Here is a 72,089-nt window from a genome sequence, read left to right as displayed (position 1 = left end):
GGTTGACTGATACAATGAGAACTGGTATCAATTTGTACGTTATTATAACAGGTACATTGTACTATTGTATGTGAGGGAGAGGGGGGAGGGGGTTGACTGATACAATGAGAACTGGTATAAATTTGTACGTTATTATAACAGGTACATTGTACTATTGTATGTGAGGGAGAGGGGGGAGGGGGTTGACTGATACAATGAGAACTAATATCAATTTGTACGTTATTATAACAGGTACATTGTACTATTGTATGTGAGGGAGAGGGGGGAGGGGGTTGACTTATACAATGAGAACTGGTATCAATTTGTACGTTATTATAACAGGGTACATTGTACTATTGTATGTGAGGGAGAGGAGGGAGGGGGTTGACTGATACAATGAGAACTGGTATCAATTTGTACGTTATTATAACAGGTACATTGTACTATTGTATGTGAGGGAGAGGGGGGAGGGGGTTGACTGATACAATGAGAACTGGTATAAATTTGTACGTACTTATAACAGGTACATAGTACTATTGTATGTGAGGGGGAGGGGGTTAACTGATACAATGAGAACTAATATCAATTTGAACGTTATTATAACAGGTACATTGTACGATGATGTGATGGAGGGGTGGTTGACCATTTGAAAAGGTACATTGAAATCAGGTTGTTGAACTTCAAATATTAATGTTATTAGCATAAATACTAAGTAATAACCATGCGCGGTTCAGTTATGTGAGGTAATATTTGAACAATTCAAAAACAAAGATGACGTTATGATCCACGAAATCGTGATGTCATAGTAGCTGTCATAATTGATTACTTGACTCTGATTCAACTACATAACAATGACGTCATCTTTTTAACCTGAGAGTTTAGGCGGAAATGAAAAGTACAACAATGACATCAGTTTCATTTATAGCTTTGAGAAAGCTTCTGCACATTTGCCGATACTTACCAAATCGCATTTTTGCATTTACACCAACATGCAGCAAGCACACATTCATACAGGCCTGTGCCAATAAATAAGATCTAATAAAATCTATTTTCTGTTATACAAACCATTCTGATCCAGATTAGAGTTGAACTTAGATATATATATATACTGTAAGCTGAAAAGTCCATTCTTGATTTGGGTAAGGGCTGCAAAAATGGACCCACGAAGTGTGCCGTCCAAGTGGGAGTCGTTACGAAATGACTTTGCAAATGCAGCCAGAAATGGCTGGGGTGTACTTAAGTTACAGGCTCTCATGAGAGGCACCTTTATACGTGAAAACATCGTACCAACGACACTTGTAACATGAGATAAAATCTCCTCCGCAAATGATGGAGTATCAAAACACAGGAATCAAGCAAAACACCTTTTCCCTGTGAACGTTGTCGGAGACGGTAACTGTTTTTATAGTTAGTTTGGGTCTTTGGTACAGAGAACAATTACGTTGAGTGTCGGGTACGATGTATGCATGAGCTGGTTACAAACTTTTCAAAATACACCAGCCATGAAACATTCACCGCAATGTCAAGTAAGCCGACATATTTTAAATACAATTTTGAAAGCTCAATCTCTGAGCAGGCCAATGTCCCCAATAATATCCTCCAGTCTTTGAAGTATGAGATCATGAAGTCATCATCCAAGAAGGGCAATTTCTCGGCTATTCTAAATTTACTAGCTAGTCATGACAAAGAGCTGGCAAATCATCTAGAAAATGGACAGAAAAATACAATCTATACCAGCAAGACCGTACAGAACGAAGTCATAAACATCATTAGGTCGTACATCAGAAATCAAATATTAAAAGGCCTGAAGGGGAGAGGGCTTTACTCTATCATAGCTGATGAAGTGACGGGTACGTTTTCAAACCAAGAGGTTCTGCCTTTGTGTGTGCGATTTCTAGACGAAAGTCAAACTGAGCTTTGTATTCGAGAAGAATTCTTTGATTTTCTCCATATGAAACGTACTACTGGGAAAACAACTGCAATTAAAATAGTAGAGGTTTTAACAGAGAACAATATTCCAGTTGACAAAAAGAGGGGCCAGGCGTACGACGAGGCAGTAGCTATATCGTCAGAAAAAGTAGGTTGCCGAGATCGAATAAACTCTATCAATCAACATGCCCTTTACACACACTGCATCAGTCACGTTCTGAACTTGAACATAGATTACCTCTTGTGAGAAATATAAAAGATGGGGTAAATGCCACATTCGTTTTCTGCGATGTCTCGCCCAAAAGGCAACGCTTCTTTAAACATGACCTTCAACATCATGGCCCTGAATCAAAGCGTAAAAAATTGTTGGGTTTGTGTAAAACAAGATGGGTAGAACGTCATACCTACTATGATATATTCTATAGCATGTATACTGCCATCGTTGAATGTCTCCGGTCCATCGTAAACGCAGAGCTTGAGGAAAACACTCAAGATGAGTGGTCGTGGGATGCTCAAACTAAAATTACAACACAGGGATTGCTGGCTACTCCGATGTCGTACCAGTTTTTGGTTACGTTCTTCTGCATCAGGGTTGTTCTGCAGACAGTCAAACCCCTTACATCAAAACTTCAGAAACGTGATTTGGACGTGTATGAAGCCCGTACACTGATTACTGATCGTATTGAGAGGGTGAAAGAGATGAGAGAAGGAGTGGATGTTGAGTATGAAACGTGGTATGAAGATTGCAAACGAATCGCAAACGAGCTTGACATAGAAGAGAAGATCTCGAGAACATGTGGTAGACAAACACATAGAACAAATAATGGTAGTTCCTGTCCACGGCAATATTACAAAGCCACGGTAGCTGTTCCATTTCTGGATCATTTATCAACTGAGCTCAATAACAGATTTCACAAAGATGACAGTGTTGCATATGCATTTGGTTGTTTGGTTCCTAAGTAAATGTTGACCCTGTCAGATTCTGAAATACAAAAACTTTCCTCTGAATTTTTCTTTTGTGACTCAGGTTTGCCATGTTCTACAAGGGTATTTGTTGGAGTGGAAGAGGGCTTGTGGGAAACTCGATGAAAAGGGCATCACAGCGGGCAATCTTTTAGGTACCTACAAAATTGCAGACGGGGACATCTTTCCAGACATCAAAACACTTCTTCACATTGGTTGCACCTTACCTGTCACCTCTTGTGAGGCCGAACGCTCATTTTCTGGGCTTCGCCGCATTAAAGGCTATATGCGCAGTACAATGAATGAGGATAGATTGTCATCGCTAGCCCGCATGCACTTACTTCATGCACGAACCATCAATGCAAGTGCAATCTGCCAAAGATTTGTGATGCAAGACAAAAGACGAATGTTCAAGTCAAGCATCTTGTACAATTACATCTGAAAGGGCAGTTTGTAAGATTTTCACTTCTGTTCAAACATTGAAAAAAATTAAAAAGAAAATAAAAAATGATAGAACAGGAAACGCTGATATTGAATTAACGGCTAACATCCACATTTCCATCTAGTAAGGTTGTTGCTTTTATATTGCATGAATATTGCATATTGCATTGTAGGCTCGGTCGGACCCCCTCATGGGAAAAATTTGACAGATATAATTATGAAAGTTCTAAAAGTGGTGTTATAGAAATTAAATGAATATTTAACTTTTGATCGGTATTTTTCCGAAATGCCAATATTTTTTACTTAATATTTCTTGCATCAAAATCGTATAAAGATTTTTATAAACTTTTTTGTCCATATAAAGTACACTACCAATACCCTCCCATTTGGTTGATACAATCGTTACTGAGCTTTCGGAATTATGTTGTAGCTAAACGTTTTGCTTTTTAGGTGATTTGTTTTTCAATTTTATAGCCATTTTTAGACACGAAAATGTGTTGTTTATTTTTTCATCAAAACTCATTTCACATTATTTACAAAAACTCAAAAGTTTCAAGCTTTTAAAAGACTTCTAGTCTCATGGCATGATAAAATAATAATAGAAGAATGGAAATGTCTAGACTTTTTCTGGCTTTAAATCGTACAGAAGTCATATTTCATTTGTCTGACCATGAACTTCCAAGAATGATATATTCTCGTGCATATGCCGCATGACATTTTTGGGATACAGTATTAACCTTAAAAGTGTGCAATATCCATGTGTATTTTTATCACATTTCACAGGAAATAACATAGTTACACTACTCCACAGTTCTAAGTGAAATAAGAGACAGAACAATTCCACTAAGTAATAATGAAGGTTATGAATTCAGCCACATACTTAAACTGGGTGACTGGTCACGTTGTACACACTTTGACTGACCATAACAATTGTTTAGAAGGTTGACATTTTAATATGATCCGTTTTTTTGTTTTTTTTTTCTATGGCCTTAACTGATAGTGAAATATCATATATTTATTGAGTTGGTTTGAGGTAGGTTAACATAACATTTGTTGCTAAATGGCGGAAATTGTCGGATAATGACCGGGAAGTACCGAACAGTAATAAACTGTGACATAAGCATCTAATATCGAGATGTTGACATTTGAGAATTTATTGAGTATAAAAAATATAGAGAACAAATAGTAAAGATACAACAGCCGATTTTAAACACTATAAGTCATTCTTTAAAGAAACTTGAGCTTAAACTGTCTTAAGAGGTTGGAAAACCCCCATCGAAGGATCGTGATTCGGCTATATTCAATTATACATGCATGTACATCTATGAATACATGTGTAGGTAAGAAAAGGGTTGTTACTGTTATGAAATACATTTTTTGGTATAATTAAGCAGGTATAGAATAGTTTGTATGACTTCAGCTTGTCAGTTTTAGAGATTTAAAGAAAGAATTGTTAATACATTTGTTTTATAATTCTGAAATTAATTCTGAGGTAGTGCGAACTGGCTATTTTGTATATTTTGTGATTATAACAGGTTAATACATCATCTCTCTCTCTCTCTCTCTCTCTCCTCCTCTCTCTCTCTCTCTCTCTCTCTCTCTCTCTCTCTCTCTCTCTCTCTCTCTCTCTCTCTCTCTCTCTCTCTCTCTCTCTCTCTCTCCACATATGACATCATTTATCAATAAATTACGTAAATTGCCCCTATCGATTTATTGCTTGTATTGATGATTGTTTAAAGCAAAGTATTGTGGTAGTTGAGAAAACTTTTGTCCGATTTATTTTGTAAATATTTATATGCATTGACATTTGTTTAAATCAAAACTGGCTCTATACTGACTTTCTTCCACTGTCCAAGAAATCTACATCTGTTAGACGAAAACAAATACCTGTCATGATCGCCAATTTTTCCAGGTTATATAAATATGTCTATATAAACTTATCTGAATGACATAACCCAGACATTCCTATTAGGGGCCCTATATCATACAGAATATCCACAGTATGCAATTTGCAGCAGTTAATTAAATTTTAATAAACGTATTAAAAGACGGACACTGTTGGAATAGCTCATCTCACATAGTTTAACTTCTTACTCAGAAAATAACGGAAATTTATTGATAAATACCATAAAATAACGACACGGTCAACATGTGTCTACATCGATCCCCAAGAGTGTATACAAACTCAGCAGACTGTGACAGACATACCAGTGCCTTTTAGAAACGTCTCTTAGGAGAACTATTTTCGGGCGCTCTCTCTCTCTCTCCTCTTGCCAGGAAAATCACACTTGACTTCTGTTTGAAGACGTGTTATGATTTCGCTTTTATATTCTATATATACGACAGGAAAACTCTTAACCGCGGTGTTTAAAATCTATTCACTTCAAAATACACTTATTTACGAATACCAACGAACATCAGACATTGAAGTAATGTCGGGCATTACATTTTGTAAATTGTGAAAATAAACTTTCGGTCTTCACCTCCGTTTAACTGATTTTATTTCATTATTTTTACATGCTATCATTATGTATCACGGTATAGGCAACGTTTATCGAACGTATGTAAAACAGATCCGCTACACCAGAACACAATAGTTTTAAAATCTCACCATATTTAAGCCTTTTTCGTGAAAGTATTGCTGCGTAGTTGGTAAATTGTAAACATGAATACCTCTCTATAGGTTGGTTTTATTCGTTGCATTGGATTGTAAGAGAAACAGCACCTTGTATGCAAATGAGTGTACACCCACACAGACGACTTCATGAAACACGTATAAGAAATACGTCAAAGGGAGGATGGTGGGCGTTTCCTTGCTTCAAAAGCAAGACTTCAACAGTTGAAAACATCTAAATATAATGTGATTTTCTCGATATTTTCGGTCTAAACTTGATCAGGAACAACAGGTTATAAAAGTAATACACTATGACTACAAAGGTTAGTTTTTAGTTACCAGCTGATTGGAACATACATGTATTTCAATATCCATGAATACATTTACACGGGTGTAACATGTCTGGTTTTACCAACAGTTGTTGATAGTTAACCTTCAAAACAGTGACTTTTTTTGTTTATTTATTTTTTTTACCTTCCAAATTATATATGTATGTCGATTTGTAGCCTTTACCAAGAAGGTTTCTGTGAATATTATACAAAAGGCACAAAAGTGAAAACACCCATAATAAAAATTAAGAGTTAGATACAGTAGAGTCAAATAACGAATTAAACTGTATCATACAGCTGTTCCGTCATTATAGCACTCGTCAGTGATATCAAGGGACTAATATTTCAAAGCCTAGGAGGTGACTTATGCAAATTCAAAGTGATCGCAGACACTAGACGACTGTCTCTTGTGTTAAATTTCAGGTGTAAATTCTATTAACTTAAATACTAAGTGTAGACAAATATACAAGGTTCGGTTTACTTTTCTGGAAGAAACATCGACAATTCAAACTCTACACTTAGTGTATATGGAACCACTAATGTAGCAACAGCACAGTGGTAAGACCCCTGCTCTTTGCTCCAACAGTTCTTGGATCGAATGCTCCTGTCGAGATGTGGTATTTTTCTTTTTTAATAGAAGGGAGATCACATGGTATTTTTCTATTTTGTTTCGAACGAAACAGTTAAAATAAGAAACAATTAAATCGTTGATTGTTTCCGATGTGAAATGAAATGTTAACATAAATATGTCAATTTTAACATGGTTTCCAGAAAAAAATCTTCATTGTATCTCCTTCGAATGTGGAACTGTTTTACCCCATCAACGACAAAATGTGGAATGACATAGGTATTTGTATAAGGGACTCTTCTACTCTCAATTTATTTACATCAAATATCAGTGAAACAAATATAATACATAACAATGCTTTCATGTACTTTCCTAAAAACATATGAACCTCATTAAGAAAATTAACCACGTGTGTTCCCTGGGTAATTATAATGAGAAACAGTGCCATGTCTATTGATTACGACCTCTTAGGAGAAATTTAAGTAACACTATTTATAAGACAATTACAACCGTTCTGTGATAATTTAACTTTAGATCTACTCATAAGTGGTTATCAGTTATTAAGTAAAGATGATAATATTTTATTTGTATACACCATTTCAAAATTATATAAACCAAAGCCAGTGGTTTGACTGACCGCGACTCTCTCTCCACCCCGTCGAAAGACGGACGTATTATGGTATGGCGCTGTCCGTCCGTCCGGCGTCCGTCGTAAACTTTTATTTGTCCGGAGATCTCCTCCTACATTTTTTAGCCGATCTTTATGAATCTTGGTAGGCTTAATCACCATGATATGAAGCTGTGTTTTCCTGAACGGGGTTTTGATTTGGTGATTTGATCAAGAGTTATGGCCCTTTGTTTATTTCGCTATAGAAATCTTGCCCGGAGATCTCCTCCAACATTTTCCAGCCGATCTTTATGAAACATGGTAGGCTTAATCACCATGCTATGAAATTGTATTTTCCTGAATGGGGTTTTGATTAGACGATTTGAATAAGAGTTATGCCCCTTTGTTTATTTCACTATAGAAATCTTGTCCGGAGATCTCCTCCTACATTTTTCAGCCGATATTTATAAAAGTTTGTATGCTTAGTCACCATGATATGAAATATGAAAATCTTGTTTGAATATTTCCTCTAACCGATGTTTATGAACTTTTGTAGGTTTAATCTCTATAACATGATTTTATTTTTCTGAATGGAGGTTAATTAGATGATATATACAGAACCATTCCAAAAGTATTCAATCATTCAATATTTTTACGATAAATTTGAGTGAATATTTGATCATGTGATGAAAAGGATCTAATATTCGTTTCCATTTGATGTGAGATTTATGAAACTCGCGTCAAATTTTTCATTTTACCTCGTCAAAGGTTCTGTACTTTTTTATTTTGGTGGTGGACACAAAGATCAATTCATAGTTCTCTATTGCCAAATTTTGACCAACATTTTGCTAATCACATGTACACTTACAATGAGACTCATTTAAATGGGCCTCTAATTAGTCCCCCACCAGTAACTAGAAGGGGGCTATAGCTTTGTGTCGATTCTGTCTGTCCTTCCGTTCGCCCCGCACTCTTGTCTGTACTGACTCCCATACAATTTCATACTGGAACTTAACTTGGCATGTGAATGCACCATGGCGAGACAGCGTGTCCCATGCAAAACGTAGGTCACTGTGACCTTGACATTGACCTCTATCAAAGAAAACCCTTGTCCTACACCATTTGATACTGAATCGTGGGTGCACCATGGTGAGACGGTGTGTCGTGTACGAAAAATAGGTCACTGTGACCTTGCCTTCGACCAAAGTACACCAGGTAGAGGACTGTAATTCTTGAATTATCTTTTTTTGTTTTGGATATTCTTGTTTCTGATAATACGGTGATGGAAAGAGTGCATTTAAAGTTTTGTAAACTGCTTATTTATCTTAAATCCTCTACTACTGATTATATGGTATTTGAAGAGCTCGGTAGTCTTTCACTCGATATTGAAATTAAAACCAGAATGAAAGTTTTTGGACAAATTCAATAGAACCTAACGATACAATCAGTATTTTTTTATACAAAGTATCAGCTGGTGTAGAAGAATAAAATGGTGGTTCTATTGCATGGAACGAATATTCAAGACATATTGAATAATTCTGGACTTTCCAAAGTATTGTTAAATTTACTACTAATCGGAAATGGCTTCTTTCAAAAATAAAACTTACATTAACAAATTAATTTTAAAAAATCTGGTCGAAAACATGTCCACACTTCTCCAAAATCTACCATTTGTATGGTTTTAGAGGACGAAATTGATATGAAAAATACTTAGATGTTCTCTCTAAAAAGGATGCTTTAACCCTTTGTAAATTTAGATTAAGAAATATTTAATTTCCCTGTCGAAATTGACAGTTGGAGAAATATACCAAGAGAAGAACGCATCTGTCAGAGACACAATAAAAGAGACATTGGTGATGAGTATCAATATATATTTGAATGTTCGGCTTTAGAAAATGAAAGAAGTTGCTTATCATCGAAATTAATTATTAAACATAGTGCGTAATCGTTACAAAATAGCATGTTATCTACAAAAAGTATCTTTCCTAAAAACTTATAAACCTCATTAAGAAAATTAACCACGTGTGTTCCCCTGGGTAATTATAAGTTTAACAAAGTACATTACATCTATGATACATTCTTCCCTCTGTATAGTCACGCATGCGCACTGTATTTCTTATACTGTATATATATTGTACATCTCTGTATACCATTTGTAAAGGTGTTAATATATAAATAAATGGAATTATATCAACCAGTCTGAATGACATAACCCTGACATTCATGATAAGGGGCCCTGGATCATACAGTATATCGACCGTGTGCAATTTATGGCAGTTAGTTAGAAATTAAATAAACGTATTAAAACACCGACCTTTTTGGAATTGCACATTTCCTATAGTTTACTTCATGCACAAACAATAATAGAAATTCATTTATAAATAGTGTAAAATAACGAGACGGTCAACATGTGTTCACAAGGTTCTGCAAGACCGTAACAAAATTACCTTGGCTTTTCATAAACGCGACTAGGACAGGGGATTAGGAGAACACTATTTTCGGGCGCTTTGTTCACGTGACAACCCAGACTTGCCAGGAAAATCACACTTGACTTCTGTTTGAAGACGTGTTCTAAACTTGCTTTTGTATTCTATATATACAACAGGGAAAATCTTAAACGCGGTACTTAAAATCTATTCACTTCAAAATACACTAATTTACGAATACCAACGAACATCAGACATTGAAGTAATGTCGGGCATTACATTTTGTAAATTGTGAAAATAAACTTTCAGTCTTCTCCTCCGTTTAACTGATTTTATTTCATTATTTTTACATGATAACATTATGTATCACGGTATAGGCAACGTATATCGAGCGTATGTAAAACAGATCCGCTACACCAGAACACAATAGTTTTAAAATCTCACCATATTTCAGCTTTTTCGTGAAAATATTGCTATGTAGTTGTTAGTTATTAACCATGAATACCTCTCTATAGGTTGGTTTTATTAGTTGCATTGGATTTTAAGTGAAACAGCACTTTGTATGCAAATGAGTGTTCACCTACACAGACGACTTCTTGAGACACGTATAAGAAACACACCAAAGGGAGGATGGTGGGCGTGTCTCTACCTGTAAAGGAGGACTTCAAACATATGTCCTAATTTGACAAGTCTAAATAAGAAACCTGGAATTCTGTCGATATTTCCGGTCTAAGCTTCATCACGAACCATGGACTAGAAACTTTAGTTTCCGTCTGAGTGGAACATCGAGAAATACAGATTTTCACTTTTCATTATTGCAACACAGTGGAATGTTAAAATGAACTTGTTTGTTTTTCATTAAATGATATTTGACTACACAGTAATTATTATTTGATATCAGGATGAGCTGTTGTGACGATTTTACATAATTGATAAAATTTTTTATAACGCATACTAAAGGTGTCACCCTACACTGTGATACAGATTATCTGTTTTATGATATTTTACATACATTTACAGAATATAATTGTTGAAGATTTAATTCTTTCTTTCTTCAATAAAAGATCAGACTCATGTAATGTATAGGAAGTGGGGTACAGGGTTTCATCATATAGAGATATCTGAAGTTTTGCGATGCTGCATAATTATTCAATAATGTAATCTGAAAATCCCCCTTAAAATACTGGCCACATAATTGTCATGTGTGGTTTCCTTTGTATAGGTTTTGCAAGGCATATTTGGAGGGAATTACTTATGTGATCAGATTTTTAAAACATCACTTCATTGTGTGTATCGTAACGGTAGCTCAGTGGTAAGCTCTTCGTTCTCGGCTTCAAAGGTCCTTAGATCGAATGCCACACTGCATCCTTTTGTTTTGTTTGTCCCCCCCCCCCCTCTCTCTCTCTCTCTCTCTCTCTCTCTCTCTCTCTCTCTCTCTCTCTCTCTCTCTCTCTCTCTCTATCTGTCTCTCTCTCTTCTCCCCCCCTCTCTCTCTAAAAGGGAATAAGATTACGTGTGTTTTTGAATCTTTCTCGATTCCATCGTAATTATTCGTTATTCGTGAACGAACCGTCTTTGAATATGTCTCATGTCATCTAGTTTTGTTTTGATTAAGTTTGTATTCTTATACATGAACGCGTTTTGTGTTTCAAGAATTAACCAACAAAACCAGCCAATGACCCTCTGACTGTTCAGAAGTGTAATAAGTGACAGATTTTCCTATGAAGAAAATTTGCAGGTATCTGACATTATGTAATTGTACTGTTTAAACGTTTTACATTATCCGTTAATAGATTTTCAAAACGGCGACGTTTTTTTCACCTAACAAATAACAAACGTATGTCAAATGTAGCCTTTACCAAAAAGGTTTCTATGAAGGTTATACAAAGGTCACACACGTGAAAAACACGCATACAAATTAAGAGTTGGATACAGTAGAGCCAAATAACGAATTAAACTGTATCATACAGCTGTTCCGTCATTATAGCACTCGTCAGTGATATCAAGGGACTAATATTTTAAAGCCTAGGAGGTGACTAATGCAAATTCAAAGTGATCGCAGACACTAGACGACTGTCTGTTGTGTTAAATTTCAGGTGTAAATTCTATTAACTTAAATACTAAGTGTAGAGTGATATACATGGTTTGGTTTTCTTTCCTGGAAGAAACATTGAAATATTGGCTAATACAGCTAGGATTGCTGACAATTTGAAATAGTTGTATGCAATTTTTTTTAATTTGACATTCTCTGACTTCGAAAAGACTCCACTTACAGCAGTGACGGATTCGTTTGGCGCAGCAGTAACAAGAGATGTCATAAATAGTATCATTTCGTAAAGGTAGTTGGTTCGAGAACAATGACTGATTAGTACAATTACGCCATGGACGTTTTTTTTATGTTTGTTGGTGGATGGGTTGGGGGTGGGGGGGGGGGGGGTGGTAGTGGAGGGACTCAGTACTGGGACTGGGCGTATTAATATCAGGTTGATTTCGTTTCTGTCGAGCAGGTGTAACTTCAGTTGCTCCAGAGGAGGTGGACATATTAGGGTGTAGATCACCTGTGGACGAATTGTCTTAGTCCCAAAGTCATACATAAACAAAGGATTTCAAACTCACAGATCTAGAAATCCCAGAACATATAGTTTTAAGTTTTATATTGCAAATAATGCTACAATAATGTTATGTCGAGATTGGGTTATTTTGACACTATAGTACCATTGTGAGACAGAATTCAAACCCCTGTCGACGAGGCGATCGCATACCAGTCGTTCTCTACGCCACCATCTTGATCTTGTGAAGTTTTAGAGATGTGAGACCATAAAAAATAAAAGCTCTATGTTAACATTAGATTTTACAAACAAATAATGATTATAATTGTTTCATATTTTTACAGTTCTTGCATGAAATTGATGCTTTTATTTTGTGTATATATATCATACAAACGCATATTTCAACAAGTCTTCAAGTGGAAGCCAGGTTGCTTTCCTAGTAAGTCTGGGTTGTCGCGTGAAGAAAGCTTCCGAAAATAATGCCCGCTTTATTCCTAATCGTTATTCATGCGTACGTGCTAAGTCCGTTACGGTCTGCTGAGTTTCGATATACTCTTGCGGTTTCTTGTTTAAACATGTTAACCGTGTCTTTATTCTATGGTATTATCACTTTATTTCTGTTATTTTCTGAGCATGATGTTAATCTATATGCGTGATTCATACAGGGTCTTTTAATCCGTTTGTTGAACTTTTAGTTTATTGGCGTAGATTTTCAGAATGTATTAATTAACTACCCCGCAAAAAAAAAAAAAAAAAAACACTACGGGGTTTCGATCCGGGGAACTCTGAAGTCGAAAGGGGATAACTTACCTACATATTAACAGCATGCAAGACTCACTGGTTAGATAAATGCACAATAAACGAATGAATACATCCTGTTGGAATAACACATTACGTAAGTTTAACTTTATGCTCTGAAAGTAATGGGGATTAAGTTAATACAGATGTTAGAATCAAACAGCTTGTCTCTCCCTTTCAACATTCTGATAGTATGAATTAGTTCGTCTGTAATGACGGAATTTAAATGTTCTTTACTTTCTCTGTGTGAATTAGACACTATTTTTGCTGCTTCCTATCGAACATCTTAATCTCGTCTGCAAACAATTTCAGTATTGCATGTTTGTAAGGAATGGTACTGGTCCCAGTAATACTTCAAATTTGATTATAAGTTTCTGACGTCGGACCATATCAGATGTCAGCTGGTTCCCCACTGTCAGCTGGTTCTCCACTGTCTAGTAGTTTTGCAATACCATCAAGTAAATCCAAAACGCAGTACATTAAGTATGTCCATGTAATTATCTTCCCGAGGTCCGTGTCAGATATCATCTAAAGGGGAAACTAAAGAGTAAACTAAAGAAATGTAGACAGTTTTAACCCGTTACGACGTCTAAATTAAATATCATATTTAAATTAGATACAATCAGACTTCGATATTTCGAAGTCGATGGGACCGTTGGAAAACTTCGAGTTATCCTAGTATTTGATTTAGCTGAAATTGATTGTTTGATGTAAAGTTTGACTGGGACAGATGAAATACTTCGAATTAAACGAGTCCTTCGAGGTATACGAGTTCGCGATAACGAGGTTAGACTGTAATTAGATATGTAAATTGGATTTCCGCTCGTATAGAAAATATGTATAGTATTTGCAGAATCTGACTAGACCAGTTAGTGGTACATTACAATTACTTTTGACAAATGGGTCCTGGATCCATCTCATTTGTTCTAACAATGTGAAACCAAAGTCAATGAAACGTAGAGATGACCTTGGGTGGATTCAGTCCAGCATTCACAATACCAGCAAACAGAGGAAAAGGAAATTATTTATTACGAAATTAAATGAACTTAAATTATTTGTCCAACGTCCATTGAAATGAGAGATCTGATCAGCACAGAGAAATAAATCTTGGAAGAGTTATTTCCCTTGTTACGTTCGCGGATTCACTCATCTGGCTTCGTCCGTCTTTTAGGTATAGACTTAAGTGTTTTATGAAGGTTTGTTATTTCTGGTGATATATCTAGTTTTTTTATACATAAACATGGTGATGAGTCCAGTTTTCATTTTCTCTTCGGTGTTTACGATGTGCCATCACGTACAACAAAAATAGCTTAGAAGCGTTATGATGCATCAATAGTGTATTGTCTATTTCTCAATCACGTCAGGCTCTGCATTATGAATAAGATACAGTTATAAAGGATTTCACGGGCAGCTAAAAAAAACCACAACACAGATGGACATTACACCGAGAACGAGGTTTTATTACATCACGCGATATCACGTTAATGGCAAATTCATAGGAAAGTCGTCAGTACACGTGTCTTAGGAAAGTCGTCAGTACACGTGTCTTAGGAAAGTGGTCAGTACACGTGTCATAGGAAAGTCGTCAGTACACGTGTCATAGGAAAGTCGTCAGTACACGTGTCATAGGAAAGTAGTCAGTACACGTGTCTTAGGAAAGTCGCCCGTACACGTGTCATAGGAAAGTCGTCAGTACACGTGTCATAGGAAAGTCGTCAGTACACGTGTCATAGGAAAGTCGCCCGTACACGCCCGTTCACGTGTCATAGGAAAGTCGCCCGTACACGTGTCATAGGAAACTCGTCAGTACACGTGTCATAGGAAAGTAGTCAGTACACGTGTCATAGGAAAGTCGTCAGTACACGTGTCATAGGAAAGTCGTCAGTACACGTGTCCTAGGAAAGTCGTCGGTACACGTGTCATAGGAAAGTCGTCAGTACACGTGTCATAGGAAAGTAGTCAGTACACGTGTCATAGGAAAGTAGTCAGTGTCATAGGAAAGTCGCCCGTACACGTGTCATAGGAAGGTCGTCAGTACACGTGTCATAGGGAAGTCGGCCGTTCACGTGTCATAGGAAAGTCGTCAGTACACGTGTCATAGGAAAGTCGCCCGTACACGTGTCATAGGAAAGTCGTCAGTACACGTGTCATAGGAAAGTCGTCAGTACACGTGTCATAGGAAAGTCGTCAGTACACGTGTCATAGGAAAGTCGCCCGTACACGTGTCATAGGAAAGTCGTCAGTACACGTGTCCTAGGAAAGTCGTCAGTACACGTGTCATAGGAAAGTCGTCAGTTCATGTGTCATAGGAAAGTCGCCCGTACACGTGTCATAGGAAAGTCGTCAGTACACGTGTCATAGGAAAGTCGTGTCATAGGAAAGTGTCACGTGTCATAGGAAAGTCGTGTCATAGGAAAGTCGTCCGTACACGTGTCATAGGAAACTCGTCAGTCGTCAGTACACGTGTCCTAGGAAAATAGCTCATACACGTGTCATAGGAAAGTGGTCAGTACACGTGTCATAGGAAAGTCGCCCGTACACGGAAAGTCGTCAGTACACGTGTCATAGGAAAGTAGTCAGTACACGTGTCATAGGAAAGTCGCCCGTACACTTGTCATAGGAAAGTCGTCAGTACACGTGTCATAGGGAAGTGGTCAGTACACATGTCATAGGAAAGTCGCCTGTTCATGTGTCATAGGAAAGTCGCCCGTACACGTGTCATAGGAAGGTCGTCAATACACGTGTCATAGGATTGCCCGTTCACGTGTCCAAGGAAAGTCGTCAGTACACGTGTCATAGGAAAGTCGTCAGTACACGTGTCCTAGGAAAGTCGTCAGTACACGTGTCCTAGGAAAGTGGTCAGTACACGTCGTCAGTACACGTGTCATAGGAAAGTCGCCCGTACACGTGTCATAGGAAACTCGTCAGTACACGTGTCATAGGAAAGTAGCCCGTACACGTGTCATAGGAAAGTCGTCAGTACACGTGTCATAGGAAAGACGTCTGTACACGTGTCCTAGGAAAGTCGTCAGTACACGTGTCATAGGAAAGTCGTCTGTACACGTGTCCTAGGAAAGTCGTCAGTACACGTGTCCTAGGAAAGTCGTCAGTACACGTGTCATAGGAAAGTCGTCAGTACACGTGTCATAGGAAAGTCGTCAGTACACGTGTCATAGGGAAGTGATCAGTACACATGTCATAGGAAAGTCGCCTGTTCATGTGTCATAGGAAAGTCGCCCGTACACGTGTCATAGGAAGGTCGTCAGTACACGTGTCATAGGAAAGTCGTCAGTACACGTGTCATAGGAAAGTCGTCAGTACACGTGTCATAGGAAAGTGGTCAGTACACGTGTCATAGGAAAGTCGTCAGTACACGTACACGTGTCATAGGAAAGTCGTCAGTACACGTGTCATAGGAAAGTCGGCCGTACACGTGTCATAGGAAAGTCGTCTGTACACGTGTCCTAGGAAAGTCGTCAGTACACGTGTCCTAGGAAAGTCGTCAGTACACGTGTCATAGGAAAGTCGTCAGTACACGTGTCATAGGAAAGTAGTCAGTACACGTGTCTTAGGAAAGTGGTCAGTACACGTGTCATAGGAAAGTCGCCCGTTCACGTGTCATAGGAAGGTCGTCAGTACACGTGTCATAGGAAAGTCGCCCGTTCATGTGTCATAGGAAAGTCTTCAGTACACGTGTCATAGGAAAGTCGTAAGTACACGTGTCATAGGGAAATCGCCCGTACACGTGTCCTAGGAAAGTCGTCAGTACACGTGTCATAGGAAAGTCGTCAGTACACGTGTCATAGGAAAGTAGTCAGTACACGTGTCATAGGAAAGTAGTCAGTACACGTGTCCTAGGAAAGTCGTAAGTACACGTGTCATAGGAAAATCGCCCGTTCACGTGTCATAGGAAAGTCGCCCGTACACGTGTCATAGGAAACTCGTCAGTACACGTGTCATAGGAAAGTAGTCAGTACACGTGTCATAGGAAAGTCGTCAGTACACGTGTCATAGGAAAGTCGCCCGTTCATGTGTCATAGGAAAGTCGTCAGTACACGTGTCATAGGAAAGTCGTCCGTACACGTGTCATAGGAAACTCGTCAGTACACGTGTCATAGGAAAGTAGTCAGTACACGTGTCATAGGAAAGTCGCCCGTACATGTGTCATAGGAAAGTCGTCAGTACACGTGTCATAGGAAAGTAGCCCGTACACGTGTCATAGGAAAGTAGTCAGTACACGTGTCATAGGAAAGTCGCCCGTACACGTGTCATAGGAAAGTCGTCAGTACACGTGTCATAGGAAAGTCGCCCGTTCATGTGTCATAGGAAAGTCTTCAGTACACGTGTCATAGGAAAGTAGCCCGTACACGTGTCATAGGAAAGTAGTCAGTACACGTGTCTTAGGAAAGTCGCCCGTACATGTGTCATAGGAAAGTCGTCAGTACACGTGTCATAGGAAAGTAGCCCGTACATGTGTCATAGGAAAGTCGTCAGTACACGTGTCATAGGAAAGTCGGTCAGTCATAGGAAAGTCGTCCCGTACACGTGTCATAGGAAAGTCGTCAGTACACGTGTCATAGGAAAGTCAGCCGTGTCATAGTACACGTGTCATAGGAAAGTCGTCAGTACACGTGTCATAGGAAAGTCGTAAGTACACGTGTCATAGGGAAGTCGCCCGTACACGTGTCCTTGGAAAGTCGCCCGTTCACGTGTCATAGGAAAGTCGTCAGTACACGTGTCATAGGAAGGTCGTCAGTACACGTGTCATAGGAAAGTAGTCAGTACACCAGTCTTAGGAAAGTCGTAAGTACACGTGTCATAGGGAAGTTCCCGCATCAGCCCGTTTTCCGACACGTGTCATAGGAAAGTCGTCAACTACACGTGTCCTAGGAAAGTCTCCATGTCCCCCATCAGACGTAACTGGCCGATTTCCGTGCCATCTCCAACATTTCCCACATCAGACGTAACTGCCCGTTTTCCGAACCTTTTCCAACATTTCCCGCATCAGATATAACTGGCCGATTTCCCGAATAGTAGTCTTGTTATTCTCCTTGTTCTTCTTTATCTTCTTGAAATACATAAATAAAGATGTTAATCAATGATAATTAAACAATCAGTACACGTGTCATAGGAATATACTCTCGTATCTACGATATGTGTGTTTTGCGTCATATACAGTAACGCAGAACACACATCACCTGTAAATAAAATGTCTTCTCGCGTGAATACGCCAATGTAGAAAATGTTTACAGCCTAAGCCACAAAACGAAAGATGGACAAATTGAATACCCAGATTTCCGATAGGGAAGCAACATGGCAGGTGTGAATTCTTTAAGCAAGAAATCAAAAAAAATGCTGCGGCAGTCAGGACGGTATGTGTGTTCTACTGGATCGGTAATGTTGTTTACATTCAAAACACTAGAATATGCCTGATGTTTTATTATATAAACTATTTCTTTTAAGTGCTGCCAGATCTTAAAGCGATTTCAGAGGTGTTTCAGTGCTGTCGCGGACATTTGCAGCCACAATCATCTGTTAGTGTATATAAATAAACTGCCTCGTTTTCAAAACTGTCGCATGATGTCATTATCACTATATTTGAGAGGGGTTTCTCGAATCAATTTATGGTGACTGGATACTGTATATAGATGTCACTGTCATTGTCCTAGGTTTATGATAACGGGACACTGTATATAGATGTCACTGTCCTAGGTGTATGATAACTGGACACTGTATAGATGTCACTGTCATTGTCCTAGGTGTATGGTAGCTGGACACTGTATATAGATGTCACTGTCATTGTCCTAGGTGTATGGTAACTGGACACTGTATAGATGTCACTGTCATTGTCCTAGGTGTATGGTAACTGGACACTGTATAAAGATGTCACTGTCCTAGGTGTATGGTAACTGGACACTGTATATAGATGTCACTGTCATTGTCCTAGGTGTATGGTGACTGGACACTGTGTATATATGTCACTGTCATTGTCCTAGGTGTATGGTGACTGGACACTGTGTATATATGTCACTGTCATTGTCCTAGGTGTATGGTGACTGGACACTGTATATAGATGTCACTGTCCTAGGTGTATGATAACTGGACACTGTATAGATGTCACTGTCATTGTCCTAGGTGTATGGTAGCTGGACACTGTATATAGATGTCACTGTCATTGTCCTAGGTGTATGGTAACTGGACACTGTATAGATGTCACTGTCATTGTCCTAGGTGTATGGTAACTGGACACTGTATATAGATGTCACTGTCCTAGGTGTATGGTAACTGGACACTGTATATAGATGTCACTGTCCTAGGTGTATGATAACTGGACACTGTATATAGATGTCACTGTCATTGTCCTAGGTGTATGGTAACTGGACACTGTATAGATGTCATTGTCATTGTCCTAGGTGTATGGTAACTGGACACAGTATATAGATGTCACTGTCCTAGGTGTATGGTAACTGGACACTGTATATAGATGTCACTGTCCTAGGTGTATGATAACTGGACACTGTATATAGATGTCACTGTCACTGTCCTAGGTGTATGGTAACTGGACACTGTATATAGATGTCACTGTCCTAGGTGTATGGTAACTGGACACTGTATGTAGATGTCACTGTCCTAGGTGTATGATAACTGGACACTGTATATAGATGTCACTGTCCTAGGTGTATGATAACTGGACACTGTATATAGATGTCACTGTCATTGTCCTAGGTGTATGGTAACTGGACACTGTATATAGATGTCACTGTCCTAGGTGTATGGTAACTGGACACTGTATATAGATGTCACTGTCCTAGGTGTATGATAACTGGACACTGTATATAGATGTCACTGTCATTGTCCTAGGTGTATGGTAACTGGACACTGTATAGATGTCATTGTCATTGTCCTAGGTGTATGGTAACTGGACACTGTATAGATGTCACTGTCATTGTCCTAGGTGTATGGTAGCTGGACACTGTATATAGATGTCACTGTCATTGTCCTAGGTGTATGGTAACTGGACACTGTATAGATGTCACTGTCATTGTCCTAGGTGTATGGTAACTGGACACTGTATATAGATGTCACTGTCCTAGGTGTATGGTAACTGGACACTGTATATAGATGTCACTGTCCTAGGTGTATGATAACTGGACACTGTATATAGATGTCACTGTCATTGTCCTAGGTGTATGGTAACTGGACACTGTATAGATGTCACTGTCATTGTCCTAGGTGTATGGTAGCTGGACACTGTATATAGATGTCACTGTCATTGTCCTAGGTGTATGGTAACTGGACACTGTATAGATGTCACTGTCATTGTCCTAGGTGTATGGTAACTGGACACTGTATATAGATGTCACTGTCCTAGGTGTATGGTAACTGGACACTGTATATAGATGTCACTGTCATTGTCCTAGGTGTATGGTGACTGGACACTGTGTATATATGTCACTGTCATTGTCCTAGGTGTATGGTGACTGGACACTGTGTATATATGTCACTGTCATTGTCCTAGGTGTATGGTGACTGGACACTGTATATAGATGTCACTGTCCTAGGTGTATGATAACTGGACACTGTATAGATGTCACTGTCATTGTCCTAGGTGTATGGTAGCTGGACACTGTATATAGATGTCACTGTCATTGTCCTAGGTGTATGGTAACTGGACACTGTATAGATGTCACTGTCATTGTCCTAGGTGTATGGTAACTGGACACTGTATATAGATGTCACTGTCCTAGGTGTATGGTAACTGGACACTGTATATAGATGTCACTGTCCTAGGTGTATGATAACTGGACACTGTATATAGATGTCACTGTCATTGTCCTAGGTGTATGGTAACTGGACACTGTATAGATGTCATTGTCATTGTCCTAGGTGTATGGTAACTGGACACAGTATATAGATGTCACTGTCCTAGGTGTATGGTAACTGGACACTGTATATAGATGTCACTGTCCTAGGTGTATGATAACTGGACACTGTATATAGATGTCACTGTCACTGTCCTAGGTGTATGGTAACTGGACACTGTATATAGATGTCACTGTCCTAGGTGTATGGTAACTGGACACTGTATGTAGATGTCACTGTCCTAGGTGTATGATAACTGGACACTGTATATAGATGTCACTGTCCTAGGTGTATGATAACTGGACACTGTATATAGATGTCACTGTCATTGTCCTAGGTGTATGGTAACTGGACACTGTATATAGATGTCACTGTCCTAGGTGTATGGTAACTGGACACTGTATATAGATGTCACTGTCCTAGGTGTATGATAACTGGACACTGTATATAGATGTCACTGTCATTGTCCTAGGTGTATGGTAACTGGACACTGTATAGATGTCATTGTCATTGTCCTAGGTGTATGGTAACTGGACACAGTATATAGATGTCACTGTCCTAGGTGTATGATAACTGGACACTGTATATAGATGTCACTGTCCTAGGTGTATGATAACTGGACACTGTATATAGATGTCACTGTCACTGTCCTAGGTGTATGGTAACTGGACACTGTATATAGATGTCACTGTCCTAGGTGTATGGTAACTGGACACTGTATGTAGATGTCACTGTCCTAGGTGTATGATAACTGGACACTGTATATAGATGTCACTGTCCTAGGTGTATGATAACTGGACACTGTATATAGATGTCACTGTCATTGTCCTAGGTGTATGGTAACTGGACACTGTATATAGATGTCACTGTCATTGTCCTAGGTGTATGGTAACTGGACACTGTATATAGATGTCACTGTCCTAGGTGTATGATAACTGGACACTGTGTATAGATGTCACTGTCCTAGGTGTATGATAACTGGACACTGTATATAGATGTCACTGTCATTGTCCTAGGTGTATGGTAACTGGACACTGTATATAGATGTCACTGTCCTAGGTGTATGATAACTGGACACTGTGTATAGATGTCACTGTCCTAGGTGTATGGTAACTGGACACTGTATATAGATGTCACTGTCATTGTCCTAGGTGTATGGTAACTGGACACTGTATATAGATGTCACTGTCCTAGGTGTATTATAACTGGACACTGTGTATAGATGTCACTGTCCTAGGTGTATGGTAACTGGACACTGTATATAGATGTCACTGTCCTAGGTGTATGGTAACTGGACACTGTATATAGATGTCACTGTCCTAGGTGTATGGTGACTGGACACTGTATATAGATGTCACTGTCATTGTCCTAGGTGTATGATAACTGGACACTGTATATAGATGTCACTGTCCTAGGTGTATGGTGACTGGACACTGTATATAGATGTCACTGTCATTGTCCTAGGTGTATGATAACTGGACACTGTATATAGATGTCACTGTCCTAGGTGTATGGTGACTGGACACTGTATATAGATGTCACTGTCATTGTCCTAGGTGTATGATAACTGGACACTGTATATAGATGTCACTGTCCTAGGTGTATGGTGACTGGACACTGTATATAGATGTCACTGTCATTGTCCTAGGTGTATGATAACTGGACACTGTATATAGATGTCACTGTCCTAGGTGTATGGTGACTGGACACTGTATATAGATGTCACTGTCATTGTCCTAGGTGTATGATAACTGGACACTGTATATAGATGTCACTGTCCTAGGTGTATGGTGACTGGACACTGTATATAGATGTCACTGTCATTGTCCTAGGTGTATGATAACTGGACACTGTGTATATATGTCACTGTCATTGTTCTAGGTGTATGGTAACTGGACACTGTATATAGATGTCACTGTCCTAGGTGTATGGTAACTGGACACTGTATATAGATGTCACTGTCCTAGGTGTATGGTAACTGGACACTGTATATAGATGTCACTGTCATTGTCCTAGGTGTATGGTGACTGGACACTGTGTATATATGTCACTGTCATTGTCCTAGGTGTATGGTGACTGGACACTGTGTATATATGTCACTGTCATTGTCCTAGGTGTATGGTGACTGGACACTGTGTATATATGTCACTGTCATTGTCCTAGGTGTATGATAACTGGACACTGTGTATAGATGTCACTGTCCTTGGTGTATGTAATTTTTTCCTATATTTTCCAGTCGTGCTCTTTCCATGTCTTGCTGTATGTCTCCATAAAAATCTTGACGTTAAATCAGTGCCATTTATTTTCTAATGTATGGCGTACTTCCAAGCGCACTGAAACTTTTGGGAAGGGAAATGAAAAGAACATACAGAATCTTTTAGATAATATTTTAGCTAACAACAGATTCTGTGCCTGAACATCAAAACGGGACGTATGCCAACAGATCTAAAAAATTTTCTTTAGCATCGACGACAACACATCGCCACCATAGTTTTCGTCTTCGTGAAGTCATATCGGGAGATGCAGTCATTCAGTGGTAGTTCTTATAAACGGAACTGATTATGTCAAGTGCATCATCTTTTTAAAATTAGTTTTGTTTTTGTTTTCTTTTTGTCTTCATTTATATCCTATTCATCTTCTGGCACTTATGACACTGTAGTAATATCTGTTCTTCTTTTCATGGACAACAAACACGTGATCTGTGACAAGGATGTGTTGTTTTATTTAGTTTTGTACAAACATGATAAATCATTGACCTTTTTACTGTGTGACCTTTAACCTTAGAGGTTTCGTGGTCTTAGGTCGAACAGCTACATTCTTAGAGAACCGTCATCAAGAACACACGCCTACTAAGCAGATACATACATTTTGAGAATGTTTATATGATAGATCATTGTATCGATGCAAATTCCAATATTCAAGAATGATATTCAACTTGAAAATGGCGACATCTTCAAACTTACAATTGTCTTATTCTTTCAATTTACGATAAGGTTGGTAAAAAAAATAGTACAGATCAGACAAAGAAAAAATAGAATTAACAATCACAACCAAGTAAGTTCGCTAAACTCGCCGTGGTCGTCAGAAAAAATAATAAAAAATCAGATAATATTAGCGTTTACCACATTAGTCGCCTCACTTGGCTAGCTATTTCGTCCCATCAGGTAACAGAAGTTATTTTGATATTAAAATAAACCTTACGAACCAAATTTATTAAAAAAAAAAAAAAAAAAAAAAAAAAAAAAAAAAAAATTTCTCACATTGGTCGCCTCTCAATGAAAGCCGTTCGCCCATTCGGAAAACGGACTGAACCGTGAGGTTCGTCGTTTTAGACAACATATATGTACCGATTTAAAAATTAGGTACTATATTACTTTCGACCAAACGGAAGTCCTCCCTCAATGGCACCATTCTGATGCCAGAAAACACCTTACAGACAATTGTTTGCAAAAATTGGACAATATCTAGATTTCGACCAATTTGAAGCGTCTCCTCGGCAGCAATTTTGTTTTTAATTTTGTTTCGTTGAAGTTATAAAATGCCATGATGTAGATGCTTTTTTTACAAAGTTTCCTTAAATCCCAACAAGGGGAATAAAAGTTATTGAGCGAAAACATTTCTAAAATTCACTGTACAGAAATTGGCCACCATTGTGAATTTTGACAAAAGCAATAAAACAAAATTCAGCCAACATTTCAAGAGACTTACAATAAACAGTCAGATCCATTAAAACTAGGGCGAAATGTTTACAATAGAAAGACTTACACGGAACTCCTGAAAAAACCTAAATAAGACCATGTGTTCCGGAAGAGTAAGCGTTTTCCGCTCTATCGACGACACCCGACATGTAAACTTTGGTCAATTCAAGTAAGCAATGTAGCATTCCAAAATGAGGACAATAACGGAGCCAACAGGCAAACTAACGAGCATCAAACACGTCAAACTTCATATCGTGCAAATAATTTTTAGAAAATTCAATGAGATCACTACAACAATCCCGTAATATTTTCATCAATCTGCATTTTGGGAAACCCTGTCTGATAGTTGCTGACATCTTGCAAAAATCGTGATATTGGGAACAATTCATTGAATATAGAATTAACTGCGACATGTAAAAACAATAGTTGGGGACGCAGAGGTGTTGCTATCCAGAAATGGAAAATTTTCATTATAGGGAAATTTAAATCATCATGTTTATCATTCAGCTTGGTTGAAAGCTGTCCATGTTGGCTTCGTTTGTTGGAAAAGATCGAGATAAGCTAAGTCTGTTGTGTCCTTGATTTCCAATTCTGGTGAGTATATATGACTGACGTGGTCAATAAATCCCTTGTTATTTAAGAAATGTCATTTGTAAATATGCATCATGGTTGTTGGATAAAGTGGAGAAAATGTCGGAAACCTTTTGCTGAAGAAGGAAAAAGAAAGAATTATAAGATATCGAGTAAAAAGTATCACTTCGTTTGGGGGACTTAAATTTGTCCAGTTACCATTATAGTATAACATAGGCGTGGTTTTATTGCTTTGACTTAAATACCAACCGCAGATTTTAAACACGACACGTATTTGGTCTGACTGTTCGTCCGATGTTCGGACAGGCTAACAAGATAATGTAAAAAATGACAATTTAGAAATTTCCTTTTACAATTTTTTTTTTTGAGATATAATTTGGTTATATGACCTATCAGAAGAAGTGCAGGATGTAAAATCGTGTTATTTCTTCTAATATACAAAGGATGTCTAGTAAACGACATGGTTGGGTTGTGCGCTGGTAATTCCGGAAATCCGGTAAATGTTCTATAAAAATGTGCCATACCAGAGAGTACTAGTAGATTATAATTGTTTTTGTAGACTCAAGGTCGTGACCTCTGTAGTCAAGGTTATAAATGGCCACAAAGGAAAGACTGACTCAAATATAAACAGAAAAATCTTGTCATAACATTGTAATGTTGCTTCTATAAATGATTTTCATTCTCCGTGAACGTGATGAAATAACATTTACAAAATTAACAATATAACTTACAACAAACAAACAAACAAACAAACAAACAAACATCGTCAAATTGGATAAATCACACGTAAAGGCACTATCTAGGTCAACAAAAATGTGATCACGCATCTGCTCTCATGCCATTTTCGTGATTTTCGTTTTAAAAAGGCGCATAAATCTAGAGAACGTCATTATGACGTCATACATGTACCACAGCAAATGCAGCATCCCCCCTTAACATTAAGGAATGTGTAAGTTTATTTTATTGCAAATGAAAATCTAATCGTCCCGGGACCTTTACTCTATGAACGATATTTGTAGAATTTGACAAAATTGTTGATATATGTACATCAGAAACACCATTCCGAAATTCTCGGACATTATTGTATCTGTCTATAGTCAAAACACAGTGACACAGCATCGGGTATCCTCTGGTGACATCCAAGTCAAACAGATAAATCTTATCTAATCCTGGTAGAACTTTAATCGTTTAAAATATGACTAGAGTATTTATCAAACTTTCAGTTACTAAATGTGGTTTGACTTTACCTACGTTTATCAAAAGTGGTTAACTTTAACTATCGGTACAGTTTAACTTTAGGTATCAAAACTGATTAAAATTAATTTTAGCCAATCAATAAGGGTTTCATGTAATATCAGTCGCTTAATTGGAGGTTATCACTAGTCAAAATCATCTAGCACTTGTCGCTTGATTAATTACTATATTGTTTGACTACTTACTAGTTATATAATTTATGTGACCAATGACTACCTACATAATCTATCCTTTGTTGTGTAACTAATCACAGTTTAAATAATTTATCTCTTGTCGTGTGACGCACTACTAGCTAATTATTCTGTCATTTGTTGTATGGCTAATTACTGGTTAAATAATATATCACTTGTGTGGTTAACTACTAGTTAAGTTATCTATCAGTTGTGTGACTAATGACTAGTTAAGTAATCTATTAGTTCTGTGACAAATTACTAATTAAATGATATATCACTTGTGTGACTATTTACTAGTTAAATAATTTATCACTTGTGTGACTAACTAGTTAAATAATTTATCACTTGTGTGACTATTTACTAGTTAAATAATTTATCACTTGTGTGACTATTTACTAGTTAAATAATATATCACTTGTGTGGTTAACTACTAGTTAAGTTATCTATCAGTTGTGTGACTAATGACTAGTTAAGTAATTTATCACTTGTGTGACTATTTACTAGTTAAATAATTTATCACTTGTGTGACTATTTACTAGTTAAATAATTTATCACTTGTGTGACTATTAACTAGTTAAATAATTTATCACTTGTGTGACTATTTACTAGTTAAATAATTTATCACTTGTGTGACTATTTACTAGTTAAATAATTCACCACTTGTTGAGTGGCTATTTACTAGTTAAATAAATTACCACTTGTGTGTTAATTACTGGTTAAGTAATCATTTGTTTGACTTATCATTCGTTAATCTTTCGCTTGTTGTCTGACTATTTACTAGAAAAATGATTTATCTCACGTTGTGTGACTTATTATTCGTTAAATAATTGACCACTTGTGTGACTATTTTGCTAGTTTAGAAATCTTTCATTTGTCATTTGACTTTTTGTGGCAAAATTTTTAATCCTGTAGTCTTGGCGGTAATGGAAGTACCACGTGGACAAAACCAGTGGGTTAATGATGAAAACCTGAATTCAGAACATCATTAAATATTGGAGCTTACACTTCACGATGAAGCTCGACACATGAAAGTTATACAATCAAAAACATAATTTCGAATTCCCATGATTCTATTGGATGAAAAGATCACGTGATAAGCTTAATAAAATTTCAAATGTGGTGGAGTAATGCTGATTTCAAATTGAGGCTGATGCAATAAGTTATTATTCGTTTAGCAAAACATCAGGCAAAAATAAAATACATTGTATATTCTATAATACTACTGAGGGGGGAAAACTGCAATGATACAATATTATTTGATGATGTAGGTGAAGGACATGTACCGAATCAAACATGATTGCGCTAATTTTTTCAAATCAACATTTTTTTAAAACACATATTCAAACATCATGTTTTTCTTGTAACGGTGTAGAAATATCTAGTAAAGTTAATATTTAAATGTTCATGCCATTGGCATGATATTGTAACTAAAATGAAAAAGTGTGTGATGACGTCACACAAATCTGACGTCATACTGGAGTGTCTGGCCCATCAAGCAATCTCCAGTAAAACAAGCCTCGATAAGTTCTCAAAAAAGATTTCTAAAATATCAGTTTTGAAATAAAATCCTGTTTCAATGGTTACCGACGATACATAAAAATAGACCGTCCAATCTATTTCATCAATCCTAAGACTTTTGTCGTTGTCTTCAAAATTACCCACAATCACCGGTTTTAATGACGTCATTGTAATTTTCACCGGTAACTCCATAGTACAGTGTAGAAAAATACTTGGTTAGCGTGAACTTCAAACACTCATTAACGGTGTCTTGTTTCATTTTCATGACTATTACCCTATTTTTTGTGGCAGTAGTAAAACACACATTCCAACATGAACCTACATAGTCACTTCTTGTTTGAACTATTACGATTCCTACCTAGTCACGTGGCCTCTGTCACTATTGTCCGCGTGAAAGATTGATTGTTTAAACTTATCTTTTCAAAATATTTCATCCGTGACGTCCTCTTCAGATACATATCAATAAATCTTTGACGGAACTGCTGACTCATGATACAGTACAAAACAAAATTGATTGCGTTATTTACAAGTGCAATGAAATCCATCAAATCACCAAGAGGCATATATACGTTGTGGTAGAAGCCGGATACTAAAGCACTTGCAAGAATCAGAATTCCTTGTGGGAATTCCGTCACCAAAAATAGAATCATCACAACAAGTAACATACGGGTAGTTTTACTCTGACGTACTTCCCGTTTACAGTTGGAGTTTGTTGAGGAAAGTCTTCGCCTTCGCTTCTTGCCTTTAATTCCAACACTGTAAAGCAACGAACCACCGAATATTACCATAAGTGCGCATGGCACAAGTTTGGCCAGAATGGCGTAAGAAATAACATTGGCGAACACAATAGGCTCTGTTTCGTTGGTGGCGAGTTTTAGGTCTCGGAGGCCGTACAAACTCGTATTGCCGTAGTCCACACGTTCAATCTTGTTTGTGAGGTAGTTAGGTACCATTGCTAAAGTTGACGCAATGTAAACCAATATCGTTACAGCCTTCACTTGCTGTATACTACGTTGTTTGGCTTGGGGTCCCCGCAAGGGTGACCGCATCTGCATAAACCGGAAGACAGAAAGCGACACTCCAAGCCAGATTGAGATTGTATGTGTAGTGGCAGCTAGGTTAACAGATATCAACATAAAGGTGGCCCAACCTTCAGTGTATTTCTCGGGTGACACCTCAGCTGGATCGTGGATACAGTAAAAGTGGATAGCAAAAGGCATATAGGGCATCATTGTAAGGATGTCGGAGAACGCCAATCCGCAAAGGAACAGGTTTGTAGCAGTTCGCATGTCTCGTCGTGTTAGGATCGTGATATTGAAAACATTTGTACAAATACCAAAGGCACACACTATGATTGAGGCATATCCGTGTACACCGGAAAACCACTGCTGAAAGGCGAGCAAGAAGGAGGTAGCCTCAGGGTTATCCATGCTTGGCCCTGGGGCTTCACTGGTTACATTTGGTGTCTCCATCTTTACAGATTTCTTTTAGACATTTCCTTCAATAAGCGGATTTGCCTGAAAATAGAGAACAGACGGTATATTATGCAGTTATCTTTAAAAAGATCTTTCATTTAAATTTATCACCAAATTATTGAACATATCAACAGCGGCACGCAATTATATCGATTCAATTTCAGTATTTACTCAGAAATCTATGAAAGTTCTGGAAAAACTGACATGTCATCGAAAGTTTCCCATTCAGGCAATTTAAATGAGCCCAGATGTGATTGCGTACGACTTTGTGATAAACTCATCGGCTCACTGTCAGAAATCGTATTATGGAAATGGATTTGCCAAGCATTGATTGCATGCTAACAGCTAATTTTGAAATAGTGATAGTTTAACTAGCCCAACCTTCGTTTGCCATTATCGTAAAATGAAACCTTTTCAATTGTACAATGTAATCTGCTGCAGAGGACTGCCAGATGGGACCAATTGCGCATGCGTCGGATCTAAATATCCAGGAACATTACGACATGTTCTCCACTAGAGAGCTTACCATTCGTTTCATGTTTTCATCGTTTGTCTCACTGTCACACACATTAAGTTTCTCATGTTTGAAGAGAACAATATTTTATTGAAATATACATTAGTTGTATGTACACTTGTTTTGAAGTTGATTTTAACACCGGATGTTATTCCACATACTCCCTGACATATGACGTCATTTTATGACCATCGCCTGTCTATTGTCCGCTTCTGTGACAGATAAATGTCCACACAAAGTGACATCTACCGGTAATTAAGTTTCAAAACATATACAAGCAACGCCGAATAAGTCAAATTACTATCGATGACTTCCGGTCAACGATACCCTTAAGTCAGATACATCCATTTATATAACTGATCAGTATACAGGTCACACTGGAAATCTTCACATTTTATGTCAAGCACATGACCACGTACATTTGTCTATACAGACGAGACATGAATGCTCTAACATCCCTCACGATGAAACGTATTCCCCACGGCAATACTACTGCCACGTATCCAGTTTCCGAAAGATTTTTCCTTTTTATGACAGATGCTATTATTTTATTAATGGTTTATCCGTTGTTTAAGAAACTTAAACACGAACATTCGGACTCTTAACTACAGACTTTCGGCAGTGTTCACAGCAAACAAAAATGACGTGGACTGGCAAATTCTTTATCACATGACAAATGACGTGAGAGGTTTTTTTTTCATCCGATTACTTACGTAAACTTTGTACGTTTCGGAAATAACACACGATATGTTATGTAAGATTTCCATGACACAGAAGGAGAAAAACAACTTACTGGTAAAACTGTATTAAATAAGACTGTTTTGAACGTGCGATATCTATTTATATCAAAAAACCAACCGAGAAAATAGATAGCAGTTCGACTTTCCCCACAACAATGCTGTTTCTTCCTGCAGAGAGTTCGCCGAAGGGAGATAACCTGATAAGATTCTACACTTTTGAAGAATGTTTTGCATGTGTAATGCATTATGTGTGTACTTTAAGCGAAGATATCGACCATATCTGACATTTACCATTTATTTTAATATCAAAATCTGCTTTCTTATATGAACGTGTTTATAACACCCCACAGCGCATGTCCAAACATTCCGGAAACGGCTCAGTAGAGCGTTTAAATACGTTACCAAACCTTATAATATAACATACAGAGAGCTCGCCATATTTTTTTTCAGTGAGATATTTCGCAGTAGATGATAGAAATTTTTCTTCCAAATTAAACGTGAAAATGAGAAAACTATTTAGAAGGTAATGTTGAATACGCCCCTACCCGGTAAAGCATATATCTTCACATTACGGTGATATTCATTTCTCAAGCGTGCCCCTGCCTCTATATCGCACACTGTGAGCATATCGTATACATTGTAAATTGTATAAATACAAACTTGATAAAGACATTTCTGAGACACAAAAAATATGTGTTTCGACAAATTTACATATATAATGAACCTAACAAAAAATAACACTGTATCAAAAACTGTAAAATAATTTTTGAGAAAATTGGATTGTGAGACAACGCCATCTTGTGTGATAACAAGAGTAAGGATAAGACAAAGGAGTCCAATCACTTTCCACAGAAACTGGAATTACCGGTTAATAGTGTTCATCAAGACAATCTCGAACACAAAATACATTTCGTGTTTTATTTCCATATAATCGTGTTCAATTTGCATAGATATAAATCAAACCAACCCATCATACGTTCGACTTATGCAATATCGGACACCCCTTTCAAATGTTTACCATAACTGTACAATACAGTTTTAAACCCTTCATTTACTGGAAAATTTCTCAATATTTTCTAACACATGATTTACAAAATCAATTTACACTTTTAAACATCTTTATACAATTTGAAAACAACGTGATTCCGATTCCATTAGGCCCGGATGACTGTGCGCTGACTGATAAATTAACTTGGATTTCGGGCTGTAAAGCCAATGCGGGAGATTGAATGATAATGATTATTTGAATGTAAATCAATTGGACACATTTGGTATGATGAATGATGTGACATACAGTGCAATTCACGTGCCATGGACGTGCATTAACGCCACGTGACTTTCCTGACTTTATCTATTCCATTTACTTAATTTATAGAGCCACTACGCTTATTCAACGCCGCCAGTACATTACATATGATATCAAACGTACGGCGTTGTTTGGCATTGAGTTTTTAGCATTAAATTAATGTCGTTGAAGGGCATAAGAATAAATATATCGAAATAAGAATGGCACGGAAGTCAATTTAATTGATTGCAAAGTTTACATCGATTCTAACAGGCCGCACATTAACGTTACACGAACACAATGAAATTTATTAGACAATAAACAATCATTGTCTTGATGGTGGACTGATACTAGGCAGGTACGAACATCAAGTCCCGCATCCGACATACCTAGTAATGGCGCATTATGAATCACATGAATAAAGTAATATTTCGAAAACGCTGTATCCGGAAAAGGAGATAAGCGAGACAGACGATAGTGTATTTTCAATAAAGTCACGTGACCGGGCACACTGACAAGATACACAGGTACCTGTATACTTGTACAGCGACTCAATACATGTTTTGTGTAGAACCATCGACTAATATGAAATGAATCCAGAAAAAAATTTTATGAACAAAATCTTAATCCAAATTCATAATCGATGAAACGAGGCTAGCGAAAGAAAGATGAATATTCATACGGAAACCCTTATAATAGTACAAGGAGAAAAAGACCAGGTGTTGCGGAATGATAAGCGTCCAAGAGGTCTACCAACAAACATCAAACACGTCAAATTCAATCTCTAGTAAGAAAAACAGAGTATGGTCCAATGAAATCATGTCGACAACCGTAACACTTAGCCTTCATCAACTTGCATCTGTACGCTTGAATGTTTTACTCTGAGGTGCTCTCTCTCCCCCTCCCCTTCCCCACCCCCACCCTTCTTCTCTCTTTCTCTCTCCCTCCCTCTCTCTCTTTTCCCCTCCCTCCCTCTCCCTCATTCCCCAAATTCTGCAATAACAGATATGTAACTTAAGTCATTTGTGAAATAACTGTCGATGGAATTTGCTGTGAAATTAAGTAAACAAGAATTAATCTAATTATTCCTACTTTTTAACCAACGGTATAACGAGCCTGGATTCTCATTACCACAGAGAAGAAACGACTGCGTTGTTGTAAACAATGCGGTTTACCTGGTGTGGGTAATATCCCCAGTTAATATATTAGCTAGCAAGTCAGGACTTGTTTATAGTTGTAGTTAGAAGTTTCAACTTTACATCAGTGACTTATATTCACAATTTACAGACTTCATTCATTGTAATCACGGATAATGCACAGAGAATCAAGTTTTATTCCATATATTAATTTATTTGCTTCATAAATTGATTTTCCTTCAAGACTCTTTAATATTTTAAACAGCTTTAAACATAAATGTTTTCCAATTGTAAAACGGATTATGAGGTTTTGGAATTTGGAACATTCTCTATATCAGAAGGATGATCAAAACGTTTTACGTATCGCAACAATTATACATTGCCCACTGTCTCAGAAAGTGCGACAGGGAAAGGCTGAGAAACGTCATTTTTATGTTTACACAAACACAGAAATAAGACCATGAAACTCCGAACGAAATCGGAAAAGTCAAAAACTCTAATCAAGGTTCTCAAGGTCACATATGAAGTTCAATATGTAAGAAAGTCTTATATTAAGGACGGAAAGCTCTTTGCTATTCTGATAAAAGACTTGCGGGCAAATTTCTCATAGATGAATCCAATTTAGGAAAAATACAACGTATTATCACGGATAACAGACTTGTAAAGATGATGCCAGGAATTATTATTCCAGGTTAAGTCGATCTTGTATCTGTTTTGGAAAATTTTGTGATTTTTGTGTGCATTTAAAAAAATAATCTTTGTATATTTGAATACGATGAAAATATAAGTGATATTTTCACTGAGAGAAATATCAAGTTTTAGTGTTTCACTCATGTTTGACAAATCGGCATTCGCAGTGAAGATATCAGCGTGTATTGCGCACTTGTGGATCTCTGATATAGAAAACCATATGAAATGGGTAGAAGTCTCGCCTCACGTTAGGCGTTGATACTAGTCAATGTGAGTTTTCATCATTACAGTGTTTGATTGTGTTTTATTACATTTTCGCCGGTGAAATATAGATAAATATCTCATAATCTAGTGAAAATAACAGTTTTTGTTATTTTTCACTAGTGAAAACTTACACCAATGGAAAGTGGGCATACAAAATATCTTATAAAACTGACCAATCATAAAGCCCAGTACAAAACAAAAAACCCCACAAAACCAGGCATCTGAAGGGATTGTTTACTTATGACACAACCACCAATTCCATGGAAAATCAGCAAACAATACAACACAAATTATCTTATCAGACATCAAATCCAATTCCTAACCAAATGTCTTGAATATGGATCTAACACGTTAGACATCTCAAGAGAGTAGGTTGCTGTCATATTTCCAGTCTCTCTGAATGTTTTACAGCGGTTTGTGAATTAATAAGTAGCATTTTCTATGTGAATTAAGAAAAAAATATCAACTTGTTTGACGATTTACCTTATAACAGTAAATATGGTAATGTTACATGTAAGACGATGTCTACTAATGGATGGGACACTTGCGAACGGTTTATAGTACTATCACACTGAACTATCATACATATGGACAGCTACACATGAAATCTCACCTAGTAACATCGTACGTACAGCGGGTTAACCAGTCCTTAACGCTAACTCAATACAAGCTGGACGTCGAGCAAGTAACAATATTACAGACGAGGTTGGATTTGGTGAGGTGGACTCCGAACGGTGAGGTGTTAAATAGAGAATTTGGTAACGGAATGATTAGGAAATTGAAGGAGGGTAGGGGTGGGGAGGAGAGAGAGAACGAAGTAAAAGATATAAAATATATGCTTCTAAGGAGTTTGTACAATGCTTAAGTCCTGCCAACGAGAATGTATGTGACAGTGCTATGTCTATAAGTATGAGTTTTAATATAATTCACCTGCGCCTTTATAGATATCGTGACGACTTTGTTGTACTGTGATGGTTGGCACCAAGATGCTATTTAATACAATACGATGTGATATATTACTGTACAAATTATTTAAAAAAAACTAACTATCGAATTATGTTATCAAATCGATTTGAAATTTAAGATTTAAAATTTTATCTTTTCCCACGTGACACGGTTATTTCGTAATCGAAGAACACGTTTTGGCAGTATTTCAGGAAAATGTTTTTTTTCGCTGGGATCATGTTTTCAAATGTGGAAATTTCATTTGAAGGGATTGCATCAAACGCTTAGGGTTGTTCGAAATACTTGTGCCGGAAATTTCACATTAAACGAGTAGGTAGACTATAAATAGAGAAAGAATGTATGCGTGTGTCGTTGTTTCTATTTTTATTTGTTTATTTTTTTCGAAACTATAAACTTGTACGCCCTGCTTTTTTTCTAGGAGATCGAAACAATACCAATAAACAGTTCACAAATGAGTTTTCAAACATAAATCTTTTATTCGCAGCGTCTGTGACATATCGACATGAGAAGGCATTTCCACTTACCGCACGTGCTGAAGAGCGTGAGACTTACCAGACGGACGCACCGACGGACATTTATCTCTGCTTTACATTGACCAGAGGCCAAATGTCTTGAGAACGATTTAAAGTAAAACGCTAGTTGTGTACCCGTTAAAGGTTTCGTTTTAATTACCGCTATTAGTCCGCCAGGTGGCGCTTAACAACTTTATAAATAGGTAGACGTCAAGAGCTAATGAACGTTAACCAGATACAAATACTTTCAGCTTTAAATAGTGATGTAAAGAAACATCGCTACAAATTATTTTCAAGTAAAAAAGTCAATATTGATGTATCATGTAACATTGCATTAAAATTTTTTACATTTCGCAAAACTTACACAACTTTATATTGATTTCAGGGATGTCAGCAAATATAAAATATATACAACCGTTCTAAGTTATGACAAGACAGCATACTCTTGTGCAAAACTAATGTAAACACTGTGGTTAAGCTGGATCTAAAGACCAGGAAAAGCAAATGTAAATATATGTTGTTGTTTCTGACAACATGGTGAAATGAACGGCACCTTTTAGTTATAACTTCGCGTTATAATTTTATAATTTATAAATTTTAGTTATAATTTCCTTAAAATCAAATCTGTTGTGGTGTCATATTACCGTATTTAGTTTCCCATTAATTTTTTTTTCTGTTTTTGAATTTGGAATTATTCGGAATTCAATTTGATCCATTACAACAATTATTATTACATCTTGAGATAAGTCATGCCATCTGACAGTTGTGAAGGAGATCACTTTATTTTAGAGACGCCAAGAATTCGAATGGCATTATCAAGGGCAAAACAGTTAAAATTGTTGGTCCTCACCCGCCTGGCTTTCAAAATGTCTTCGTCAGTGGTTTGTACTGAGTAAAAACCTTCAGAAAAAAAAGAAAAAAAACCAATTTGGTGGTTAGTGTTGCCGCCATTCTTCCGTACTTTTGCGATTTAAAACACAATCTCGAGTTTAATTGTTGGTCCTCACCCGCCTGGCTTTCAAAATGTCTTCGTAAATGGTTTGTACCGAGTAAAAACCTTCAAAAAAGAAATAAGACGGTTAGGTTTGCCGCCATCCTTCCATATTTTTGCGATTTTAAACACAGTATCGAGTATAATCGTTACCTTTCCAAACGTGCAGCTTTGCGAATGACATTAATTCCGATTAAACAGTTATTGAGCTATTAAGACAATTAATTTATAATCAACCTACGAAGCCCTTTTATAATTTTTGCGCGTGTAAATGACAAATTTGACAACATTATTTCATGTTGAGAACCCATTAACTCTAATTATCCCTAACGACGGAGCTCGTTTCAGATTTAAAGCAGTAAATTAACGTTGTTGTTACCTCAAAAAGGCTGTAAAATCTAGTAGGAATATATTATGACATCGAAACTCGCGGTATCGATTTAGTGGAACCGCAAGCTGCCAGTTTATTAACTGAATCCCAAGGGCCAGATTGGCTAAGACTTACTCAAGGATACACAAACTAGAGCTAGAGGTCGGAAAGGAAGAGAAAGCATCGACACAGATTTGATTCAAGTACGTTAGGGAGTTCAAGACATACATTTTACGATCAGCGGACGTATCTTAATGAAGTTAAGATTAGAGGATAACCGAGTGATTTAGTTCCGGTTTCTACCGCCTACGTTAAAAGAAACGCTACCACAAGGCTAGATTCTATTATGTTCTTTGGTCGTAAGGAATCAAAGGAGAAAGGTCCCATGAGTATGGTGTCCCTAACAAATACTGTCAAACTAGACAATTATCCGAGCGATAGCCGAGTTCAGGGAACGCAAGCTACTCATTTACAATATATATGTCTCTTCAACCCTCTCCCCATCCGTCTCTTAGCCATGCAGATGTGTCTTCTGTAAAGAATTTGCAAATCTGTCACAGAAGTTTAAAATGATTCGTCAAAAAGTTTTGTCTTTCGATTCACAATATATATTGACTTCGTTTAGAGATACTATCATTTTCGCCTTTCAACAAATTTATCTAGAAATTTTTTGATAAACGCTTAGACAGCCGTCTCTTCTCTACCATTTTTTAATGTGTTAGCCAGAATCTCCAAAAGTCTCAAAGAAAAATTACCAGGGCATACCCACACTTGAACTTTTAGATCTTCACAGAAGAAAATTACTTTGGAATTTAGGTAATATGTAGTTGGTAATTGTGTTCATTAAAGCATCATTTCGTGGCATACCTGTATCTCGATACTCTATTTTCAGGCCTCTCAAGATTTATCAGTCATTAAGTGGATCACACTCTTACCAAAGGTACTTTTAACTTTCTAAAACATCCGAAATTTGTTTTTAAAGATGCTTTAATTGTTGATTTCCTTAAAAAATGTAATAATTTGTCGTGTATCTAATGATATAAGTAATATATAGACATAATTCTACCTACTACTGCGCACCTCCATCTGGGGTAATAATCACACTGGATTAGCATTCCTTCACAAAATTTCAATTTTGTAAATAGGACCACCTAGAATTTCCATTACAAACAAACGTAAAAGATTATGCCGATGTTAAATTGTGATATCCAAATTTAATTCAAAACAGCAATTGCTATTTCTGGGATGCGTGAAGATCTGGCAGTCCGCGGATGACAAGTAAACAGCATGATGAAGGGCTTGGGGAAGTGTTCTCTGCAGGAGTCACGAGCTTTTAAGCATGTGCTTCTGTAACGAACAGACCAAAAGGTAGGCCCTCCACTGAGCTGTGATGAACTGACGTTAAAACCAGACGAGCAAACAAGTCGCCACATTGCTTTAAACTCATACACATGTCTCTTAGTTTTGTGAAGGGGTTCAAGATTTCGGAACTGTAAAAAAGCAGAAACTAAGAGCGGGGGAGTGTCAGTATCTAATATTTCACTCAAAAATACCAAACCATCATAAATGATTTTTATGTCCTCATATTTCTCCATTAATAAATTGTATTATCTCATCAGTTTATTGTAAACCAGCGAGAACCCCATACTTTCTTTAATAGCTTTAATTTGTATTTCAGTTCGTGCTTAACGCTCTCATTAAGTGACCTTCATAATTAACCCTGAAGTCATAAAATTATCTGCTTTTTTTTTTAAAACGCGATCAAACAGGCAATGCGCTAATTACAATTAAGAATTAAAGTCGATGATAATTAACGTGAGTATCAATTAAGGCCAACTTAAGAAGAACTAATTGTCAATTAAATGTTGTGATCTGTATCGGGTCAACGTATTGTAGAGATATTGTTACTGACATGAAGAACTCGGATTATAAAACAATGCGAGAATTCAATTTTTGTAATGAAGGCAGAGTGGCGTTTTCATATTTTGTAGCTAATATATTTGTTAAATGAGTTTAATTTGTGGCCTCCTTTGCAAGACACAAATGAACATTTATGCTATCGAAAATTTGCAAAAGGCGACTTTCACGCAAATAAATACAATATAATGTATGAATGAAGAACATGTATGAGTAGACAGTAACATAGGGCAGAAAACCTAACTTCCTGGGAAAATTACTGTACGAGTTCTGGTAAGATGACGTCACTTCCTGTAGGTAAGGGAAAACAGTTATTACTTCACAAGATATACGTCACTTCCTATTAATCTTTGTTCATGTGACGAAACAAAACAGTATTTATACCAAACAATTGTTTGTAAAGAATAATCCAATTGTAGACAGAAATAGGCTCGGTATTTTTATTGTGATATTAAGTTCCATATAGGTTTTTGATTTCAAATTATTTTTAAAACCTAACTGGAAAGATGTTACGTAGAAAATTTCATTAACACACAACGATGTTATGTCGAACATTTCAATATGTCGGACAGAACCCGAAACAGTACATGAAACACATACCTATATTTCAGATAGAACCCGAAATGGTCCGTGAAATACATATCAATATCCTTCCGTTCATAAAACAACCAGAAATATTTAACTTCTTTTACTTGTTTATGTATAACAAATAAAAAATACTCACACCGATTTATTGCGACACTTTCAGGTACACAAAGGTAAAAATCATCACAGATTGTCACGGAATCCCGCCATTTATCCAGACCGTCTCTAAAGATAATAGTTCCACAAGATGTCACCTTGACATTGATTAGAAATCCCTCTCGCTATTGTCTTTACAAAATGACTGAATCGTATATGTTATACTAAGAACACGCGACAGAACATTGATACTTTAGTGGTGAAGCGATGTCAAATCAATGCGCGTCGCTCCATATCACGCGTGCTGATAGACAAAGCTCAAAGACTTTCAGTAATACGTATGCATAGCGTTTGTATATCAATTAACATAGGAAATATGATAGTTATTGATAATATTGATAAAGAATTCTTACCTTAGTTTACATTAAAATGGAGGAACGAAATGTTTTTCTTACGGAGTGTACCGTGGATATACCTCTTTTACCAGCACAGGATGTAGATTCCAGACAACAAAACAAGCCATGATTCCATGACGGAGATGCTGGACTTGTGTGCCTAACAATGTAATATCTATGTCACAAAGTATCAACAGCAGGTATTGGGTTAATGCCGTACGTAACACCTTACAAACAGACAATGGTAAACCTGATTATGTTAGTGACCTTGTACCCGACATAACACATTTATCGCGTGCCGGCTTATCGTTGATGATGCAATACATAGTCGTTAATATCGGTAATGCGGGCCCGTGACCGACGCTGATACATTAACTATCATCCCTCCCTCAACTAAATCCATGTCGTAAGGCGGGGGCGAGACATAAAAGCTTAGTGAATTTAGTTATCGACTATATTCGTGGTTATGATGGATGACCTCCCAACTCATCAGCAGATGATTGTCTCGGCTTATAACGGTGATTAAAGCGACTGTATGATGATTGAATTCCATACGGTAGATATAATAAAAACATCGATAATGTATTCAAGGATAAACAATCTGAACAATGTGTAAAATCTTGCACGAGAACCGGAAATGGTTTGGTAATTATTGCCCGGATGTTATGTGACCAACAAAACTCTACCAGAGTTGTCGTTCCTTGCATACTGGGGGAGGGGGATGTGAGGGGGAAGGAAGAGGGTATACGACAGTGCATTTTGTGAACGACTGCCTGTTCGGAGGGCAATTGAAAGTTCTTACTATGTCAAACGTTAATAAGAAGTGTTCCGAATACACTCTCGATCGAGATATACATTAGGAACCATTCTCTAGTGAGACACGACTGGACAACGTGTTTATATGTGACCATTCACACCAATACTTAATCTTTTTTATACAAACTTTTGTATTTTTATATTTCAAAATCAAACCTTTTGTTATACGACAGTGCCATCCTGTTGAATTAGATGTCAATCCTTATTGTGAGAACACGAGACATTATACAGAAAAAAGATTTAAATTATACTAATAAAATGAATAGAAAAATAGAAAACAAAATTTCAAAAATAAATGTTAATCATGGAAAAAAACCCAGAATCACAACAAAAGCCAAAATACCCAAACAAATAAGGAAACTGTGATGATATGGCTACACAAAACGTAATTTAATATTGGTATTATCATACATCAAGGGGCATAAAGGGCTTAGCGGCCATCTGACTATAAAGACTTCAACACGGAAAAAGCAAAATAGACCTAAATTGCTCAATACTTTACAGCTTATAATGATATTGTCAGTTCATAAAAACATCTCAAACTTGAATTCATATTCTTTATACAGGCTACTACAAAAAAGTACTTTCCCTTTTACTATCGCAGTATAATATAATATCAGTACCCTGGGCCATTTGGTTATTGGACAGAGGTCCTTTAACGATTTTGATATATTTGACACTTGTGACCCTGAAAGTGGGTCAATGTCACTTATATGAACAAACTTGATATCACTTCATGCCAGCATGCTACAGGCACAGTATCGGCACCTTGAGTCAATTGGTTATTGAGAAGTCGTTTAAGATTTAGTATGTTTGACCTTGATCCTTGAGTATTTGTTGTTGTCAGTGTAGGCTGGAAATGTTGGAGGTTAGAAGTATGTGTTGATATATATGTGTGGGGTGGGAAGGGGGGAGGAACGTGTATTGTGTGGGGGTGGGGGAAGGAACGTGTTTTATTTGGGGGATAGGGGTAGGAACACGTATTGTTTGGGGTGGGGGTAGGAACATGCATTGTGTGGGGATGGAGGTAGATACATGTATTGTGTGGGGGTGGGGGTAGGGACATGTATTGTGTGGGGGTGGGGGTAGGAGCATGTATTGTTTAGGGGGTGGGGTAGGAATCTGTATTGTGCGGGGAAGAGGGGTAGGAACATGTGTTGTTTGGGTTAGGGGTAGGGACATGTATTGTGTGGTGGTGGGGGTAGGAACATTTATTGTTTGGGGGTGGGAGTAGGAATATGTATTGTGCGGGGGATGGGAGTATATGTTGTGTGTATGTAGGTTAGGGTTAGGAACATGAATGTTGTGTTTGAGAGGGTAGGGTTTAGGAGTATGTGATGTGTTTGCGTGTGTAGGGGTGGGTGGAACGTGTGATATTTAGAGGGAGGGATAAGGAGTATACATTGTATGTATATGTGTGGGAGAATGGAAGGGGATATATGGCGTATGAATGGTTCCCCAAGCAATGTTTAAAAATCCATTAAATCAGAAATGGTGTCAACGGAAACGTTTTAAGGCTTATAATGATAAGTTATTATCTTCAGGCTACTCTCTTTAAATCTCCTAAGAGGATTTTTTAATTCTGAATTTAAAAACGTAATCGTGCTACATTTACTGTACATCAATATTTAATATGCCAAATGACACTTTAACATGACTTAAAGCCATCTTGCTTCGTCGTCCTCGTGAGATCCGAGTCACGACGTTGCAAATGGCCTGACCATCCTCTCATATTCAGAATTTTTGATTTATAGGTAGCCAGGATATTTTATTAAGAAATTTCCAAGCGTTCCATCAATTTCCGACGGTGCAGGATCCAAGAGATGGATAGGCAGGCTACTTAGCTAATGACAAGCCTGCTGTTATCTTACTATGTCAGGAATACGGCGGTCCGATCGTTCTACTAAACCAAACCCCGTACTAATGGAACAAGCGGGTATGTCCCGATGGTAGCAAGCACTTCCGGAAATGTACTTAGATTGAGACTCCGATCAGGTCTAATACTTCCGGGCTTAAGTAACTTGGCGGATGAAACAATATAATGACCGTTCCATCAGCTAAGAAACAAATCGTGTAAAAAAGGGAAAAAATATAGTCGATGGAACAACATAAAATATGTCAGTGGAGTTTTACTGTCTGATGGGGAAATAAACAAAAGTGATAGAAAAATTATGACCAGATCAATTTGACTTAAGCGGTTCGACTGAACCCGTAGTGACTAATTTGAATCCGATGGCACCGTTGATGGACGTCCATTATGTACGGAGCGCAGACTCCCTATAACATATGTGTGTCTGTAGTCACTTTCATCTGCAGTACAGGGTTTAATGAACTCAATAGATATCCATTTCGTGACTTTTACTTTCTTCAGGAAACTGGTATTATTGCGCAATGTGATATGCTTGTCTGTAAAGATCTGTCGCTTATAACGAGATGACAAGACATTTCAATGGAAACATTCCTTACAAAAAACTGAAATAAGTTATTTTCAATATCGGTTTAATTTAAACGATAAGTTGAGAACCAAACCTGTCAAGTCTTCAAAGCTTCTATAATATTTAATGTTGCTCTTGTTCATTAATTGATTGGAATTATGTTAATTTTCACCAGAAATGTTTATTTACATATTATATATCTATCTATACATATCTATACATATGATACCTTTCAAGTCAGGAAGTGATGTACATGCATGTAAGTCGAGAAATTCATTACTTATTTGATGACTGTTACAATACTGACATTTTTGGCTATACATCACTCGTCCGATCGTATAAACAATCCTTGTTACAGATATTTCTTGACAAGCGCTTTCTCAAATTCCATATGTATATTTGTGTGTTCACTTCGTCACTGTCTGTGTGTAGTCCATTTTTGGACTGCTCGGATAAAAAGACCGTCTTGCTTTGTGAAAGTCACAGTTTGTTAACGAGAAACGAGAAGCACTCCATGTGTCTGTCATTCTAAAACTTGTATGTATAATTCCCTAAGTCACTTATTGTGCAAAGTCAACTTTGCGATTGATCGGAAAAACAAAATGGCTGATAGGTGGCCATCTTTGATTTCGACACTTGTTATCGCTCTTTCTGCAGAAGTACTGCATGAACCATTCTCAAATTTCATATACTGGTTCCCCTTAGTGCCTGGCTGTACCCTTTTGATTCTGTGACTGACTAGGAAAACAAAATGGTTGACAGGCGACCATCCAGGTTTTGAGTGCAAAGATCCAAAGACCGAATGGAGATAAACTGAATGATGGCTGCCAAGATCCCTTTGGGAACTCCTGTCTTTCATTGCAGTTAATGTTGTTCGACTTTCTGTTTCAACAATAAAGGACTTGTAGTTCGCAATTTACAACATCTATGACTATCTTCGACAGTTAAAATAACATAATATTATCCGAAATGATAATGTTCTTTAAAGATTTTTATTAAAGGTAGAAAACAGGTACATGTACATGTATTTTCAGTGTACAGTCAACACGCTATCGTTCACAATATTTAAAAAATGCTGCTGCGAATTGCAAGGTATATCAAGACTTTTTTGAATATTTTAAAAGTAGATTCGCCATTGAAATGTATTAAATCTGTATTATCTGAAATGCTCTTATTCTCCAATAATGGTGACAGTCTATAACGCTTCAGTTTGGTTGGTTTGGTCGACCGACAACGCTTTAGTTTGGTTTAGCGCTTTCGGATGATGACAATGATTATGTACGTAAATTAGACTACAAATCATGATGGAATCCACCGCCCCCCGTCTCTACAATGCCATGTTATTTCTGTTCAGTGTGTGTGATGTTATTATTGAGAAAGGAAAGGGTCACATTCTGCTACATGTGTAAACAGACTTCTGGTGTCAATGAGCTTTTTAGTAGTCTCGTATCATTCCAGCTGATAAAGATAGAGATGTGTTGATTGCCACTACTGAGTTCATGCCCAGATAATCTTCACCGTGGCAAAGTATCATTTATATGTAGCGCGCGTTTGACCTTGACACGCACGAGATTAAATCAGGGCAGACAACTCCGGATATCTGGTACGTGACAAACATATAGATGCCACATATCTTCACAATCGCGAGTCTTCGCGTGTTAAAATGGAATCATCAGTGTATCGGAATAGACAACACTAGAAACAAAAATATATTATCTTATTTTTTTCTATTCCGTTCAAACAATGAGAAATGTCTTTCTTCACCGATAAAACCTTTGACTTTCTTAGTTACAACTTGTCGTTACTGACAGATATCGGACACCGCAGTCTGGCTCTAGCATTCTGGGTTTATCAGATTCAGCATTAAGTAGTCTTGTGTGTTTTTACGGAAATTAAGAAATATGGACCAAAAGAAAATAATGGGTCATAGTTATTGATAATGTAAACTTAAAAACGGTGAAATGCTATACAACAACAAAATGGTTTTACAATCACTTTACATTCAGAAAATCCGCGATCGTGAAAATGTTGATCCTTTTCGTCAGTTCGTTGGCAAGATGTGTTAAAGTAAAAAAAAGGCAGAATATATGAGAACGTATGAGATAAAATCCTACATAGCCTTGTACTATGTTCGGCTAATTTGGAGTATATAGATCGCTATAGAGTATAGAACAACCCGAGTGTAAACAATTCGATGGCTGGATTTGATGGATTGCAGATACATATCGTGTAAGATATCATTGCGTACGTGCTGAAGAATTACTTAGTGTCTATCATTACGCCGCGTGTGAGTGGTTGCTGTCAGTGCCCTTGTCTTATAAGTGATATCATAATTACCCAAAAAAATCGTACCCCAGGCGGATTTGGTCCAGAGAAATGACCGCAAATAATAGCCGTAATCACAAGAATGTATCCGTCAAAGCCTCGTTATCAATCAGCGGAGATCGGAAATTCCAAGGAATGCCGGGAAATCCATAGACTATTACAAATAAATGTTCGGGTTTTAACATGGCCGCCGTTCGTTTTGTAGAGCTTCTGGTGTACCTAGACATAATCTTATATAGCACGTGATAATTCGATTATTGTTAAGGTCGGAGCGAGGCTGTTGAAATAAATAACTTAGGATGAGTGCGGTATAGCCAAATTTAATTTGTTAAAGGGTCAGTCAGCTGTTAGTTTATCTTGATCAGTGAAAAGCTTGTTCACTATGTCGTTATGGCATTGAATTACCGTTATAGAAACAATCTATCAGTATTCTGTGTAAAAATCATGGCTAATGTAGGTCACAGATTTACAATCTGTTACTCCTGATTTCGCTTTAAATACACGGTGTATTATCATTTTGATACACAAATACGGCCCGGCCGCTTTACAGGGTATTAGTGACGTCACAAACATTCAAAATGAGGCAGAGTTATGCTGAATTAAAAGCATTCAACTGCCTTGTTGACGTTTTAAGGGCAATTGAAAATTACATCAGTTATTTTTCAGATAAACAATGTAACGTTGACAACTGTTATAACAAGAAAACTCTATTCAGGTGACTTTTTTATACAGGTTTATACTAAAATGAATCACTACCTTATGACGGTGTCTAAACCGACAATAATGACGTCATAATGATGATGTCATACTGGTTACAGCTAATATAGTTAAATTACGTCCTCGTAGACGTAGAATATAAAAACATTTGAATGAGATGTTCGTTGTTGATGCCGCGCTAAGTCGATTTCATGACATGTGATGATATTCATAATCTTTGTCTGGACGATTTATCAACAACAAATACTGATCTGTTTTCAGGAGTGATGGGATTGTAAGCGGGTATGAGAAAGATAAAAACAGATATCGATAGCATCAACACTTCTCTCATCAGACAGAGATTCAGCACAAAGCTTAAACTCATCGATTTTACAATTAGTGCTTCACGATAGTTATACAAGATAATGTGTACACAGGGGGAAACAGAATGATACTGAAACTCAGAATATCGCTATTTTTGTTATGAGATAGTTCCACTGGTCAACATCCCCGCTAGTTGGTGTAAATAGCAAGATATGGAATCTATTTCTGTGTGTTATTGTCCGTTTAAAAGATAACTTAAACACTGATCAAACTTACATTCGAGTGCCAAGACTATATAACAATTTGGTGGCGGGCACCTGTTTGATATCCAGAAATTGAAACATCCATTATATGTTTGATACAAAACTCTCTGGAAATTGATCCATTTCGGCAGCAATAATCACCGATTATTGCCCCTGATCGCTATCTAATCAGACACGTGCATTTTTATGAGTATGGCTTCGGGCTCGAACAAGATGATAACACTAATAAAATTGCCAAAAAGTCCAACACACTATCATTAACAGTTATACAAGTTTATCGCTTTCCTTCTAACCATTGGCATGTTTACGGTAGAACCTAGCCTGTTAAATACACCATAATTTTACTTTGCCAAAAACTGACCCATTGTGACAAGTAAAGAGAAAAAAAATGCTGGTAAAACGTTATCAACGGAGGGTGAACATCCGATTCGGACAACATGGCTTCCAAAAAAATGTGAATACTGTACTGATAAAATTCCTGTTGATAAAACAGCTTTTATTTACATGTAAATCATTTAATCCATAAACTAACGACCAACAAAAACACCCATTATCCATCATATCTAAAAGTCTTGTATAGTTTCACTAAATTGTTTCACATATCTGTACGCAAAAAATAAACCAGTCATGGAGATTCTTTTTGTTGCTAATATGAAAAGGCAGAACTTAGATAGAACATAGCTGTATAATTACCGAAAGAAAAGGATAACGAGAAACAAGACGTATAGTACAGCTATAAATTAGATATAATTTAATGGTGAAGAAAATATAAAGTAGAAGTCGTATAGAAATCGATGTTCGATAGGAATCTAGATGTTGATGTTAGTATAGAAATCTAGGTGTTGATGTTAGTATAGAAATCTAAATGTTGATATTAGTATAGAAATCTATATATTGATAATAGTATAAAAATCTATATGTTGTTATTTCGGCCCCAGACAACAGTTTGGTCCTTTGGTTCAACACAACATGTGTTGACCTCAAGCCCAGTCAACAAATATATAGTATTTACCGTGCCTCAGAAACCTTATGAACTAATTTCTTAATTTTGAGCGATCGGAGGCCACTGTTATGTTTCGGAGACGCATGATATGTCAAATTATAGGATTTGATTAGTTTAACCTCTATACAACAACCTCGTGTTTAGTAGCCAGGTTAAGTGGCAACAAGTGGTTTTTAACATACCTGTTTAGTTTGTTAAAAATTAGTGTACAAATATTATAGGATTTGTCCAATCATAGATCTTCTTTTGGTAACCATTGCATCCAGCTGACACAAATGATTTAGACATGATCTCAATTTCGACCAATCAGAATATTAATTCTTTCGTCATACCAATGGTTTTGGCAATATCAAAAGAGACGATATATTTTGTGGTTACATGATTGAATAAAATTTATCAAAGAATTGATGATGGGTTGGTCTTGATGTATAGACACAAAAACCAAACCGAAAATATAAACAAGGAAAAACAAAAAGCAAAATAAAACAGAAAACAAAACAAATACAAAAACAAAAACATTAATATATATCTACACATGATTCTTAACATTCCTGTGTAGTTTCAATGATAAAGTGATGTTTACTTAATTAGATCAAATGCTATATTTACACATTAACGAGTCATGTCAGTAAAAACAGTCCCTCAAAGCTCTGAGTGTAATTATAAATAAACAACGATGGTAATTGTTTTCCCCGACTCGTTAAGAGCTCAATTGTAATGAAGCAGAGCTGACTCTATAAACCCTTGATGCAATATATGTTTAATAGATCTATAATTAGCGTGATTAACCACGTCTACCCAATCCTGTGGTACATGTGAACACACAACTTTCATTTAGGTCGAAACGTTTAATTTCAACCCGTAAACAGAACGAGTTTCGTGTTGTCCAATGATAGGTAGCTTTGCACCGGTAACATGTATGTCTTGTAAACACGCGCGACTAATGGCGGTTTGGCACACATCACATGTTGACTTCGGGTCCCAAAACAACAGCTTTCATTAACTAAAAGTGCGTGTACACCAATTATCTTTTGGTATTGTTGGTGCTTTCAGAACTAAATACGGGAATGTCAGGTAATTACGGTGTAAGAGAAGCGAGCTCGAGGGCTAGAGATCTCAATAACACTCCTGCCGATAGAACACGTTAACCATGGTTATCATAATTTGAAATTTGTCATATCAAACAATGTCTGGCCTCAGGTTATAATTATCAACTTTTTTTCATTCAATGATGAAAGGCAGGACACAGTTGTTTAATGTTCATTATACATTAATGGCGACAAACAGACGAGGTCTGATTTTGCTGTCATTTATCGTCATTGATACAGCCTACAGCCTGCAGTCATTCAACAATATCTCTCATGATTTCTTCATATTTTTTGGCTTTGCCAAGCATATACCACATTACAAATTTAGCTTTCTAAACCTCGATATGAATCTTACACCGTTCTTCCTCCTCACCGGGGAGCTATTAAGCCTTACCTATAATCTCGTATATCACCGATAGCTTTGGGTGAACACAAGACTAGTATACCTGTCTGTTATTTTAGCACGAGAGGAGCCTTCTTACTTTACGCAAACCATAAAACTATATCATACATAATACATTTGAACATTCTCCTTAGATGTTTACACCGTGGATCGAATATGACAGAAAATAGTTCGATGCATGCAGGTGTGATTATGGAACATCATAACACCCGATGAATTATGTAAACACTCTGTCAGTACAACACCAGTGTTCACCTAGAGTAGATATCGGGTGTGTGCGTTTTGCTCTCTAACCGAAGGTGTTTGTTTTTGCTAGGAAGTTGAGATTATGAACTGTCGGGTCCTGTTGTGGACAAAACCTTGAGGAAACAATTTCCGCAAATTATCTGCGGCGGATCTCGTGCATGATGTTCAATGATTAACTAGGTTTTACGAAAACCTTCCTGAAAATGGCACTAGCTAGCCTCATATAGATAACCCCAGAAAAACAAACACACAAGCAAGCCATCTTGTTTTATAAATTGAAAATACGCGAATGATTCCATAATGCAATTTACCGCTTGACGAAAGTAGTAGCTATCGTGATTTTTTGTCCATGTTGCATAACTCCGTTTCTCTCAAATATTAATGATGTAGCCCGGGATACTGAAGACACTTATCTTTCCGAAACGTTTGGTCTTATTCTCTTAGGACTTTGTTTATCTGTTATTTGTTTCTTTGGTCGTGCTTGCTTTTGATTATCGATTTTGAGCGAGAAATGCGGTTTCACTGTACAAAATTTTACACCATGTCGAGAGATCACTACGTGGGGTATATATAAGGCAACTTTTCCATGATTGATAACGTGATTTTCAAGCTAACGATCCATTCAGCCTCAGGTTTGTTGAATTATTAACACTATTCTGAATTTACATCATTTGCTGTGGTGAGCGAGTTCTTTGTTTGGGTTGGTATATGTATATTGGTCCACGTCAGGGGAACTTATTCATTATAATCCGCGCGCACACGATGTAAACATTTAAGTACGTAATATTGTGCTGTAGCTAGTAACTAATATTTTAAGATATATGGTCTGAATATTTGATAACGGCCGCGTTTATGAAGGCGTTAATTTAAACAATAAATAGTGATTACATCCTCTGCTTCGTTAGAAGTATCTGTAGGCGAGTAAGCGAAACGGTGTAATTGTGGCTCTCACTTCGCTTAATTCGTTACCAAGAATACCTCATTTGAAAACCCAAGTTTCCACTGTCGATTTACCTTCTTTAGAAAGGACGGCTTACCGTGAAATGGTTCAGAAAGATAAATATAGCATATACGATGAACCAAAATCATTGCCGATCAATTTAACTATTATGGTGTCTTGTGAGTATTTATGTATATCAAAAGTATTAATGATATAATCTAATCAGTGACAGTTCCCAGAATATCATCGACGATTTGTAATAAAACATTCTTGAAAGAGGATAGGTAAGCCTTAGATTTCAAAGATGAAAAGATACCGACAATAGGAATATGTTAAAAGATATGATATATATAAGAAAAAGAAAATTAGTATTCAACACTTTCAATGAGTAATTTCGTATGGATCCCCCTCTCTTTCTCCTCCTCTCTCCCTATCTCTCTCTCTCCCCGTCTGTCTGTCTTTCTCGCTGTCTCTCCACTACTCTCCTCTCTCTCTCTCTGTCTATCTGTCTGTCTCTCTCTCTCCACTCCTCTCTCTGTCTTTGTCTCTCTCTCGTTCTCTGTCTCTCTCCACTACTCTCCTCTCTCTCTCTGTCTATCTGTCTCTCTCTCTCTCTCCACTCCTCTCTCTGTCTTTGTCTCTCTCTCGTTCTCTGTCTCTCTCCACTCCTCTCCTCTCTCTGTCTCTGTTTTTCTGTCTCTGTCTCTCTTTCTCTCTCTCCGTCTCTCTCTCACTCTCTCTCACATGGAGTTTAAAGTTGAGACTTTTGATTAGAAATCGTACATTTATTGTCAAGAGTCCATTTCCACAATTTAATCAATCAAGGCGACTGTCATGTCTGTAGATTACGATGGCTAATCTCCATATGGTTGTGCCTGTAAACACGTGTGGTGTCGCATGTTCGCAAATCTCCTTCTAGTCATGGCAGTAAGAACGTTTGAAACGATAACTAGAGTAGACACTACTCACCTAACACAGCGTATAACGCCCTGTAACCATGACAACCTGGATTAAGAAAAACATACTTAACCTTCTGATTTCAACAAAAATGTATCAGAATCATGCTTCAAGACAGCAAGATATTTCCTCAAAATATATTGTTTTCCCCCATGACAACGGAAGTTGATGATGTAAAAATTGCTACTCTTCCAAAAGTGGGTAGGGTCTCGATACTGAAATGCTCACCCGATATGTACCATTTTCAATGGGAACAATCTTTTGCTAAATTCTTAGTATAAATGACATCACGTATATAGTGATATTTACTAGACAAGATCACTTACGATAGTGTTACTCGGGTGATCTGAGGACTCATGGATAACACACCCTTACTTCATTCATATGTTCATGAACATGCGATTCCACAATCGGACGTTAAAGCTTTCCTGTCCAACTCTCGCGTTCACCTACGACAACATAAAGGATTAAGACAGCTTGTTTCGATAGTGTATTTAATCTATTACATCTATAATGCCTTCACCTTTTTCGAAAAAAACCCGAATTTCCTGGTCTTCTTTACGGTTGAAGTGGGTGTGAAGTCGAAACTCGGTATCTCGAACCCGGGTGAAGTCGAAACTCGGTATCTCGAACCCGGCGGGAACCATGGCAAAACTTCGAAATAACCGAGTATTCGATGTAAGTGAATGGGAATATTTTATGTTTAGTGCGACAGGGTTTTACAAGATGCTTCGAATTAAACTAAGTCTTCGAGTTATAAAAGTTCGAGATAACAAAGTTCGACTGTATTTTTGTAAAGTAAAATATTGATGTAGTATCGTATAACAGACAACTATTAAGCGATGATCTCCGGATGATAATACTCGCGAGAATCCAGTGTGTTACATATACTGTCGGAGTTATACAACATTTTGCTCCAGATTTTCTCCCGAGACAAAACTAAACGTTTCCGCACGCTCACGCTTTGAAGGTCATACGAGTTGACAAACATTAAAACTTTAAAGGAATCCTGCAGATGGAGATGGTTTGTTGTAAATATTTTTGAAAAATCTATTTTACGAATCCAAGTCGATTTGCAACATGCTAGGTATATTGTACGGAATGTATATAAACGACCACAAAACATTGTTACCACATTTTCGGATCGGTATTCTGTTCATACTGTTTTCGACCCTAGTGTAAATAGGATTATAGTACAGTCGAAAAAGTCGGCCGATTCCTTACCATCTCGTCACACTATTTTCGACCATAGTGTAGATAGGATTATAGTACAGCCGAAAAAGTCAGCCGATTCCTTACCATCTCGTCACACTATTTTCGACCTTAGTGTAGATAGGATTATAGTACAGCCGAAAAAGTCGGCCGATTCCTTACCATCTCGTCACACTATTTTCGACCTTAGTGTAGATAGGATTATAGTACAGTCGAAAAAGTCGGCCGATTCCTTACCATCTCGTCACACTATTTTCGACCATAGTGTAGATATGATTATAGTACAGCCGAAAAAGTCGGCCGATTCCTTACCATCTCGTCACACTATAGTGTAGATAGGATTATAGTAGCCGAAAAAGTCGGCCGATTCCTTACCATCTCGTCACACTATTTTCGACCTTAGTGTAGATATGATTATAGTACAGCCGAAAAAGTCGGCCGATTCCTTACCATCTCGTCACACTATTTTCGACCTTAGTGTAGATAGGATTATAGTACAGCCGAAAAAGTCGGCCGATTCCTTACCATCTCGTCACACTATTTTCGACCTTAGTGTAGATAGGATTATAGTATAGCCGAAAAAGTCAGCCGATTCCTTACCATCTCGTCACACTATTTTCGACCTTAGTGTAGATAGGATTATAGTACAGCCGAAAAAGTTGGTCGATTCCTTACCATCTCGTCACACTATTTTCGACCTTAGTGTAGATAGGATTAAAGTACGTCACACCATCTCGTCACACTATTTTCGACCTTAGTGTAGATAGGATTATAGTATAGCCGAAAAAGTCAGCCGATTCCTTACCATCTCGTCACACTATTTTCGACCTTAGTGTAGATAGGATTATAGTACAGTCGAAAAAGTCGGCCGATTCCTTACCATCTCGTCACACTATTTTCGACCTTAGTGTAGATAGGATTATAGTATAGCCGAAAAAGTCAGCCGATTCCTTACCATCTCGTCACACTATTTTCGACCTTTGTGTAGAAAGGATTATAGTACAGCCGAAAAAGTCAGCCGATTCCTTACCATCTCGTCACACTATTTTCGACCTTAGTGTAGATAGGATTATAGTATAGCCGAAAAAGTCGGTCGATTCCTTACCACCAGTGATAGTACGCCCCTCACTAGTCATTTATCTGATGAAGATGACCGTGTAGTCATCACACTCTAATTTTCTACTGGTTGTGTTATAAAAACTTCTACCCTACTGACATTACCAACCTGAAGAAAATGTTTAAAAAAAGAAATACGTTTACTTATGTTTACGGTAGATTTCCGGAAATCCGATCGGACTTCCGCTTGACTTGAAACTCGTTTGATGTTTTTTCCACTACCAAGATAAACTATCATAGATTTCAGAGTTTCTGATACGGTCGACCCTTCGTTGGCAAGCTTAAAATCAAAGTTTGATCGGACCTATAGCGAACTAGAGGCGAGAAGTTTGAAAGCTTGGGTCCATATCTCTAGCATCTAACTTATATTTACAAGAGTATTTCTATCAGGCCTAACCAAACAAGTGTATCGGTGTTGTCATCATAATAACGATCATTAGTGTCCTAGTTGCTAATATCATAACACATGAGTGGCACGCGCCGACCCAAATTTAAATTATATTACCTTAAACCGCGCGACAATTAATTAAACTGCAATTTGTTCAACTCTTCAAACCCATAAAACGAGACAATTTTGATTAAAGAAACTTGAACGTGGACGAAGATCACCGAGAAATTGACACCTGTTGGTTATACGGAGTAAAAACAACACGCTCCCTGCCCTGTAGTGTTGTTTCACATGTGTGGTAACATACCTCACACTTATATCGAGGGCTGATTTTTATACTTCATTGTTATTTGTCTTCTTTTATAATAAGATTACACACAATTTTGAAAACGATTGTTATGAGCAACGCAACCATTTGTTTCCAATATTATAGATCGAATGTGTTGAATAACAAAATATGATTGGCTCACGCATATCACGTGATCCATTACAAAGTATACAATTGAAATTCGCAGCGACATTAAACTGTTTGTATATGATTTTGTCATAAACCTCACACATATACCCCCTCCCCCCCTACACACACACACATTGCCCGATATGTCCCCCTCTGGCCAGTTCCCACTCGGGACACAGGTCCTATCCGAAAAAGTTCTGAGTGCACTGTAGACAACAACAACGGCTGCCGGTGGACGGTATCGTCTGCCCAACGGAGAGGAAATGGTAAAAAAATAATGAAAAAATATAGACCATGGATTCATTTAGAAAATTTCTAGCAGCAACAGGTGGGCATTGGAAGACTGAAAATGTCTGACAATGAAATCCAGATTAGAACAATTTAGAAATTAGGAGACACTAACTGATATATTATTTATTTATGTTTTGGAGTATCAGTGAATGAAACAATTATTGTCCTTGTTCTGGGTTGACATGCAGTATTCACCACACGAGAGATGCTTTGTCACGCGAGTGCAACCATGGATAACAATTGTATAATGTCAGTTGTGGAAGCTACTCGCTAAATGATCATAACCTAGTTTTTCAAGCGTGTATCTTGGCTAGCGTTAGCCTAGTACAACACACACATAACTTGCACTGGGTCGACATAATACTTTTACACAGTCTACAATAACATCTACAAACCTATGTGACTCTGTACTAAATATGACGTCATAATACCCTCAAACCATTGACGTCGGACTATTCAACATCTGCGTTTGTTATAGGCACTTAATTTGTTAATACGGTTTTATGATGATATAGATGTTGGGATTTCTCAGCACAAAGGCTGTTTGCTAGTTTCCCCATTGCAGGGTCCTAGGTTCGGGTCCCGCAGGAATTAGTTCATCTTTTATCGAGACACCTTAACTCCGTTCATAAATATCTCCAGCCTACTGCGGGTTATATTTACTAAATGGTATGGTGTCTGTGCTCATTTATTGAATCAGATGAAATGTTTTTTGATACAAATGGAAATTTGCACCAGTAGCAAGCATTTAACGGCATCGGTACGAAACAGGGTCATGAAGTAAGCCACAAAGTAACTGAGGTCAGGGCTTCAATGTGAGTTACGTTTACAAAAACGACATTTTCCTTCTCAAAAATCCTCAAGATATCTAAAGAATTATAAATTGTGCAATATAACGAACGTTCTATGAGAAACAGTTCTACATTCAGTTTTTTTTTTAAAAAGACTTAGCTATCCTACATACCAGTCAAATATTACGTACATACCATAAGGGTAGATCCTTGGCTGCCACTGTGACGTCACTCATTCATTGATCGTGTAAGGTTGAAGGTTCAATGAAACAAGTTTACGAGTTTTTCACACGAGTTATATAATTCCTTGGAGTCAATAAAAAGGGCAGAAATTAAATACTGTAATCAATTCTCTTACCTGAATTATTCGTTACATTTGATTAAAAAGAGCAATGGGTGAAAAATCCGATAACCGTCCAATCATCTCCCAACTGAGTGTGTAACGTTAGGCGCTATAATCAATCAACGAGATCATTCAACTAGAGATTCTGTATAGTACATACATATATATCGCCCAATGCTTGGAACATTACCATTAGTTTCCACTGGGACCACAAAAAACAGCTCTTGTCAGTATCATACCGCTTCCTCGGCTCACCCAACCGTAAAATCCATCGAGAAATGTTGGCAGTCAAAAGTTCACCGGATCTTAAACTGTTCGGCAACAGTGACTGGGATTTGGGGTTCGGCCACACTCTATCGGAAAAACATGATAAGATCTTCCTTTATAACAATCCGACACACCATGGTTCCGGTAATCAAAGTGAGTGTAATTCGTGAAACAGGTCCCATCAAGGACACGTGCTCATCGCATGAGCGCGAGCGCCGTGCAAGTGAAGCGAGTAATTGTTGAAGTATTTTATTTGATTGTTTTTATCGGGTAATTTTCTTGATTGTTCTTACTGCTAACAAGTACCGCTCACGATATTTTGCTCCAGGCGTCAATATCCGCGCCATTGGTGGTATCTGATTCTTTTAGTAAAGTGACGTATTGTTGAATCTTATTGCGAAATGGTAATTAGGAATTTTTTAATAGAGCTAGGGATTCTTTAAACCAAGGTCTCAAGTATAGTAAGGACATGAAAAATATATACTGCCAGGTTGTAAGGTCATGTCCATGTAATTTGTACTGGTGAATGTCTTCCTACTAACGCGACCGAAGAGAATTGATCGGATTCTGTGGAGTGTCAGATTTATGACCGAAAGGTCCTTGGTTCGATCCATAGTTGAGACAATGAAAAATAAATACTTTTGTTACACTGGCGCCCGTGTTTAACAAAGAACAGACAAATATTTACAAAATACTCTGCGTTCCCACAAGTGTCCTGACGTTCAACAAAGAATATCACGACATTTTAAAAGTCTTCTTCCTGAGTACTGTTGTAATATAGCATGTTTTATTGGTTTAGGTTCTGATCAATAATTTACCAGTAAGTCCAAACATATTTAGTGTTGAAATTCTTTAATGCAATGATTATTTAGTTTTTGAATCCTTAACAACAAATTCAGCATTTTTCAACTTATTGAAATTTCTTACTAGATAATACGGAAGCGTACTCCGGCCACGTTGCGTTTTATTTTAACTCGAAATTTCGAGACAGTAACTCGAAATTTCGAATTAGTAATCCGAAATTTTGAGATGTAAACCCGAAATTTCGAGTTAGTAATCCGAAATTTTGAGATGTAAACCCGAAATTTCGAGTTAGTAATTCGAAATTTTGAGTTAATAAGTCGAAATTTCGAGTTGTTATCTCCTCGATAACAACTTCTGTAAGATAAGATATCGGAACCCGATCTACGTCGAAGTCACTCAGTATACATGAACCATAACAGATATATAATTGACTCGAATATACACATGTACTTGGCGCTTTTCTAAAATTACCTGATGTATGAAAATTACGAATTTTATCTAATTGTGAATTGTGGGGCTGCTGCACCCCCCCCCTCCCTCCTTCTTTATTTTGACTTTTCTCTTGAACACTGAAAGGATTTTCCTTAGTTGCCTCCTCGGCTTCAAAATTTGATCATCACTGACGAGTCCTACTAGGACGAAACAGCTGTATGATGTAACATCATTGACGTGTCCTAGTAGGATGAAACAACAATATGATGTATCATCACTGACGAGTCCTAGTAGGATGAAACAACAATATGATATAACATCACTGACGAGTCCTAGAAGGACGAAACAGCTGTATGATGTAATATCACTGACGTGTCCTAGAAGGACGAAACATCTGTATGATGAAACATAACTGACGAGTCCTACTAGGACGAAACAGCTGTATGATGTAGCATCACTGACGTGTCCTACTAGGACGAAACAGCTGTATGATGTAACATCACTGACGTGTCCTAGAAGGACGAAACAGCTGTATGATGTAGCATCACTGACGAGTCCTACTAGGACGAAACAGCTGTATGATGTAACATCACTGACGTGTCCTAGAAGGACGAAACAGCTGTATGATGTAGCATCACTGACGAGTCCTAGAAGGACGAAACAGCTGTATGATGTAGCATCACTGATGAGTCCTAGAAGAACGGAACAACGGTATGATGCAGCATCACTGACGAGTCCCAGAAGGACAAAACAGCTGTATGATGTAGCATCACTGATGAGTCCTAGAAGAACGGAACAACGGTATGATGCAGCATCTCTTACGAGTCCTAGAAGGACGAAACAGCTGTAGGATACAGTTTAATTTATTGTTTGGTTCTATTGTATCTCACTCTAAATAATTAAAATGTGATATTCACTCGTGTATCTTTTGTATAATCATATTGACAAATGTGTTTACAACATTGCCGTATACGGCTCTACAGCGCTAAAAATAACATTCCGATCAAATCATGTTATGTAACAGTGCCTTCCTGTTATCGGATACGGAGACAAATGACGTATTTAACATTTGTTTTCGAATCTTTCTTTTTCCCTGTAAGAACTAAAGTTTAAGCGAAGTATCGCCCCAATCCTTCAATTACTAAAGACGAGTGCTGTTTAACTTATCAACAGATTGTCATTTAAGAACGGCCTTCCCGTGTTTGCGAGGTGAGTTTTGTGTTGAATACAGCGGAAATGAAGCCAACTTTATAGTGTTATCACACTGAAGTGTACTGCCGAAGACCTCCAGCAGGACACCCTACCTTATATCATACTAACATTTTAGTCGTTACAATACCGTAAGATTGAAAGGTAAGTATGAAGTAGTAACTTACAATTCAAAGACTCTGGTGTGTCTCGGCCATTGGACAGAACCCAAAGTCTTCTTGACGGGGTCGAACGGTCGATTATAGACCAAAAGTAAGGCAATCTCAAGGTAGACAATAGGAAGAAAACAGATCACTAGACAGGTCACTCCTCACGTGTGGGGTAGCTACATAATACTTCACCACTAGTTTGCCCTGTCACTCCCTAAGTGTGGGGTAGCTACATAATACCTCACCACTAGTTCGCCCTGTCACTCCCTACGTGTGAGATAACTACATAATACTTCACCACTAGCTTTGCCTTGCCAAGTCGGCTTGACAGAATCCCTGTTGATAACATGATCTCTTACAAAAACACGAACAAGCAGCTTCCGATACCGAATAATTTAGACGCAAATGAATTCCCAAATAGTCCTGCTGCTGTTCAACGATTTGCTGACAAAAACCTTTATCAGCATACACCGTTCTCTATCGTTATCTAAACGGACAATAACACAAAACGCCCAACCCAAAAATTTCTCTGGGCGGCATGTGGCGACCCTCCGCCTGTTATTCACTAAGGTGGTCATCAGCTACGACAGAGATGTTCGTGGAATAATAAAACCAGGAAACAAGCAAACGAGAAAACGATTGCTTTACTAAGTAAATTTCTAATTTATCTTTTCAATTAGCTTTTTAGTCAAGTAACATGTTTAAAATAAGTCAAATGTTGAAAAAATAGATTAGTGTAATAAAAAACTAACGCACAAGGTTTAATTGTTTATCGGACGACCTGTATGTGGGTAATGTCCTATGTAGGCGGATTTTTATCTTACAGGGGACCAAGTGAGAACAAAAAAGAGTATCATATTCATCCCAAAGCGAAAAGTGTCTGTAGAACCGATAGATTCTCCCGGAGTAAATGACAGTTCCTAAAGGGCTAATTATGAAAAAAAATAGAGTTATGGTTCTTGAATACTGTACTTCTCCTTATCCATATCTATCTATCTAGTTGAGGTATCTTAAGAAGCTCAAATTTCTTGTTCACCTTGAAAATAAAAGTTTTATTTCAAACATAGCTAACTTTTCATCATGGATATTGTATTGATTCAAACAAACATAACTAAATCTTAAATTGTTTAAATGACCTCTTATACTGTTTGTCCACTTAAAGTGATTTCTATCATCACACAATTTTACTAAGAATTATAACAGTTTGAACCATTACAATTCTCTGCATAAAGTCACGTGATAGAAACTTCTCTGCATATAGACACGTGATGGTTACTTCTCTTTCTATAGACACGTGACGGATACTTCTCTGTATATAGACACGTGACGGTTACTTCTCTGTATATAGACACGTGGCGGTTACGTCTCTTTATATAGACACGTGACGGTTACTTCTCTGTATATAGACACGTGACGGTTACTTCTCTTTATATAGACACGTGGCGGTTACGTCTCTTTATATAGACACGTGACGGTTACTTCTCTGTATATAGACACGTGATGGATACTTCTCTGTATATAGACACGTGATGGATACTTCTCTGTATATAGACACGTGACGGTTACTTCTCTTTATATAGACACGTGGCGGTTACGTCTCTTTATATAGACACGTGATGGTTACTTCTCTGTATATAGACACGTGACGGTTACTTCTCTTTATATAGACACGTGACGGTTACTTCTCTGTATATAGACACGTGACGGTTACTTCTCTTTATATAGACACGTGGCGGTTACGTCTCTTTATATTGACACGTGATGGTTACTTCTCTCTATATAGACACGTGGCGGTTACGTCTCTTTATATAGACACGTGAGGGTTACTTCTCTGTATATAGACACGTGATAGACACTTCTCTGTATATAGACACATGATAGACACTTCTCTGTATACAGACACGTGATGGATACTTCTCTGTATATAGACACGTGATAGTTACTTCCCTGTATATAGTCACGTGATGGTTGCTTGTCTTTATAAAGACACGTGACGTGTGGCTATAGTAATCAGTATATGATCTCATCGCACGTTCTTAGGTGTCAGGACCTAATAATATGCCTGCAGAATCAATTATCGAGAATTTCAACGACAGTTGGTTCTTTAGAATGAAGGTCGATAATGTCTGATATAAAGATTTAGCCTTTTCAGCGTTTTAGCAACAGCAGCATATTTCAGAAAACTGATAGTCTGGCCATATGTTCCGGAAATATCACAGATTGTAGCGTGATGTCTGAATTGTCAAATGTGTGATAATATATTTTAAATTATAGAACTGTCTAGGTCAGCATGTCTTAAAATAAGAGACTTTTATAGGCAGCGAGGAATTCAATCCAATCTACACTTAAACTCAATGAAGAAGAGAAACAAACGATTCCGATGGTTATTGAATCAGCATTTTGCATGAGAACTTTAACAAGAGTTTCGAAATATCCAATCCAGTCACGTGATCATTCACAATTATAACATGCTCTATATCGTAAAACCATGTGACATCCCACGTGATTCATTCGGAAAATGAAAGCTATAATTAACTCGAAGTGTGTTAAGCAATTATTACAGACGAACATTCATAATTATATAAACAGGGATGCCGACTTTTATAGTACATCGCTTAAACAAATTTCGTTTGAAGTAAATGGTGCTACCGTGAAGTACAGAGGTAAACATATATGTTCCCTCGGAGGTAGAGCTATGTACTGTCCGATAGGATAATATAGATGTATTAGCCGATTTCAACTGTGAGGATTTTTTTGTCTCAGAAACAAATGAAACTTTATGTAACAAATCTAGGTGTTAAAAGAACTGCTTAAAGTACACGTTCCTGTTGCCCACCAGGGAAAAGTTATTTCGGGTTTATTCAGCATGCTTAGCAAATCATGAGTTTATCTAATAAAATTTATCGAAAATAAATGGGAAAGTAATATCACACAGAGAAAGCCAAATAGTTATAAATGGTATCTGCCGAACACTTTAGCCAAAAATAGCCAATACACATAATCATTATAGATAACACATATACCGCCTTAAATAGTGGAATAGTTTAGGACAGATTTATCATGATATATATATAATATTCCTACGCAAAATATAGTCCATGCAACGCCATAATTTCAGAAACAGTGATAGAGACATTTGTTGTTTGCAATCATTAATTCAGATGGGAAAATTAATTGAATGTTCAATTTTATCTCCGTTTTACAGATAGACAGATAAACAACAAAAACAAAGGGACAAATAGTCCAGTAATCTCTCCGACAGGAACCGGAAGTACATGTATAAAATTCGTAACGAAACTGAAAGAGTTTTCTGAGAAAACTGGTAATAGATGAAAGTTACGCGGAAAACATCACAGCATGCTCAGACATATAAATGTATAAAAACGGAAACAAATCGTTTAACCGAAACATTAAAGTTTTCTTCATCTTTTCAATATATCAGTGTTTATTTATTCATCGGAAACTCCTGCTTTATTTCAAGAATTATGTTGAATAAAATAAACCATGATCTCTTTGTTTTTCTGGCAGAAAATGAGATACTTGCACATCAAATGGCCTTTTTCTTATATTCAGTTTAACAGTGGGCAAATTTACATGAAGTGTGTTTGTTTGGATAAAAAACGGGAATTGATGAAAGCTGCAACATAAACAAACGCGCCATCACTTAAGAATAAAGGCGAGTTTCGCGATTTGTTGTATTCCCTTGTCAACAGGCGGGAAATGGAACACCTGTGTCGGTTTCGGTAGAATTTACTGGGTAATTTTTAGCACGTGGTTAGCACGTGTTATCCAATTAAAACGATTACAAATATCATATACCAAAATAAATAAACATGTACGCTGAAAACTCGGCCGTTTTGTTTCGCCTTTGTGAAGACGTTCGTCGGTTCGCCAAGAAAAGTAATCAGGGGTTGTTTACATAGATATAAACTCTCTACTCGGAATACCTTCAGAGCCTAATGTGTCACGGTTAAGAAGCTTTGTAGCTTGTACCAGGAGGAAACAGTGCGTCCTTGTTTACTGTTACAAGTCCAAATCGACAAAGGATAAATCACAAAACAAAAATTGAATGAAAAAAATAAGAAAAAAATGTATTAACACGTGGGGCGAAAATAAAAGAAGTTTAAAACCAACCCCATAAGACTGTCCTGGTTTTAAAATTCTACCATTCTGCAATGCTGAACCGAGATATGATCGGATCACGATGAGGTCCAAACAGGTGTTTATTATCCGACCTACACTGGAGAGATGTCTCGCTCTAGGCCAGGTCAGCGAGAAACGGATATTTCCGATTGTGATAGAAAATAAACTAACAAGGTTGGTTTCCTGATATCAGTCAGGTCGATAAAGAGGAGTTATATTTTGGGATTTTTCTAAACACGGATGTATCTCGGCACGTGCTGGCGATAAAGCATCAATCATTCTTCAGCTACTCATGGCTGTCTTTTCACTTTCCCTAATAACCAACATTACAGAAGGTTTGCACAATATGATAGCCTATTAAATATCCATTTTCTTTTATTCGAAGAAACAGAGGTTTGTAACATTAACCCAAATTCTCCATCAATCATACTCTCCATGGTTTATCCAAGAGGTGTATGGTATAGTATCTGTTTTAACGAGCTACACAATTCTCTGGACATTATGTGGTGAAGAGGAAGCATACATCACTAGAATTTGTGTATGAGCTATACACATCTAGAGTTCTATGGGATATCATTTTATCACATGATTGACGCTACTTGATAAGTTTGAGTATATGCCCTTTGTAATATGACCTATTGTGACGTCAAACACTCACAGATTACATAGTGACGTCATAGTGGGGAACATCCACTCTTTCAGGCGATAAAAACTTCAAATTCGACAAAGAACGCAACATTTTCTGCATTTTTCAAAACAATTCATCATTTGATAGAAAAAATCACAATTTCTTGTCCTCCTCATATTTGTCATATAAAACTCATCACTTTTTTATTTCGGATTGTCAAAGACTCGTTAAAATGAAAAAAAAAGCAATCCCATGTCATAAAACTCAAATGAAATCGAATTCGTCTTATTTCTCATATCTATCACGTAATTAACATAATAATCAGCAAATTTATTAATCACGTCATATGACATATGGTGACGTCATATGACATATGGTGACGTCATACACTCAACGATTGCACGATGATGTCATAATGTTAAGAAAGTCTCCTGCAACTGTTGTTCGAGCGATAGAAATGATATTACGATTACATCCATTTCCTCCTTACTGTGTAGTATTGTTCGTTTTTGTTTGTTTCCTAATTTGGTATTGAAAACTTTTTGACGATTCTTACCAATTCAAAATGACGTCGTCTTGTTGTCAAACGTAACGCCAAACTATCTGACGCCAAAGAGCACGTTCGTATTGACCGAAATAAGAATTTATCTGAGGTTTGGATAGTCTTTTTTATTTATTTGTTTTTCTTTTTTAAAATGTAATCAAATGAAAATGTACAGGTTTTCCTTTCAAAATCTTGTACATGTATGACACAATGTATCTCTATTTTTCGCTCGTGCTTCTAAGTCGAGGAAAAATAAGGATATTAAGTCATACTCGTAAAATATATACGATATTAAGACAGAACCCTTTAAATAAGCTCTATATTTCGCTAGCAGAAATGTAATGAAAAACATCGACTTTATTTATTATACAATAATTACGAAACAAGCAGTATATTACCCAATCTTAGACCGGAAGAAGCACGCGAGGGGTCTTAGAGCTGAAGGAAAACAGAATACCCGAGGGAAGCCCACGTGGTCGGGTAAGTGAGCCCCATACAAGCACCTTTTTACGTCCGCTCTGGACATCGAACCCCGTACGTCCAGGTGAAAGCCGCCGTGACCATAAGACATATACAGTGAGCCAATTTGTTAGAAAGGTGATGGTGTGATAAAAAGAATATCTTCTGTCTAACTGATGAAACTTGTCTCATTTTCTTGTAATCACAGCTTGTCTGACTGATTTTACATTTTGTTTATACATATCTATATTCCACTTTTCCATGATACTAATTGATTCAAATATGGCTTCCTTGAAATGGAGGTTCGTGCCAAATGTATTGAATAAAGCAATTAAATGACTATGTTCCCTCACGTGACAGATGCATTGCAAATGTAATTGATATTTATCAGAGTTATAAAATGTCTTACTCATCGCTCTTATTTCTTCATATAATACTTAATTTTTTCCGAACGCTTGTAAAAGTATCGGAACTCTCTGGATTTTACATTTAACTAATACAGCGGATATGTAATATTCATCGTTTGAAATATCTAATGGGAAAAAAACACACACAAGCACATCAATGCGGATCAGAGTTGACAGCTTCCTAAGAAATAGGGATGTTATATGTATCGTTCGTTCCATTGTACCTGTACGTGGTCAAAATAGACGCAAGGTCTAAGGAGTTAAACAATTTTACTCCATTACGTTGATCTCGTATTGTTTGATTGATAAATATCTGGTAACTTCCGAATGGACAAAATATATATTCCCGTTTTTAAATGTTTGAGTACTAAAACCACATCTAATGAAGCCAAATAAATGTCCCACAGAAAAGAGATGGTGATCCGGAATATTCCGTTCAGGACACTTGCGACACACTCTTTTTAACAAGAAATACCATAGGAATCTTGGCACCCATCCTTGTTTGATATCTCCCCCCACCCTCCCCCTTTCCTTCTTCCTCCTTTTCTTTTTCGAGGTTTTGATTATATGATTATTTCTAATACAATATTTACAATATTTCGTAGTCAAATTCAAGATGGACGATTGTCAACCATTTTGTTTTCTTGATCTGTCCTAAAATCAAGAGGTCGCAAGGAGAGTCAAAGGGAATCTTATTTATAAAGTACGAGAAAAAAAATTATTCGTTCAATATTTCTCTAGAAATAGCGATAAAAAAAACTATTAATTACAAATCCATGATGGTCGTCTGCGGGTCAATTCTTTTTTTTTCTGATCAGTCCCAAAATGTGATAATGCACAACTATGAACCAATGGGATGTTACATATGAAATTTGAAAATGATCCAGAGAGTGCTTCTCAAGAAATAGTTATAACAAGTATTGTTAAAAGATGGATGATTGGTCATAAAAAACGACGGGCGATTTACATAGAGACACGATAATAAAAGAGTCAACTCACCTGAAATTTCCGGAATTACTGTAGAGACGAATCGTCTAACTTGGAATCCATGAAATAAATCTCCAAGCACTGAAAGTGTCAAAACAATCGGATAAGTTTTATGTCCGCTTTATGTACATCCCTCTAGGCTTCGACTAAAACCGCACTATGTACGAGATTGCTCCAGCGCTTTGCCTCTCTTAATGTCGACACAGCGTGCGAATCTCTTAACCAACAAAACTATCATACAAACTACGGCCTCTCGTACTACAAATACCAAATGCTCGCCAAATTGGCATTCAATTATAAGACTTAGACAGACAAGGTTTCCTTTATTTCAGCTAAGTCTTCCTTTAAGTCAGGCAGATCGACCCCCGGGGTCTAGTACTGCCAGCTTCCGTACGTTAACGAAGATGCTTAATTCATACGGTAATATTTTTACTTGGCGGTTTCAAAATTCACCTGACCAGGAGATTTCACACGTCTAAGGTAAAGAAATTGATGTACATGTAAACTACAGACAGGTATGATGTGAAGCATGCGAACAGTTTGTAATGATCCAAGACAATGAAAACATGCCGACAATCAGCTGTACTTTTCCTCCCTATATCAGCGAGTGTATGACCTTGGTCGAGGTATGTTGAGTACAGTATGATGCGAGTATGTTTATATAGTGTTGGGATAACATTGTGTTTGTATATTTTGTGAAGATGACAAAACCAGCCTCCACCTGACGAAGTACATCAGTGTCTACCTGACAAAGCAAAAATCAGAACCTACCTGACAAAGTACATCAGTGTGTACCTGACAAAGAACAAAATCAGTATCTACCTGACAAAGTACAAAGTCAGTATCTACCTGACAAAGTACAGCATCAGTATCTACCTGACAAAGTACATCAGTGTGTACCTGACAAAGTACAGCATCAGTATCTACCTGACAAAGTACATCAGTATCTACCTGACAAAGTACAGCATCAGTATCTTCCTGACAAAGTACACAATCAGTATCTACCTGACAAAGTACAACATCAGTATCTACCTGACAAAGTACAGCATCAGTATCTACCTGACAAAGTACAACATCAGTATCTACCAGACAAAGTACAGCATCAGTATCTACCTGACAAAGTACACAATCAGTATCTACCTGACAAAGTACAACATCAGTATCTACCTGACAAAGTACAACATCGGTATCTACCTGACAAAGTACAACATCAGTATCTACCTGACAAAGTACAACATCAGTATCTACATGACAAAGTACAGCATCAGTATCTACCTGACAAAGTACACAATCAGTATCTACCTGACAAAGTACAACATCAGTATCTACCTGACACAGTACAACATCAGTATCTACCTGACAATGTACAGCATCAGTATCTACCTGACAAAGTACACAATCAGTATCTACCTGACAAAGTACAAAATCAGTATCTTCCTGACAAAGTACAACATCAGTATCTACCTGACAAAGTACAACATCAGTATCTACCTGACAAAGTATCTACCTGACAAAGTACAAGATCAGTATCTACCTGACAAAGTACAAGATCAGTATCTACCTGACAAAGTATCTACCTGACAAAGTACAGCATCAGTATCTACCTGACAAAGTATCTACCTGACAAAGTACAAAATCAGTATCTACCTGACAAAGTACAACATCAGTATCTACCTGACAAAGTACAACATCAGTATCTACCTGACAAAGTACAACATCAGTATCTACCTGACAAAGTACAACATCAGTATCTACCTGACAAAGTACAACATCAGTATCTACCTGACAAAGTATCTACCTGACAAAGTACAACATCAGCATCTACCTGACAAAGTATCTACCTGACAAAGTACAACATCAGTATCTACCTGACAAAGTACAGCATCAGTATCTACCTGACAAAGTATCTACCTGACAAAGTACAACATCAGTATCTACCTGACAAAGTATCTACCTGACAAAGTACAGCATCAGTATCTACCTGACAAAGTATCTACCTGACAAAGTACAACATCAGTATCTACATGACAAAGTATCTACCTGACAAAGTACAGCATCAGTATCTACCTGACAAAGTACAGCATCAGTATTTACCTGACAAAGTACAACATCAGTATCCACCTGACAAAGTACATCATCAGTATCTACCTGACAAAGTACAACATCAGTATCTACCTGACAAAGTATCTACCTGACAAAGTACAACATCAGTATCTACCTGACAAAGTACAGCATCAGTATCTACCTGACAAAGTAAACAATCAGTATCTACCTGACAAAGTACAACATCAATATCTACCTGACAAAGTACAAAGGCAAAAGTACAAACACGAGTAAATTTTTACAATTAATCAATTGATTAATTTACTCTCTGACCCTATATAGATAATTGGTATGATTCACAAGTGAGTTTAATTTTATATAGTGAGAAAATACATGAGGAATGTGTGTTCCCACTGACTACTCTGATGACCCCAGGGGTTATAAGTCCAAAGACAATACTCAGCATATGCTTCGTTTCTCACGCCTTACCAGATGTTAAGTTTCGTGTCTACACTTGGTTCAGCGCCAACCTCAATCCTATGCGTTTCCATTCATCATACTTCCGGGGTTAAACGTTTAGTCTACGATTGCCGTGGTCAGATGTCATATTACACGCAAAACTTGACAATAACATCTATTCCTAATGTGAGTTTACATAAAGTGACATGTCAGAACACAAATATATAAGCATAATTGCTAACAAAACCCCATAATTTACGGTAAAATAGAATGGATAAAAGATCCTGTATTTCACCAATATCGCACGTGATTCGATAGTTCTAAAATGCTATTTTTTCATATAGTTTTAAAGTATACTATAAAAATGAGAATAGTTGATAATAAAATATAGCAAACAGTTAAATGTCTATTATTTAAAACGATCGCTTTATGTTTATTTGAAATCAGGGACCAAATCATGGGATTTTTTCTCAATACATTGTTCGAATAGTAAAACAACATCAAACTGTAATATTTAAACTCTAAATTTCCTATAAATGATACTCCGTTTCTCAAGAAAGACATGCTGATTTTATTTCATGATCAAGAAAGTGTCATAGCAAATATTGTAAGCGGCCTATCATCCAGTATTGCCTGTTTTGCTACCATTATGTCCTATATATTCTGGGGTAAAATTGCTCATTGTTCTTGTCTGAAACTCTGAATCACGAATGCCTGTTTACAAGTGGTCTAGGTATGAAAAACACAAACAAAGACACATTTTCTGTCAGTTTTTTAACAGAAATAACGTAAACACATACAACGCGACAGTCTAAGTTTGGTACAAGTTTTTTTTGTCTCTAAACATGATTCGAGGACGAAATAGTTTTACCGTACACTTCAATCGGAATCGTTTTAAAAACATCACTTTAAAACGTATATTTGCATTGTAGTATTTCGAATATGATATATCTGTTGTAGATATATATGTATTTATATATATATATATATATATATATATATATATATATAGAGAGAGAGAGAGAGAGAGAGAGAGAGAGAGAGAGAGAGAGAGTTAAAACACTGGAAATCACATGATGTAAAACATTCAGTAGCGACGTCACATCGACACGGGAGATAAAGCTCTGGTAATTTTAGGTACAACTATTTAGTTTAGGACTTCATACTTTTATAAAACAATTTTCTTTCTCTGTTCTTGCAATACATATATATATATCTGTATATTCCGATCTATAACCAAACGAAAGCAATTGTACAATTTGAGCAGCCCCAGCATAGTCTACCATTTAGTTGTCAAACCTCGTGTGACAACTAATGCTGTTGTAAACTTGTTGTAAAATAAATTTGCTGTACTACAAAACTTGTTGTCAATTACGCAGTTCGTTTGTAATTTTTGTATCTGAAGCATTCTATATAAAGACATGTACTGTGCGGATGTGAATAAGTGCTTCAGGACCTCTTGTTCTGGGAACGTTTTGTGGTCTGGTGTTCATTAGTCAGGTAACAAACAAACTCTACTAACGATATCGTCTTTTTTTCTAGCGAAAGTTGTAGAGGGTGTTAAATGCAAAGTTGAGAAGAAAACATACATTGTTGTTTAAGGATAAATGGCGACTTTTATATATGGTAAGGTTGAATCCAATCTGATTAAAATGCGGCCTATCCTTACTCTCCACATGGGATCTGACAACGTACCATAAGGGTCGTGTTCGAGTTAATTGTGAATGAAAATGGGCGAAATAACTTGCATAATCATATTCATGTATGAAGTCATCCCGTCACAAAATGTAACGAAGAAAAAAAATGCAATCTGAATGTTAATAAGATTGATCAACATCTTGTGTCGAAACGTCTTGCAGCAGACGAAATGGTCAATTATACCATTCGCCTTGTGAATTACAGGGTATGCAAAGGTCACCAGAATATGACCCTTTATGGGATGTTGTCGAATCCTACGAGGAAAATAACGGATGGAGAATTAGGATTTGCATTTCAATCAGATTGGGTTTAATCTTGATATCTCATTTCTTCTTGTGGGCAAGTATCCTCATCCCAAGTGAATCTATGTGCCATTGAAGAACCAGAAATAATTTGTCTAGCCATCTTTTTCCTGTATTTTTCTGTCTAAACAGCAAGAGACCATTTAATGAACGCGGGTTTCACTATATTGTCGGATATAGTCTGTCATGGATACGCGTCTAAACCGATACACCAAATGTCAGAAAATGTCGCCGGCCAAACGATGACGTCATCACCCACTTATATTAGGGGAGATAAGTGATAACTATTCGCCCCTTCGTTGTTTGAAGCCATAAGACATGGAATATGCTGTATGAACAATAAATATAACACTGTCTTTGCCGACATGGCACTTTGGCGAGTTTTAAATGATGTGCAAGTATACCATGAAACTATATCTTTGTTGTAACGTGCATAGCTCACTCCGGCCATTGTAAGGATCCCCGCTCTCGTTCGTTATCTCTTTTCCTGCTTCATGTCTTGTAGTAATCAATATTCCAGAAATCAATTTCGATGCTGATAACGTTTCTTTTAAGAAAATAAAGTGAAATGTGTAAGTATGTATACGGTATTCTAACCTGTTAATGACCCCTTATTGTTTAAGTGTTGACGCCTACGCGCAGGGCGGTTTTATAGGAGTTTTACTATAAAATGAAATTTTAAAAAAATCTTTCTGATAATTTAATTATTTACTGGACAAATATTGAAATTAGTGTAAAAGTCACTTAATTTGTGGTTTTAAATGAAAGGGTTTTTGTTTGTTTCTTTTTTTTTTTTTTTTTGTTATATTATTTTATTTTTTTGTGTTATTTATCATTTCAAACTTTTATAAATAGAATTCCTACATTTAGTATCAATAATTTCCGTTCCAGATACAGTTAGATGAGACTTTTAAAACTAATGTGCGCTTTAAAACACAACTAAAAAAATACCAATCTGAAAAACTGGATTCTATTTTAGTGAGCATGACACGACTAAACTAAATCTACAAAGATATACATATGTTAATTGTCGGTGGAAACGAATTGTTTTAAATACGTTTCTACCTTTATAGAAAACAATGCTGAGAACATCCACACCCAGAAAAGCCATAAACTTTAATCTTTGTGAGCGAAAAGTTTTTGTGTGTTTTCCCGAGTTGTAAGGTGTTCTGTACGATAAAGACAGTAGTTTATGCGATGGACCGCGTATGTAGCTACTAACAAGTAT

General features: G+C 37.1%; 2 protein-coding genes across 2 annotated transcripts; one reads left to right on the top strand and one right to left on the bottom strand.

The window, feature by feature from the left end:
- Positions 1-1,133: 1,133 nt before the first annotated feature.
- LOC132559916 (52 kDa repressor of the inhibitor of the protein kinase-like) lies at positions 1,134-2,155 on the top strand. Its single transcript, XM_060224547.1, has 2 exons — positions 1,134-1,277; positions 1,556-2,155. The coding sequence occupies exons 1-2, from the start codon at positions 1,134-1,136 to the stop codon at positions 2,153-2,155; spliced, it is 744 nt and encodes a 247-aa protein (XP_060080530.1).
- Positions 2,156-28,662: 26,507 nt separating this feature from the next.
- On the bottom strand, positions 28,663-29,772 carry LOC132559917 (G-protein coupled receptor dmsr-1-like). Its single transcript, XM_060224548.1, has one exon. It carries the CDS (start codon positions 29,770-29,772, stop codon positions 28,663-28,665), a length of 1,110 nt encoding a protein of 369 aa, XP_060080531.1.
- Between the last annotated feature and the right edge of the window lie 42,317 nt (positions 29,773-72,089).

Source organism: Ylistrum balloti, unplaced genomic scaffold (genome assembly GCF_031769215.1).
Source record: "Ylistrum balloti isolate Yb309-2 unplaced genomic scaffold, AGI_CSIRO_Ybal_v1 Utg370992, whole genome shotgun sequence".
NCBI classification, from domain to species: Eukaryota; Metazoa; Mollusca; class Bivalvia; order Pectinida; family Pectinidae; genus Ylistrum; species Ylistrum balloti.
Note: the sequence above shows the minus strand (reverse complement) of the source record. Positions and strands in the feature narration are given on the sequence as shown.

Bases quoted from the DNA above. Each gene is read 5' to 3' on its own strand.
- LOC132559916 (XM_060224547.1), top strand. From the start codon at position 1,134: ATGGACCCACGAAGTGTGCCGTCCAAGTGGGAGTCGTTACGAAATGAC. The intron at 1,278-1,555 runs GTAACATGAGAT...ATCTCTGAGCAG, and splicing joins ACATCGTACCAACGACACTT to GCCAATGTCCCCAATAATAT.
- LOC132559917 (XM_060224548.1), bottom strand. From the start codon at position 29,772: ATGGAGACACCAAATGTAACCAGTGAAGCCCCAGGGCCAAGCATGGAT.